General features: G+C 43.8%; 3 protein-coding genes across 4 annotated transcripts in view; 1 reads left to right on the forward strand and 2 right to left on the reverse strand.

Annotated features, from left to right (window-relative positions):
- Positions 1 to 1866: 1866 nt before the first annotated feature.
- cldn10e (claudin 10e) lies at positions 1867 to 7010 on the reverse strand. The gene is made up of 7 exons (XM_083758881.1): positions 6773 to 7010; positions 5974 to 6137; positions 5204 to 5300; positions 3762 to 3923; positions 3318 to 3399; positions 3015 to 3128; positions 1867 to 2709 (listed from the first exon to the last, which is right to left on the reverse strand). The coding sequence occupies exons 2-7, from the start codon at positions 6106 to 6108 to the stop codon at positions 2280 to 2282; spliced, it is 1020 nt and encodes a 339-aa protein (XP_083615007.1). The 5' UTR covers positions 6109 to 6137; positions 6773 to 7010; the 3' UTR covers positions 1867 to 2279.
- Positions 7011 to 13231: 6221 nt separating this feature from the next.
- On the reverse strand, positions 13232 to 18412 carry cldn10a (claudin 10a; the record flags this gene model as incomplete). Its single annotated transcript, XM_083758409.1, has 5 exons — positions 13232 to 13379; positions 15685 to 15723; positions 16172 to 16253; positions 16663 to 16824; positions 18193 to 18412. 5 exons carry the CDS (start codon positions 18410 to 18412, stop codon positions 13232 to 13234), a joined length of 651 nt encoding a protein of 216 aa, XP_083614535.1.
- A 50626-nt stretch (positions 18413 to 69038) lies between these two features.
- Positions 69039 to 72089, forward strand: part of igfbp5a (insulin-like growth factor binding protein 5a) — a 10365-nt gene continuing 7314 nt past the window's right edge. For both annotated transcript variants that reach the window (XM_083758786.1, XM_083758787.1), the window contains exon 1: positions 69039 to 69906. In XM_083758786.1, coding sequence (XP_083614912.1) covers positions 69570 to 69906 — 337 coding nt within the window. In that variant the 5' untranslated portion in view covers positions 69039 to 69569. The remainder of the gene's footprint in view (positions 69907 to 72089) is intronic.

Below are 72089 nucleotides of genomic sequence, written 5' to 3' on the forward strand. Positions count from 1 at the left end.
AAACTAGTGAAAATAGCCGATCTACAAGCTCACAATTATTTTTATTTATGGAATTTCTTAGATTTGTCTGTTTGGTTATTTTTCTTTAAAAATAATATGTATTAAAAACAAGATCTTTTGAAATATACCGGTATATATTTTTCCAACTGTAGGTATTTGTACAAGCGTCGTGAGTTGTGGCCCTTAAAAATTGGTCTGTGACCCACAGATGGGTCCCAACCCAGTGTTTGGGAACCATGTGATATAACTCTCCACATCTTCTCATTGTGAATGGTCTGTTGTCAAAACGTTTAAATGTACTAAGTTGCACTAATTGTGGGAGTATTTTCGGGTTCAGATTTGGCGTTGAATAAACACTACAATTTGTTATCCTATTATTTAGTCTGCCTCCTAATTGCACAGTTCTAGTGTTTTGCACATTATGTTATTAATGTATACTATGGAACATTATGAGAGGGATTTGGTCCCTATAGTAATAGACAGCGATGAAGATAACACATTTATTTAGAAACACTCACCACACGAGGGAGCTATTTACAAAGCTAAACACCCCTGCACTGCAATTATGCATTCTGTTGCTTATTTCAAGTTTAAAATGAAACTGTATTATGCTGCAGTATAAAGTATTTCACTGGAAACTGTAGATTGGCACATGGAGTTGCATTTTATGCATTGGAAATCTACAGACATGGCGGTGTGTGAGAGAGTGTGTGTGTGTGCGTGACTATATAAAAAACACTTTGAAAATAGCTGATGCGAAGCATTGTGAGTGACCATGTAGATCGGCTATTTCCAAATGGCCAAACTGTATATAGGGCTGAAGTAGTTGGTGTATGTTTTCAAATAATAATCCAAATCTACAAAGTAACTAAAGTTTGAGTAAAGAAAATTGGAAATATTCCTGTAAAGTAGAAATGCCTCAAAATTGTACAGTACTTCAGTAAATGTACTTTATATAGTTACTAAAAAATATGGCCTATCACAATCAGTTCAAAGGGACATGTCTATAAGGACCAAAATGTGTCCCTTTGGCCGATCACGATCGGTTCAATAAGAATAAGGGACACTTTTAGTTAACAAATAAGGGACAATTCCGTATTCCAAGGGACGGTTCGGCAACCCTATAGCGTGCATTGCAACATAATGGGCCACAGTGGACAGCAAAGTGGCCTTGTGGTTAGTGTGTAAAGACATAACAGTGTGTCCGCCCTGAGACCGGGAGGTCGGGGTTCAATCCCCGGCCGGGTCATACCAAAGACTTTAAACAATGGGACCCAGTGCCTCCCTGCTTGACACTGAGCATCAAGGGTTGGATTGGGGGTAAGTCCCTGCGACATACTAGCGTCAGGGGATGTACTTGTAGTCTTAGACATAGACATTTCAAAAAGTATTTATTTAAAGACCTTTTAAGCCTTGTACAAAGCCAACTCGAGTTGTGACAAATCATGACAACAAACTAAACATTTCGGGCCAAACTAATAATTGGAAAGAAGAAGAAAACGGCAGGTTACAACACTTTTTGTTGTTTTTCTTCTTTGTAATTATTTGTTGTCATGATTTGTCACAACTCGAGTTGGCTTTGTACGAGGCTAACTATTTCCTGGGCCTGGCGTCGTCATGAAAGGGGGCGGGACTGCGACGCTCTATGGGGCCTCATGGCTCGGCAAGGCTACTTACTTACACAGTGGTCAGTGTACAGTGCTGAAGCACCGAAAGAAACAGGAGATACAGGCAGGAGAGGCATGGCATTATGACATAATGAGAGGCGTTTATGGTTTGACTTGTGTCTGTTGCTTTGGTCGTCTAATGGGCGTGAAGTTCTAGCCTGGTTAATAAACCAGACCGAATCAGTTCAATCATGTAAGCACTAACCAGACACAAAACTTTAGTAGTGTCAAATAGTGAGAAAAAAAACCGAACCAAATAAATTAATAAATATCTATTGTACTGGCAGAATGCTAGTATTTCTTTTTTTCTCTGCTGCTTTGAGCACGTCACACTGTTTAAATGCACAGAAGAGTTGGTGGTCCTCCTCTCTGCCTTCATCTGCATGTACCTTTTCTAATTGGCCCTCAGCTATCATACATACTATTATCAGAAACCTTCCACTTGCAGGTGATCCCACTATAAAAAACAATAATAATAATTTCTCATATGAATTAAGGGAGCAATTCATCAATTTTCAACCTTATTTTCAGAAGATTAGGTCCTCATTAGTCCAACATACTCCATTAGCATTAGTCCCACAGCGCCACACCGAACAATCAGCCACGTCCATGTCAAATGTAGGAGTTTCTGACAAACGGCTCCATCTCGCTCCGTGACCTGCTCGACAGGGACGACACGGTCCGACTGCTGCCGCCGCTGCTCCGCGACGCCGAACGACTCGCGCCGCTGGACCTGGACGTGCGTCCGGACCGCGATCCGGACGACGCCTCTGACCATGAGACGTCGTCCTTGAGGTCAAGTCTGGAGGAGCGGCCCGTCTTTGACGAGCGCTCCGACCTGGAGGAGCGCCCGGATTGGGACGAGCGTTCGGACCTGGAGGAGATGGAGGACATTTCTGAGCGCGCAGACCTAGACGACAGCTCGGAGACGGAAGACACCTTGGTCTTGGAGGTAATCTCTGACACGACGGACAGAGCCGTGTTGGACTTTGTCTTCTCCGTGACCGTCTCTAGGGGTGGAGGAGCAGTGATGACAATTGTCCTGCATGGGGAGAGAAAGCAATATCATCAATATAAGAAGAATGGTCAGGTGGAGTGTGTACGTAACCTTAATCTCTCAAAAACAGATTCCGAGTTGCGCTACAGAATCTGTCGCCATACATTATTGTTGGTGGGAATGAAAACATAGGTGCCCCACCGAAAGAGGAGGCGCCAAATGGTAATAATAGCTTTCCTCGAGATATCTCGTGGATGGCTTGGATTGGGTTAACGTTCCAATTTTGGAGCTCTGGCTCATGGACTAAAACCCGGGTGGAAAAGGGGCCAGAGGCCTGTGTCTTTACTCACCTGGCTTCTCCTCCACAAAGAGGCTTGCACACGGACCATAGGTAGAAGAAGCCTCCAGCCATGTGAAAGGCAGAGCCCACCCAGCCGAGGAACAGAGGGGTGCCCAGGTCAAACCTTATTTTGTACAGATGTATAGAGATATGATAAATAAAATAACAGACCTAGAATACAAAATTATACGGTGTTTCTCTGTACGTACATTTCTCTGTATGTTTTTGGTCAAAGAAAAGGCATGACATAATACGTATGATGCATATATATGATCCAGCATGTGTGCCTGGATTTGGACCACTAGAGACTTACTTCAGTCCATCAAAATGGGGGTTGAAGTACTCTCCTGATACATACTGTGCGTAGACAATATAGCCAGATGAGGACAGACAACCTGCAGTCAGTGGAGAAATGGACAACATTCATTCACTATAAATGTGGCAAAAACCTATCTGTTGCATACCGTTTGCTATTCCAATCACATTCATGAGGCAGCAATCATGTATTTTGCAACTTTGTAACATGACAGCCGCCTTCCAAGAATATATTTACGGTAAAAGTACTTTCCCCTCATGTACATACACGTAATGGCGGCTGCAGCTTACAGAGGTACTAAACAAACATTAATTTATGATCCGTCGAAATTATTGAAACTTTTATTTCACAATCGCAATAGTTGGTTCTCATAAACGTGTTCTCATCTGCAACGTATACCTGCTGACTGAGCCAATGTGAAACCAAGCAGGCAACACTTACCACTGATTATGTGGCACCATCCCCCGCTGTAGATCTTCCTGTACTTGGGCCGGTCTTTCCCTCCAAGAAACGTGCACTCCATCCCCAGCAGGCTCAGAACGAAGCCCAGCATTCCCAACGACAGTCCCGACATCAGCAGACCACGCACTATCTGGATATGGCCTGTTTATCACAATGGTGATGATTAAGCACATTGCTAATTAAGGTAAACACATAACATAACAATTCACAGTTTAGCCATTTAGCAGTTGCTCGTATTCAGAGCACCTGTTACAAGTGGGAGATAAGAGCAAGCAGAGTAAACATGAGGCCGAGCCCTAAACAACAAGCTAAATAATCACACAAGTAGACTGCAAAGAGAACAACGTGCCTCAAAGAAACATAAAACCTAGCATCTGTCTAAACTACATGATTTTCGAAATAACATTCTTAACATTTGTGGTCACCTCGCGACCTGACTATATGGATAAGCGGTTGAAGATGGATGGATGGACATTTAGAAAAGGAAAATGAAAATAACAAAAACATGAACAAGTAACTATATAACATACGGTATACTGTATCTACATAGAAACAGCTAACATTTATGGGAAAAGTGGGTGACAAGAATGACAACAATTAGTAGGGGAGGCTGAACAAACAGTCAAAAAGGACACGCACATCTAAACCTATAGGCTGGGTGCTGGATCAAAATAAAGTCAACAATAATGGCAATGACAGAACAGTGCTAGAGGGTGAAGTGGACTCTAAAGAGGTACATTTTCAGACTGGCAGACATTTTGGAGTGAGTCTGCAGTTCTGACTGCAAGGGAGAGTTTATTCCCGCCTGCAATAACTCAAGAACAACAAGTTAACCTAGATTGTGCACAGAACGGTGCACATTTGAAAACTTGAAATGGGACATTCTGCATAATGAGTACTTTATACTTTTGGTACATTTTGATACCAATACCTTTGTACTTTCACTCAAGTACATTTTGAATTCTGGATGCTTACTTGTATTTCTATATTGCGGTATTGATACTTTCACTTAAAGTAAAAAAGTACTTTTTGCACCACTGTATATAAGAATGTACTTAGTTCTAATACTTATCAGGCCCCCAAAAAACATTTCCAGTCGTGCTCAGGATATAGGTTGATTTTATCTTTTCAAGACAGTCGCTATGATTCTTCAAACGGTTTACTTCCCTCATAGCCGCGCTATGAGCTTGTAGATCTGCTATTTTTTTTAAACATGATAATGTGTGCAAATCTCTCTCTCTCTCTCTCTCTCTCTCTCTCTCTCATTTTCAGATGGAGGTCCACGGCCAAATACAGATCATTTTGGGGGTCCTTGACCTTGACATGAAAATGTTGGAGCACCAGTGCATCCCACTGATACATTTTTCAGAAGGAAACTGTCATGATTTGGAAGCCATTTTGTAGCAGCCTACAGTACGTACCTTCCACGGACCAGAGCATGGGGAAGTCGTAGCAGTTGGTGACGGCGGTGGAGTCGGTGAAGCAGGCCCTCCACAGACTGGACCAGTACCAGGCCACCTATAATAGAGGAGCATATAGGGAGAGAGAATGGTGATTTGGCCCTCCACAGGCTGGGCCAGTACCAGCCCACCTATAATAGAGGAGCATAGGGAGAGAGAATGGTGATTTGGCCCTCCACAGGCTGGGCCAGTACCAGCCCACCTATAATAGAGGAGCATATGGAGAGAGAATGGTGATTTGGCCCTCCACAGGCTGGGCCAGTACCAGCCCACCTACTGTATAATAGAGGAGCATAGGGAGAGAGAATGGTGATTTCGCATCGCATCTTATTTGTCTAAAAGCGCGGGGTCGCCACAAGTGGCCAAATCCATATGGCCACCATTAACAACCTATATCCATTCCAAGCATTCGTTTTGCACGAAAAACACTCCTTGGGCAAAAACGGTGGCTGTGGCTATGGCCGAATTTAGCCCAAGGAGTGTTTTTCGTGCAAAACGAATGGATTCAGAATCATGAAAACCACCTAGTTTGACACGTCACTTACTTAAAACATTAAATTTTGAAAATCTTGCCTTATATACGTTGTTAATGGTGGATTTGGCCGCTGTGGCGACCCCGAAAGGTCACCCTATACTGTAGCTAAATCATTAGAGCCCTGGGCTACATCTGTGCAAAATGTGGCGCTTTTAGATAAACTAGCGCGGAAATATCCCAATGCTCCTCGACTAACCTTGATGATGGAGGAGCCGCCCATGCCCCCGATGGAGGTTATCTTCCAGCCCTCCATGGCCATGGTGCACGCCACGAAGATCCAGCCCAGCACCGTCATCAGGAAGCCCCAGATCTGAACCACACGGATCTTCATCGCTGGCTATAGCTGCAGGCTGCTCCTCACTGTGGATATAGGAATGGTGAGGGTCCGTATGCTGCTGATGAATTGAATCCAGTGGTACGTTTTCAACCCTTTTCACATCAAGGTCCATTATTTATTGGGCGTTTCATCCACGGACCACCATTTGATGACATTTTAACCTCTCAGACCCAAAACTAAAGAATATTTAGTTGTTGTTGCATAAGATATTGTCCACAATTCCATGCTGTATTGATGTTGGTTACCATTAGGATAGATGACAGGCAAACGTTGATCAAAATAACAATTCTTCTACATTCTAATTGTATAGACTTCTTGTAAATGATGAAATGCAGATCTTTAGAGCGTAAAATTAAACCAAATGTTTTCATTTTACACTCTATAAGGGTCCATTTGGTTACCAACTTTCCATTTTTTATGAGGACCACCTGAAACCCCCTCAAACATTATCGATTTTATTCAAAGAAATGTCACTCCTTTGTACAACAAAAAATATAAGGCTTAATTTATTCATTTGACTAATCAATATATTCTGTAAAATCAATGCAAGAAATTATAGAAAAACTCACTTCTCAATAGTCTAAGATAGGATTCGATAGTTTGCAGCCCTAGTGCTTCTATAGGTTATTTATTTAATAATTTAAGTTAATTCACTCACCAATGTATTCTTCGGAATGAATTAATTTATAATATTATTATCCGTCATCCAGGAAGGACGGTGGCTCGTGCCATGATGTCACTGTGTGGTAGAAGAGGAAGGCAGAAGTTAGAACAGACTAGACAAAGGCTATGGCTAACAGAGGCTAACCCCAGCTGCAGGGACAGAGTAATCACGCTATGGGACAGACTTGTTTTGCATGCAGGCCCCTACGGTGCGCAGGTGAGAGACGAGCACATTACAGGTTCCCAGGAGATGTGGCCGAGAGATGTGAAGTTGTGAGTCTCGTCTGAAAGTGCTTAGCTAAGCAGTGCAGCTCCAGTTACCGAAAGTGACACAACCATTGAGTATGCTCGTGTATTACATTTTCACACTGAGTGGGTGCAGAACTAGTTTGAAGAGATTGCCTATAAAGCAATATCAAAATGGGTGGGTCAGCCATTTCTAGCACTGAAGCTCTGCTCATGCCATTGGTATACTAGCTCTCATTGAACAAAACCACCATTTCAAACCAAAACCTGCAAGCATGACAATTTGTCTGACTCAATACCAAAAACGTCCTTGTACTGTAGTTCAACCTTTAAACATTGCAATATATTATAAAACATAATGACAATATTTGACAGAATTTCAACCAGTGGCATAATTTCTTTCATCAGAAACTCAGGGTACTACAGAGGGTATAGGCCTACTTTTTTATTTTAATAAATGGCAGCATTTTTGGGACAAATAGCAGCATTCTTTTCTCAAGACTATTTAATTTAAATTGTATACAAAAAAACTACTTTAATCCTTTAAACTAATTGTGTTTAAAGTTAGCTGCTCTGTTTACATGTGCAGTAGGTCTAGCGGTCTACTCGGTATACATGGTAGTCCTTAGGGTGGTTGTATTTCATTGGCTAACCTTCTTTTGTCGCACTTCACAAATCTTGCTACTGTGAGTGTGAGACAGTGCCCAATAGGTATGGGTGTTTTTTGTCGTTGGCCATAGTTTCAAACTCACTTTGGGTGTGTATAATCTCTGGGAAGTAATATGTTTCCACCACATTTTGTGTGCAGTGGGTGCATAGTCTGTCTTCCCTTGGGAGCGAGGTCTGTCTGTGGCGGCCTTTCTCTATTGCAAGGCTGTGTTCACTGAGTCTGTACCTGTAGTCAACGCCTTCCTACGTTTTTTACCGTGCTCGGGTAATCAGCCAATGTACGGTATATTCTCTTTTTAGTGACAGATGGCATTCCATTTTGCTTTGGGTTTGGGCAGTCACTTTCCAGTATGTCAGGTAGCTTTCCTTTTGTTTTCTTATAACTGGTTAAGTCCAATGGGTTTTCCGTCTGGTGGTTGTGCTTGCGTTTGTGCAAACTCAAGGTTTTAGTTGAAGACTTATAGGCTATAATTGTTCTAATGCTTACTATTGTCTGCCTGCCTTTGGGTTAAATAATTAAATTGTAATGCTTACAGTACCTCATAATGTTTTGATTTATGACTGGTCTTAGGTTTGGCGGAAGGGACTGTGTCCTCCTACACCAGTGTGATGACATTCTGCCAGCTCAGCACAGTCAGTGATGCTAATCTCCAAACTCATTTGGCGAGCCAGCTAGACTAAACAGCTGTACCTCCTGTGGACACCCGCAACTGGAGGTGGGTACAATATTGTGTGTGTGTGTGTGTGTGTGTGTGTGTGTGTGTGTGTGTGTGTGTGTGTGTGTGTGTGTGTGTGTGTGTGTGTGTGTGTGTGTGTGTGTGTGTGTGTGTGTGTGTGTGTGTGTGTGTGTGTGTGTGTGTGTGTGTGTGTGTGTGTGTGTGTGTGTGTGTGTGTGTGTCACATTAAAATAAAAAGTGAATTTGTGAAAAGAGCCAATCTACAAGCTCACAATGTGTGACATATATACAGACATGGGTATAGGTTATAGTTAAACAGGCCTGAAGGAAATCTGCAGTCTCCGGAGTGCCACGCCCCCTTTCTAGTTAATTCTGTGACTCTGAACTTATTACTATGGGGAGTGATGAAGGGGTGTGTGTGTGTGACTGTGTGTGACTGTGTGTGTGTGTGTGTGTGTGTGTGTGTCTGCGTGTATGTGTATGCGTGTGCGCGTTCGTTCCACTGCAATTTAGCTCCCTGAAATCAGTTTGATTGTTTGTGTATTCCCTCATCTGCGGGCAGTACGCTACACTGCAAAAATGCTGAGAGTTAATTTAAATGAATTCACACAGGATTCCTTAGAAGTAGAGCTGAGAGGAATAGATTATTCTGCTATAGGAGTCCAGCAGATTGCACCTCGACTACTACAGTGTTACACCAGTGCATTAATGACCTTCACAACCTTCCATAAAGCCATGTAATAACGTTGGTGGCCTTTAAGCTCTGCCCCCGGGCCTTATCCCGGGTTATTAGCTACTTCACTAAGTCCCTCACTATGCCGTATAGGTCTCATAATTACAACATAACGTCTTTGTGTGGTTATAATTAGACTTAATTCCGTGACTCTGAACTTATTAAGGCTATGGGGAGAGGGGTGATGAAAGTTCCCTGGGCCAGTGAGGATGAAAGGGAGCCCTCTTTGTTTGAAAGGCCTTTTGGCTTATGGTAAAGTTATTGGTGAGGTAGGGAGAGCATTGGAAATTGAGGAATGCTGTGTTGACTTTACTCTAGCCAGGTCAATCTGGCAAAAGAATATATGAAAACGAGAACAAAGGCAAGGTTATGCGACCCAGGCTACCTGGGCCTCACTTAATTAACCCATTTAGACCTGAATCAGATTCTACAAAATGTCTTCTAAATCATGACAGTTTTCTGAAAAACCTATGTTTCTATGTCAGTGCGGTTCTCAAACTATTTCATGTCAAGGACCTCAAAAATATATATTGAATATACATGTTTGGCCGCGGACCACCTTCAGAAAATAGTTTGTACCAGGGACCCCCAGAAGCAAAGATACCAGTTATAAGCGTTCGCTGTGAAATAATAATATACCACATTTTGCACACATTTTCATGATCGCTATGAGCTTGTAGATCTGTAGTACAGTCAAACACTTATACCAAAAAAAATGTCCTTGTGTCTTGTTTCCATTTAGGCCCTATGCAATCAATTCATAGACAATGGTATAAGTGATAAAGCCTTGGTTTATTTATTTTTCTCAGTGCTACTCTGGAAATGGAAGGGAATGTTGCTACCCTCTAACCATTATAAATGGACAAATACTGCCCTCTGGTGGTTTAATAGTAGAACTGTAAATTGATGCTGAAAGGATGCAGTGCTGCCGGTTAGGTCCTACATACAGTATATATGCCATAGACTGTATATATGTATGTATTACGACGCCATCAAGGCCCGCCAAAATACATTTTAGTCGACTAAATCAACTGTAGATTTAGTCGACTAAAATCTTATGATATTTAGTCGACTAAAACTAGACTAACAGTAAAACATTCCAGGTGGCTAAAAATGTGATTTAAACTAAATGAAAACTATTCAAGAGACTATAATGACTAAAACTATAAAATCTAAATTTGCTGTCAAAATCAACACTGAATACAACCATTATTATCTTAGAGCTCCTGTCCCACCCGGTCCCTCCTGGACACCCGACACTGTGTTTGTAGACACAAAGTGCCGGAAAGGCGCGGGAGCAACTTCCTCCTGCCAGCCCGGTTTGAGTATCCGTCCCCTGGGCCAAGGTTTTGCGTAACATAGGTGAGGGTTCCTCTTGATCAGGAGGTGCTGATAGATAGGTGGTCCCGGTGTCTAGCAGAGTGGATATAGGTGGTCCCTGTGCCTAGCAGAGTGGATATAGCTCTATATCTCTGGGGTCCGGTGTATGCCCTATACTGACCCCAGGCCGGGCTCTGGGGAGTACTCCATTTTATTGTTCTACTTTTAAGTAGAAGTATCAACACTGCAATGTAGAAATACAGGTAAAAGTTCGAAATTCAAAATGTACTTGAGTAAAAGTGAAAATGTATTGGCATCAAAATGTACTTTGAAGTACTCACTATGCAGAATGTTGAAAGTTTTCAAATGTATACAAATATGTTGAAAATAGCAGATCAATTAGTGCGGCGCGATGCGGCTTGTGGCTATTTTCAAATGGCTGAAATGTATATAGGGCTGAAGGGGTTAATGTATGTGTTTTAATAATAATAAAAATCTATAAAGTAACTAGTAAGTTACTATATATTATTATTATTGTAAGTACAATATTTGCCTCAGAGATGTAGTGGAGTAGAAATAAAAGTATTGGAAATTGGAAATACTCAAGTAAAGTACAAATATCTCAAAATTGTACTTAAGTACAGTAAATGTAGGCCTACTTAGTTACTTTCCACCACTGCTGGGGTCCAGAGGCAGGCAAGAGAAGAGGACACGTTCTTTGATGTGTATCAAAAAGATTAATGTTTCATTGGGGGACACAAGTTATTGCGACTTGTGATTGGGAAGATTGTAAAAGTTTCCTTATCAAATAAATCTACAACCTTAAACACGTTTCCATCACAACTCGTTTTCAGCATGTATATATCTATATATATATATTTAATTCTGAAGATTTTGGAACATTATCAAAAATCTAAAGTATTCACCATAATCCTTATAATAATCTTTTTTTTTTTTTTTTTTTTTTAATAGGGCATATGTGGTTAAACAGCACTTCTGTGGCTTTGAGGAATGTTGGCATCAGCTGTCAAAGTGAACAAACAGCTTTTAAACCAGCACTTGTCAACACAACACAATCATATCTGATTACATTTAATAATAACAATGGGAAATTCTCTGCACACGAAAAAAAGAAAAGAAAAACCCTATCAAGAGTTCAGCCAATGAAACGCAATATTGTACAGAAACAAATATATATATTTATTGGACTGACATCACAGCTGCTCTCTTTCTGTAATTTGTGCGTAAAAACAACAGGGTTAAGCAACTGCATGTTCTTACATTCTGGAAAGAACTTTGTTAACTAACTAGTAACGTGTAATGATACTAAGGCTAAGTTTCTAAATCATGAATGTATTTGTGATACTGTAGTTAAACCAACACTGTGTTTATAGCATCTTATACACAAAGCATCCTACACCCCACACACATTTGAAAGTATACAGAAACACTGGGGGAAAAATACTGATCATACAGTACACACAGTACAAATAACACTTGAGTTGATGCTTTCTTTTGCATCTGCTCATGGTATATTAAATGATGAGCACAACAGCAATAGATTGATATAGAAATAGGACTATGCTTGGACAAAAGTGTCACTCGATGTCACCATTTCTTGGAATGTTGTTTCAGTATAGTATAGCCATGCTTCAGAGATCGCTACTACAGTGGAGTTTCTAAATAAAAGTCGACATGGCAACACTTTGTATTATAATGTATATAATGCATTACAAATGTACTTTAGAAGGTGTCAGTCTGCTACTCTGCTTATATCACAGTATAATTATAGCTATAAGCACTCATAAATATTCATACTGATTCATAACGATAACCATAATACATTATAAAACATAATTTAATGACTTATACTGTATGTATGGTCAATAAACTGGACACAGATTTATTATCAGAGTAAATTCTCATAGTTGTAATACATTATGCTAATTTGCTAATGCATCATACTCCCAGTTATAATGCATTATAATGCAGCTGTTAGTCGTGCCAAGTCAAGTGGTCAGTGCTTAAAGTAAAATGTTTTGTGGGTTGTTGTTTATATGTTTATAATGCATTATAGACATGGGCTTCAGATAATGTGTTATACCACATATCATGCAGGATTTTGCAGTGTATTTGGTCTTAGTTTTCAAGTCACAGTGATTTTGACATATCCTGATCCTGTGGAGTCCAGTGAATGACCAGTCTGCTCAAGGTGACCTGACAGTTTGATGAACACTCTGTGCCCAGTTCAATTTCCTGCTGAAAACAACCTTATCTGATGTCATTTATTTTATTTGGCCAGTTTATTGGCCACTGACAGATCTAAAGACTGAATGTACACCTTTGTACCTTTCTTTTCTTTGTCATACATTTACTTCACACAGGTGTGTTCAAGGGACACAGTATCGATTTCCAAAAGTCCCATTTAGGCAAATCTGACAAAGGACTGTAGCTACTTATAGGCTGTCATGAAATGTAGCTTATACCGATAAATGCATCCACTTTCCAGTCTATGTGGTTGTTCAAGAGCATACATGATGTACAAAGTTACAGTGTGTACTTCTTTTCTGTGCTTTTTTAGACAGGGCAGTGTAGGAAGATGGTACATTGAGCAACAGCGGAGAGGAGGAACGACGTGCAACAACAGTTCTCCAGCCGGAATCGAACCGGGGACGCAATGCAGTGACTCGGTCATCCACCCACCGCCACACCACAGGTATGAAGTTTCTCCATCAGTTCTACGGGTGAATTAGTTGTGACGACCACCAGTCTGCCACGCATATTCCCACGACAAGACGATGGCTCATTGTCACACGTAGGCATTCCTCCCAAACTGCCTGGACGCGTCCACTGGCTCTCCGGGGTCTTTGTGTGCAGGGCTGGCGGCTGTTTTGCTGTGCTTGTTCTGCCGCGAGGCGGTGGCGAAGGACGCGGCACCTCTGTAGGAGTACTCGGCCCTGTTATGAAACCACAACAAGTAATGCACTGGTTCCCAAACGTTTTCATGTCAAGGACCCCCAAATTGACACTTATCATGCCTATACGGACCCCCATTTGAAAAGACATGCCAGGGACTTTTTACGGCTCTAGCAATGATTCTCAAGTCTCAACCATTTTAAGGACCCTCAGTTTGACATGTAATAGGCTACGGACTCCCATTTAATGGCATTTCTATCTCTGAGACCCCAATTTATAGTGTAAAATCTATGTTAATTTAACTCTTGAGAGTGTACAAATGGAACTAAATGGACCCGTTTGAGAACCACTGAAGTAAAGAATACCAAATATGTCTGTTTTCCAACTGAAGAAATGCATGCTTTTTTTCTGCATGACCTACTCCAGTCCCTTTGGGAATTTACTTAAGTAAGCAAGACTTGGAGAGGCGCTGACTGTCTTGATCAGACAGTCCCTTTGATGCAGGGTTTATATTTATATGGATAAATTATCTCTCCATAAAACTATTTCTGAGATGAAATTGTCTCCCAAGTGTTTTCATTCGTCTGCCCTTCTTTTGCAATAATTTCAAAGTGAGCATTAGATTTGTATACTTTGGGGATCACCAATTAAGAATACAAAGGAAAACATGTTTTCTTTACTTTCATAGCATCAGCAGAAGTCAAATTAACTAAATAATGTAGAGTTCAAGTGCTCCGCCATGCAGGACCAAATGTAACCTTCTGTGCGAGTGCATCCTCTACTCTTTGCACCAAAGCAGCCATCATAGCAACCATTCTGTTTTCTATCTTCTCCCATTGGGATACATCATGTGCATAAATGTCTATTTACGTTTATGCTAATGAATGATACACAGCTTCATCTGTAAAATGTGATTTTACAGACAGTAGCCTTGTGGTTAGAGTGTCCGCCCTAAAACTGGGAGGTCGGGGTTCGATCCCCGGCCCGGGTCATACCAAAGACTGTAAGAATGGGACCCAATGCCTCCCTGTTTGGCACTCAGCATCAATGGGTTGGATTGGGGCGGGTCAAATCAATGAATCAAATAATTCCCGAGCATGTTACGGCTGCGGCTCACCACTCCAAGAGATGGGTCAAATGCGGAGAACAAATTTGACTGCGGTAAAGTGTGTGACAAATCGTATGACTTTGACTTTGATGATCTATGCTGTCTGAAGAGCCATAGCGACTGTCTTGAAGAGATAAAATCAATCTATATCCCGAGCACAACTGGTGCTGTTTTTTGGGGGGGACTGATATAGGAGTACAACATTCTAAAAAGTACCCAAATGTTTTACTTAAGTAAAAGTATCAATACTGCAATGCAGAAATATTCTGTTGGGTCCCAAGTCCAGAATTCAAAATGTGAAATTAATTGGCATCAAAATGTACTTAAAGTACCAATAGTTAAAGTACTCATTATGCAGAATGTCCTGTTTCAAGTTTTCAAATGTATATTAACCTTTTGAAAATATCTGATCTACAAGCTCACAATGCGTCTCGTCGCAACGCATTGTGAGCTTGTAGATCAGCTATTTCCAAATGGCCAAAATGTCTATACTGTAGGTACTTCTACTCTTCTAGTACTATAATATTCTTTTAGTTTTGTGTCTGAGAGGCTAAATGTCATCAAATGGTGATCCGTGGCTCAAATGCTGAATAAATAATGGTCCTTGAAATTAAAAGGGAATTGAAAACCACTGCTGTATAGCAAAAGAGAGTGGGCTATGTCTGCTGTGCTCGAAATAAAAACACACACCTATTCCCTAGATGAAATATTCTGACCCAGAATATTAAGAAGTATATATCACAGTCTTCACAGTTTCCTTGATGCATGTGGCCAATAGCGCTTGCCTAAGCAAACCCCCCCCCCCCCCCCCCCTCCTCTCCTCATTCATTCATTCAAGGTGACTTTTGCGTAAGTAATGTTGTCCACATTTTCAGGCTGCGACAAAGGAAACATTCAGCCGTCATCATTCATGTAACTTATCAAAATAATTGGAGTACAATTTCCTTTTAAATCTGCAGATTATGAGACAAGATGTTGAGAGAGATTGCTTTTTTTAAATGGCCACGCCATAATTTAGGTAAAATGACTCTACTGGGTTGCACTGCACTCTCCCTCTAAATGAAATCGTCTGACATCAGCTTGTTGATTGCTCTTGACGATAGATGAGGCTGCAGATACATGGAAGTAACCACCCACTCATGTTAATGTTATTGTAAAGAAAAGCAGCTTGCCTGTTACTGACGCCATCCGATAAGGATAGACAGAATACGAATCCTCCGAGGATACACAGCACCGACCCGGCCCAGCCGATGAAGAGGGCCGCTCCCAGCTCAAATCTAGACACAAACCACGAGTCAAACTAAAACGTTTTAACTTCCCAGTTTTACTCGATCAATGAAGCAGGAAGTAGGAACATCTCAAAATAAAAAAAATATATAAAACTGTGCCGGTTTATAAAAATAAACCAAGGGCCTTAACATTGAAACTGATCACTTATCCCAAAGAAATAAAATGGACCAAAAAAGAAAGCAAAAATATAAAACATATATACATTTTAAGCACATGAAACCCAGTGTCCCTATTCTGAGCATAGGCAGAAATTCAGCCAAACATTCTGGAGAAAAAGTAGATACAGTACTTGTAACAGTAGTACAAGTTGAAAGTTCAGCTATTTTCACTAATTGGTGTACAAATCAATGAAGTATATATGGTTTAAGTAGTTAAGATATCATTTACACAAACTGTGACATTACACTGTAAATGTAATCAATCCCCACCACTTACTTCTGCGCGACGAAGAGTGGGTCAAAGAAGTCAGTTGTAATCCTGTGAGCATATATGGAGTACGCTGTCATGCTGCACAGCCCTGCAAGCAGAAAGGTTTCTCATTTGTTTGGAACATGAAAGACAGAGTGCAGAGGAGAGAAGACACATTATTCTTGATTCCGGTTAATACCCAGAGGCGATACGGTAGTTATTAATGCAGTAAGTTGAGTCATCAGAGCATCTCACATTATTACAAAGTCTACTTCAGTGCTTCTGAAATGTGTTGTTCATGGACACTCAGGTTGAGAGCATCCCAAATGGAGTGTAGAAATTGTAAGGGATTTGGATCCATTTATACACTCTTAGCGTTGTGGGGGTGCTTGAAATAAATAATTTGGGAACCATTGGTACACTGACATTACAAAGTAAGTTCAATCAATGCTGTCTGGCAATATTCACCCATTAAGTCCAGAGACATAAGTGTATATACAACATAGGGGGAGCTTTACCGCTAAGAATGAAGTGAAAGCCGGAGAGGACAGTTAGACGGGCTTTGGTGATCTTTGAGCCCCCGATTTTCGTGCACTTCATTCCCACTAAGGCCAGGGTGGCTCCGAAGAAACCCAAAATAACTGAAGCAATCATCAGGCTCCGACACACCTGGATATAGGCTAAAGACAAACAGACAGACAGACATATTGTGTGAGTGATCGAATGATCGAATGATTGATTGATTGATTCATTTATTGATTAATTGATTGATTCATTGATTCATTGATTGCAGAATGGAGAGAGAGAAACAGACAGCACAAGATAATACGAGAAGGGATGTTTTTTTGTCACATTTCCATTCACATCAGTGAATTAATGTAAAAGACTATATATTATCCATCTCAGGTCTATAAGTCACTAACATTTACACAACGAGGGTGGTGATTTCCCCTTATCTCCAAAACAAGGTAACATTTCCTTTGTCCACAAATGACCTCTGGGAGACTACATGACTTTCTCCAATTCCTCCACGGTGGGCACATTGCATAATTAAACAACACGCCTCCTTTCGTGGCTGATTAGCATTTCTTCTGTCACGAAGAACGAGTGACCCCCGTGCATGACTTTCTCAAATGGCTCGGATTCGGAACACATTAGGAGAACTGTATCCATCCATGCTTCGCTCGGCCCGTTCAATGAAATGTGCAGAGTTAAATGTTAAACGTGCTGCTTCATGGACTGCATCCAGACTGGCAGTGTGGCGGGGCAGCTAGCGGGGGGGTGTCCAGTTCCAAATGCGCTTGTTTACAATGGTAGTCATTCATCCAAATGAAAACAGGTGCTTTACGATTCTAGGTATTTCTTATGTATACGGAATGCAGATGGGATGCAGAATACAAACGACCCAAACAACACACTGTGGTAGCCTACATGTTCTGGCTGACCAGAGCTGACCCCCCACATGCAATGTAGCACAATAACCAATAAGTGGAATATAAGAATAATCATAATAGTGCAATGAATAAAAAGCTTATTTTGCTAGTACCAGTACTACTCTGTTAATAACAACAATAATAATCATAATAATAATAATGACAATAGTCCTATTTAGTTAACTAAGCCAGTGGTTCCCAAACCTTTTCATGTCAAAGACCCTCAAATTGACACTAATTTGCCCGCGGACCCCCATTTGAAGAGATATGCCGGGGACCTCCATGAGAGGAGATTTTTATGGCCCTAGCAGTGATTCTCAACCCGTTTAATTTCAGTGACCCCCAGTTTTACATTAATTAGGCTACGGACCCCCATTTAATGGCATTTCTATCTCTGAGACCCCAATGTATATTGTAAAATCAATGTTAATTTAACTCTTGAGAGTGTACAAACGGGTCCATTTGGTTCCATTTGTACACTACAGACCCATAAGGGTCCATTTGTTTTCCAAACTATCATTTAGCTGGGGACCCCCTGGAAGTGCCTCAAGGACCCCTGGGGGTCCCTGGACCCCACTGTGAGAACCACTGAACTAAGATGTACCTTGCACTCACCGTCCAGAGCCAGCATGGAGGGGAAGTCCTTGCAGTTGGAGACGCCGGTGGAGTCGGTCACGCAGGTCTTCCACAGGTTGGACCAGAAGGTTGCCGTGGTGATGACCGTGCCGTCCACCGAGGACACCTTCCAGTAGTCGGTGGGCAGCGTGGAGGACACCAGGATCCAGCCCGAGATGCTGAGCAGGAAGGCCACCATCTCCGTGGCCATGTTCCCCATGATGAGTCCCTCTTGTCTGCTGGGAGGTGAGGGTCACGAGATGTGGATCTGTCTCTGAGGAGAGAGGGACGCTCACTCTCTGCCTCTCTTTCTCTCACTCTCTCTCACTGTATGTCATCTTTCTGTCTTTCCTTTCTCTCTCTCTCTCTCTCTCTCTCTCTCTCCCTCTGCCTCTCTCGCTCACTCACACGCCCACGCACGCATCGTATATCTATTTTAGGATTAAGTCCCTTGCTTAGAACCCCTCCCCATCTTGTCTATCATTCTCTCTACACCCCCCCCCCCCCCCCTCTCTCTGGTCAGACGTGATAAGGCTTCAGACTCACAGAGGCGTTTCAGAGAACAGGTGCAGAGAGGGTGTGCGCACTGCGCACGCAGCGCAGGTACAAATATGCGAGTGGTCTTTCTGCTATCCAAGCCTGGCTCTCTGTTCACTACGACTTTTTGGCAGGTCGACTCGGTGAAAAGCACACATGAGAAAGCAGCAGTGACGATGCCATGCCTCTGCATTCCTGCGCACACACACACACACACACACACACACACACACACACACACACACACACACACACACACACACACACACACACACACACACACATTTGCTCACTCAAGACGTGTACATTGTAAGCAGTAAGTGCATAAGTGTGCGCGAGTGTGCGTGCGTGCGTGCATGCATGTGCGTGTGCATGCATTCATGTCTCAATTTCTATCGTGATAAAACAAATGCCCACTGAATGACCAGAGGAGAGGCTCAAAAAGACAGAAAGATAACAAGCAGAAGACAAGGAACATAGAGATGGACAATCTCATGGAATGGAAAAATATATATAAAGTGCATAATGGTTTTGCTACATTATCTCTCAAATACACATGAACATTATCATAACATGAAAACAGTGAAATTAGTCGTTTAACACAACAAATTAAGATAACACATCCCATTATGCTCAGTTCATAGCGCTATAGCCTCACCTAATGGTGGACCGGAGTCATTGTCACAAACAACAAAATACATCTTGTTTCTCTGTTGTTTTTGTGTACTTTTACTGTATATGCAGATACACTTCAGGCTGTAGAAATTGGCCCAGTCAATTGAAAATGGGACACGGCACATTCTCTCCGGTGCTCCGGCTATAAGATCATGTGGAAACTATCAGATTTTGTATCAATTAAGAGAAATGTTAAGATGACACCCTTGTTGCCTTTGCCAGTGGGTGACACACTAACGAGATAACGAGCTGGTGACCTCAGACAAGGGCTCCTCCAGCAAACACTACCCTGGTGAGGTTTCAATACTCGCTTTGTTCCTCCAACAAATGTTTGTTGTTGTTAGATCAACTCATTATGTGAAATTGTGTGTGTGTGTGTGTGTGTGTGTGTGTGTGTGTGTGTGTGTGTGTGTGTGTGTGTGTGTGTGCGTGTGTGTGACTGTGTGTGTGACTGTGTGTGTGTGTGTGTGTGTGTGTGTGTGTGTGTGTGTGTGTGTGTGTGTGTGTGTGTGTGTGTGTGTGTGTGTGTGTGTGTGTGTGTGTGTGTGTGTGTGCCTGTTGTGTGTATGCACGTGCAAAACATAACTCGTCTGTCGTGAGTCGTGACCTCAGCAAATTGACCTTAATTGTTCCAAATTGACCTTAATTGTTCTGTCCTCTTTTTATTCACTCTAATGGTTGTCTGTCAATGCAAGAACAATACTGGGAGGGATGGAGAGAGAGACTTTTGTTGTTGTTATTTTGTTATTATGACATTGAAGATATTTAACTTATGACACTACTTTCAAACTAGGGGGTTTTAAGTACCATGGCATTATTCTCTGGAAAACAATACTGCAAAAATTGTCAATCTACAAGCTTCGCGTTGTGATTTATTGCGAGTTTGTAGATCGTCTATTTTGGGGGAAGAGGTTTGGTGTAGAGGGATAAAAGGAGGGGGGACTCTGGACGGTCAATGAAGTATAGGGTTTAACCACTTGAACCCCAGCATCCATATTCTGAGAGGAACATTAGCCAAACATAGCCAATCGACAAGCTAACAACGTGTTGCAATGCAACACATTGTGAGCTTGTACTGTAGATCAGCTAGATTTGGAGAAGGGATTTGGTGTAGATGGAAAAAAGAGTTCCAAGTACTGAGCCAACAAAGGTCCAGTCTAGACTTGTCTAGAGGGTTTAAATTGTGAAAAGGTTAAGTACGGTAACATATCTGGTGGGAAGACAAAGACACAACAGCATTCATTCAAGTAAGGAAAAAGATGCACTGTGAACTTCCTATGATGTGGTTTTTACCCAGAAACAGCTAGCAGTGGTGAATGATTCTGAGCACGTACAGACGTTGGAGTGCTTGGCTTTGCAGTGTCTTGTGGCGTGTCGTTTATGTACAGTTACGAGACTGATTAAAAGTCAAAAGTTAAATGATAAAGACCTTTGACAAGCACTTTAATCAGGCTGTTTACTGTCATATACTGTGGTGACCTGTGAAAATAAATCTTTGTTCAGTTCGCAGAATCCCTAAAGGCTCTTTTTTGTTTTTGTCCCTTGGTGCAGAAAAACACATGCCGTATACATACGTATGTGGGGAAACTCTTGATTTTGTGAAAATAAATCTTGTGATTGCGGTTGAAATTCCACGGCCGGCCGTTGTATGCTGTTTGTGTAACCTGTTTGTGTTTCTTGTAACCACTGCAGTTTTAATAACAATGTCTCTTCTTTCTTTATTATAGGGATTTGCATGAGGGCTGACGCACTGCTGGAAAGCAGAGAGGGAGGGGACTCAGGGGGTTATGGGGAGCACAGTGGAACTCTCTGGCAGCACTAGCTACATCTATTTCAGTGGTTCTCAAGCTGTGGGTCGGGACAGCCAGGGGGTCCCCACATGATTTCTTTTGGGGTGTCCCCAGATGACGTTAAGTGTATACATATTGTATACATATTGTAGGCTACTGCTGTTGTATATATTGTATTTGATGTGTTATGTTAGATAATGTTACACACTGTAGTATAGGCTAACTAGAACAGTGTTAATGAGGCATCAGATCTGTCTTTTTCAATCAACTGAAATGTCATACTGATTCTTATTTTTCTTTTTTAACAACACTATTTGAACACTTTGAACACATGTTTCTGACAAATTTACAGAGGGATTTCCTGTCCGCAAGAGGGCGCCATTGAGTCACATTTGGACACTCATGCCCCCTGTTTCTACACCATGGCCCATTTCACCACCTGCTTGCAACTGAAACAACACTTTTGATATGTGAGTAATCCTGTTCAATCATAGTTTCGTAAAGCTAACCCCTACTCTTGTTTCATGTGTTTCAGTCGTAATATAGCTGTGTGGTCGTAATTCAGTTCACCTCACCTCCAGTGGTGGAAAGTAACTTAAGTACATTTACTTAAGTACTACAAATACCTAGTTTTGAGGTGTTTGTACTTTACTTGAGTATTTCCAATTTCCAGTACTTTTACTTCTACTCCACTACATCTCGGATGCAAATATTGTAGGCTACTTCTAGGCTACTCCACTACATTTATTTGAAAACTTTCGTTACAGTTACTTTGTAGATTTTGTTTCGTATTACAAAACTAGACCAGTGCCCGGCTGTAGAGCACCGAGTCGCTAACGAATGGAAGTTGGAAATCCGCTGTAGTGTACCCGTGTCAGAGAACCAGTTCCACCCAGAGCCATCTAATAGAAGAGTTACCATATTGATGGGGTAGAAACCGAGCGCACGAGTGCTGTTCATGCAGCCTGAACTGAGACGAGCTGGAGTTGGAAATACATTGTTTTCAACAAGGGCGGCGCAAATAAGAGCTATTTTAAGCATGTGTGCAACATGACAACTGTTTTAAAGTATTGTACAGTAACAACTAAAGTCTCTTTAATGTTTATGTTGTACTATTACTACAAAACAATCTAAAATAAAGGGATTTAAGATCATTAAAGCTGGGCTGTTGCCTGGGTCCAATGCATTTCTGCCTACTTCCGGTCCAGGACTCAGTTCAGGTTGTCCCCATTCTCAATAGAAGTCTATGTAGGAGAGCCGCCATTGGACTGGTCCCATGAAGTGAACGCAGTTGCATAACTCTGTCTATATCTAAGGCTCTGGTTCCACCCATCTGTCTGTGTCCATTTTATGCCCATACATGGAGATTTCTGTATCTGTCTCTGTGTCCCTTTATTCCTATATATGGAGTTCTGTCAGTCATGCCCAAATATGAAGTGTTGTGATGTTAGAACAGGCCAGCTCCACTTTATGGAGCCTGGGCAGGGGCCCTGTCCAGAGCCTGGGCAGAGGCCTTTTGTGGCGGTTCTGGACAACCGTGGGTCTGACCGACTCGACACAGAGCACTTCACTCCCTGTGGGGGTGTGGACCGTGCGTGTCGAATTTGAAGTCGGTGGGGCGAACGGTTCTCGAGTTACATGGATTACAGACACATGTACATGTACATCTGTGTCAGATATACATTTACCACTACATTTCGGCCATTTGAAATGCGACGCATTATGAGCTTGAAGATCTGCTATTTTCAAAATATTTTTATAAATTTGAAAACTTGAAGTGGGACATTTTGCACAATGAGTACTTTAAGTACATGTTTATACCAACACTTTTGTATTTTTACATTGCAGCATTGATACTTTTACTTAAGTAATAAATATGAGTACTTTTTCCACCACAGCTCACCTCATGTTCCAAAGAACAGTAGCTACAGCCTAGTGTCTTTTTGCATGGATGGTAAAGTGTATTAAAGTTTATGTTCATTTCATTCATTTTTAATCCTCCATTTTGACCCACTGTATATAGGCTATATTTTTTTCAGCCAAGGGATTGAGGCCAAAACAGAGTGATGAATCAGCAGAGAATAGGCTAGGTGAAGACAGGCCTAGAATCTACTCCAAGGGTTTTGGTTTTAAGAGAGGATGAAGGGGTATGTCCTCAAGTTTATTTAGGTTATTTAGGCAAGTTGCAGACTCTTAGCTCCTTTCTTCTTATTTGGGGTTTTCTTTTAGTAGACACACAATCTATTGGTTTCTACAGAACACTTTTCCTAGGACATATTTGTTTGTTTTGTTTTGTTTAGTTTTTACTGCAGGAAATACATTTAATTGTTGCCCCATCCTGATGGATGAATGGTTTGGACATTCTGAGCTCTATTCATCGACCAGGAATAATCCATTAGATGTGGCAATTAATTATTCGTGTTAAATGTGCTATAATTTGCCTCAATGCACAGCACTGGGGCGGCAGTGGCTCAGGCAGGAGGTAGAGCGGCCGCTTGGGAACAGGAAGGTTCCCAGATTGATCCCGGGCTCCCCCAGAGTTGGTGTCGAAGTGTCCTTGAGCAAGACTCTGAACCCCTAATTAGCAGGTTGGTGCATTGCATGGTTTCCTCTGCCATCGGTGTATGAATGGGTCATGTGTGAATGAATGGGTGACACAATGGGTGGCACAATCATTGTAAAGCTAAAGGTGTTAAATGAAGGCACCATTTGCCATTTGGAATTAGAAGTGACAGCAGACAGGTGTGTGTGTGTGTGTGTCGGCCGAAATGTCTTGTGCACGCTGCCAACGGACAGTGTTCTTTTATGTTTAACTGTAATTTTATAATGGTTGTCAAAGATTGTCGGATCAGGATATAACCGTGGCCAAATGTACAGTCATACAACATCATAGACTCATCACAGATGACTCACGTCACATGACGTCTGAGATCCACGTTGTTGACACATTTTCAAAACCCCAAACTGGCTCCTTTAAAAGGACCACTTCACTACTTTTCAACCTAACTTCATATAATTGGTCCTCAATAATATAAAATACCACACTTTCTTGTGGTATTTGTGTGTCTCATAGAGAGGGCTGTGGGCAGTTCGAAACCCACCAGTCCACCAGTGACATCATCAGATTTGTATTTTTTTATATTTATATTTTTATTATCGTGAGAACAATGGCTACGATTGTCTCATTGCAACGTTTCAGGAATAGAAAGCAGTTTCTATTAGCTTTGATTCACCACCACTTTTAACGGAACGGAACACGATACACGATACACGCAGTGGCGGATTTAGAATTCAGGGGGCTCTAAGCAAAGCCCTAGCAGGGGGCTCTTCCTGCGTGTGCATAGCAGACTACCAGGCAAAACGGCATGGCAGACAGTAGGAATAACGTGTTCCTTCCAGACACCGGGGAAAAGAAGGGGCCTGTTCACTCATGCATTGAAGGAAGCATGAGCTCAGTTTGGGGCTCTCCCCAGGTTGGCAGAGGGAGAGTAACGTCCAGGATTACAGTTTAGGCAATTGGCACCGGGTGGAAAATAATGGGTTATGCGGTTGTCCCAATCCGATCACGTGATCGGAAATCAGGGTCGATCACGTCATTTTAAAATGATCGGATCGGGAGCAAAAAAACGTGATCGGGACATCCCTAGTATCAATATTATATCCATAATCATGATATTAGACTGGATATTTGACTGTAATTTAGGATGTTTTGCTATGATATGGCATAAGTGTTCTATAAAAATATAAATATCGGATCGGCAGATACTCAAAATCACATGATCGGAAACGGGTCGGGAGCAAAAAAACTTGATCGGGACATCCCTAGTTATAAACATTGTGGGGGGAGTATTATTATTACTTGCGCAAGCAGAGCGCGCAAGTAATAATTTCGCCCGGTCTCTTCCGCCGTGACAGCTGTCCCGCCATTCGATGTTTATGCAGAAAAACATCAAATCTGTGCCTGTTTTGCTGGGACCAAACGACCACAAATGACCATATTTCTTACGTCATCATTTAGAGCTAGTCATACGTATAATATATACATAATCAGTAAAAATAAAATAGCAAATTGTGCCTGATCTGCTGGGACCAGAGTACGTGGTGTGTATATGTATGACTAGCTCTTAATGATGACGTAAGAAATATGGTCATTTGTGGTCGTTTGGTCCCAGCAAACCAGGCACAGATATGCTGTTTTCTTGCATAAACATCAAATGGCGGGACAGCTGTCACGGTTTTTGGCGCAAAGTAACCACAGTATACCACTAATCAACTTACAACTACACACTCTATATAGTATATGTATATGTATACGTATGTCCTACGTCATCATTTACAGCTAGTCATACGTATACTATATACATAATCGGTATAAAATAAAATAGCAAATTGTGCCTGATCTGCTGGGACCAGAGTACGTGTTGTGTATATGTATGACTAGCTCTCAATGATGACGTAAGAAATATGGTCATTTGTGGTCGTTTGGTCCCAGCAAACCAGGCACAGATTTGCTGTTTTCTTGCATAAACATCAAGCAAGTATGCACTCGACAGAGTGCAGTTCTAGTTTTAATTGTGGTGAACATCAGCACAATTTAGTATAGTGAATGTTGACTTATTTGGTGTGTGTTTTAGAGATGATTGTCGGGACACAGGACACCCAGCTTGAAACCGTGACATGGCCAGACTGGGATGTCTGTCTGTGTCACCACTCACACCAAGCCACATCACACACGTGTTATTGCCGTTATTAGACATTTTGTCACTCAGTTTATTGGACCGCTGTACGTCCTGCGCTCTGTTCAAGTCACTTTGTAGTGCCCATGGGAGCAGAACTCGCAGCCTGTCAATCAGCCTGACGTCAGTCAACTTTGCTGTGACTTTCACACCACTAGACGCTGTGCTCAGCACTGAAATATGTATGACACACGTCCCTGCCCCCCCCCCCCCCCCCCCCCCGTGACTGACCGCTGCCAGTGGTGGAAAGTAACTAAGTACATTGACTTAAGTACTGTACTTAAGTACAATTTTGAAGTATTTGTACTTTCTAATATTATTTCTAATTTCCAGTGCTTTTACTTTCTACTACTCTATTTCAAGGCAAATGTTGTACTTTTACTAGTACTAGTTACTAGTTACTTTGTAGATTTTGATTATTATTTGATTATTATTAGGCCTACTACTATTATTACATTCAATCACTCCAGTGCTCTATACATTTCGGCCCTTTGAAAATAGCCGATACAAGTACAGCTTGTAGATCTGCTATTTTCAAAAGATTTTTTGTATACATTTGAAAACTTTAAATGAGACATTCTGCACTACTTTTACTTTTGGTACTTTAAGTACATTTTGATGCCAATACTTTTGTACTTTTACTCAAGTACAATGTGAATTCTAGAATTGTACTTGTAACGGAGTAGTTCTACATTACAGTATTGATACTTTTACTTCTACCACTGCATTTATGGAGTATGTTATGAGCCGTGAGGCAGAGATGGGAAGGAATACTGTAACACACTGCACTTATTGGCTGTGGCACAGCCAAGGGGCCATATAAGGGCCCAATAACACACTGAGGGCCCCAGCCCATTATTGGGCTGGGGCCCTCAGCACAGGTTCATAGGCCAGATATGCACATATCCTCTGTACAGACATGAGGCAGTGAGAGGAGTCACTCCTCAGTCCCATTTTGATTTGATTAGTCTCGACGTTTTTATTTAAGGAGGGAAATCCTATTTTGCACCAAAGTTTGCTTTTACGAGAGGGCTCTCGGCGGCGGGGCGAAGTTCGCGCTTCGCGAGAAATATTAAAACCAAAAACTAAATCAAAACACGTCCGTCAAAGTGATCCTAGTGGAGGATATTGGTATCAGATGGGCGGCAGTGGCGGTGCGGTATGGTGTGTCCATGCTGATGCTCGATACGGTTGTGGGTTTGATCCCCAGCCAAGTCCCAGCGAACGAGCCCGGGCTTGCTCTGAAAGAATTCCTGCTGTAATGATCCTTTCAGCCCAGACCCAAAAGATACATTTGCTGGTCTGACCTGTGACCCAAATTGAATTGACAAAAAAAACATGATGAATGAATAACCACTAGAGCCTCACTTAATCGTGAAAATTGTCAATGTAAATTGCTTTCAAATAATAATAATGTGGTAGGGGCCCTCGGGCGGGGCAATTGAAAAGGAGAGGGAAAAGAAAAAAGAAAGCGCCACAAAATAGAGCAATACTATTTGTTATTCACATGTTCATACAGGTTTAGATCGTTATGTTACTGCCACTGTTAACATTGTTAGAATACTGTTTGTTCATTTTGACTACATTTATTTAAACCTGTTAATAGCTCATACAACATGCAAAGGTGGTTCAAATGCAGATGGCCAAGCAATAGTAGGCCATACTGCAGTACAGTCAAGTCCCATTTGGTATCTGGTACTGTATCTGTCTGTCCACGTCCCGTCCCGTCCCGTCCCCCCCCCCCCCACCCCCACCCCCCACCCCCACACACACACACACACACACACACACACACACACACACACACACACACACATGATCAATAAAGGTCTATCCTTTATCCTTAGTTTAGGCCTATCCTTGGGACTCACTCATCTCACCCTGCTGTGACCTTCCTACACAAAAGGGAAACCAACCAGTAGCTTTGAAAAAAAAAGTCACCCTTGGTACATTTGGCTGCTATTGGTGTGTGACATACCCAAACATGGGAAAATTCTCAGTGCGTCCTTATCAAATGGAAAGATCAACCTGTTTGTTTTGGTTTGCTATATGCCTTATCTCGCCTCCCGGTTATTGCGTCTTTTATTTCCCAAAAGAAGATTGATGTTACTTTTCGTAGAAAGAAACATTGAATGAACGTAAGCGGTTTCATGTATTGTGCCAACTCACGGAGCATAGAGACAGGTGTTTGTTGTGGAGTATATGGTCAGGGGTGACTTGAGTGTGGTGTTTTTTTCCAGTTGTGTGTTTTTGTCATGTGTGCTTGTTACGAATATGTATGCATGCATACAGAGAAGAAGATAATGGAGTATGTCTGAAACCTTTTAGTCTGTGGTCGAATACTTCCATTCTTCATGGAAAAATACAGTGCAACATTGTATAAGTGGTGCTTAACATAGATTTCGGGGTCATTTTTGGCCATTCTTACTTTTCTTTTTTACTTCTGGCATAATTTTGTGGTGATCGTTTTATGCTGGTGATAATGTTTCACCAGCTTACCATGCCAATGGCTAATTTAAGTCATTTGGGACAGAAAATTACTTCTAATCCTTGTCATATCCGACGTTTGACTGATTCCCGTCTCCCAAGGGTTTCCTTAAGCTAATAGAGGTGGGTTTGGGTTAATTAGAGAAGGAAACGATACACGGGGTGGGCTGCGGGGTCAGGGTGGGGCAGAGCTAACATTAAAAAAATGGGCCAGTTGTTCCCTTTCCAAGGCGTTCTGTCTCCAGTTTGTGGGCTTTATTTAAGGGCCTTATCCTCCCAACATCTCCAATCAGTCTTATCCCTACAAATTGCAGTGGCTCCTGTTTCGCCACAAGTTGGTGTGAGGTCTCCCCCAGAACAACGGCTGTGTGAGCCTCTTCTCATTCCCCTCCTCGCCTATGAGACTGTCTGTCCGCAGCCCCCCACCCACACATTGTGAGAGCTGCGCAACGCCTCATTCATGCGCCGTGGTAAAACGCTGTCGTGCTGCGGGTAAAATGGCTCCCAACGCATTGCACTGTGAGCTATTCGTCGTACGATGAAGTGTAAACGTCCACGCATACTCCAGCTTTAGGTGATAACCTACTCACCACGGTGGGTGGAAAACTACAACATGACGTCACTGAAGCGGTGATAAGCGACTCGTCACTCACACCAACACATCTCTCTGATTTTATTTACCGACATCACCTAAAACTGTATGCGTTGGCCCTAACTCTGGTTTAACATTTCAGTTCAAAGTCAACTTAGCTACAGAGTTCAAGACAGGTTTATGGGTTTTTTTAACGAAATGTACTGTTTAATTTAACCACGACAGCATCACTGAGTTTTCTTATCTTAGGACAACGAGGCATCAACAGTGTTGCCGTGATACTTGTGAGGTGCGCCCCTTATAACTATGGGTGCGCCCGAGCCAGCCAGTAGGCAAGTGAGTGAGTGCTTGCGGAAAACAGCTGACGAGTGCGTCGACTGACTTGGCAAACCGTGATGGACACACATGATTGCCTTAGAGCGTTGTGTTGTGAACTTGTGGTGCAGTGTTATTTTGACGATGTGGTCCATGAGAACACTGTCTAGCTAGGCTACATAATGTAGCATAGCTAGCACATCACTTTCACCCAGCCAAGGGAAACGATGGGGCGTGGTTTGCTAAATTGTCTAATGCAAAAGTCATACATGAGGCCAAGACACGTCGGTTTTAGTGCTGATCTGTGAGGTATTGACGATTACGTTTTTTATGACAGTTTAAGCGTTGTTCTTGAGGTAGCACACAGAAGTCTTGAGAATTCACTGATGTCACTTCGACATACAGAGGAATGCAGCACATTGAGGAGAAAATAGGGACTCGTCCAAAAAGCAAACATTCCCTCATGTTGTGGTGTAGGTTTTCTTTCGACGATGTGGTCCTTCAGAACGCCAGTGTAGCCCCGGGGATTCCACAGAGGTGTTAATTTCCCTCTCAGCTGATACCGTACTCCATCATTTGCCTCAGAGCGACCTCTCTTTTTCCTAATATCCCTAAAGTAAATATTACTGGTAAGGCCGCGTGTGTCCTCATACAGCCTCTGTCCGTCCGTTAGTTCTCTGAGTTCTGCTTTTCTATTTTTTTCTTTTCTTTCAAAATGAGAAATGGAAACTGGTCTTTTAAATGCAAGATTTGACTTGCAGAGAAACTACGGGACCTTCATGGAAACATGCTCATTTTGAGGTGAACTTTTGTTGCACGTGATGTAATGCCCCTCGCCTTCACCGGCGGCGGTTATCTAAAAATATATTGCAGGATGTACCGTACCAGACAGACCAACGCGAGTGGTTTTAATTGTGGATCGACGCAAAGTGGTTTCAGGTCTCTCCAAAGTTAATAATTTCTTTGCTTTGAGGGTTTCCCCTAATTTTAAGAAGGTACTGATAATTACCGGCATGAATGAGCACGACCACCACCATTTATTTCCTATGGGTTTTCAGGAATCAGTACTTGAACACCGGTTCCATTACATAAGCAGTATTTAGTCTATGTTGAGTGCCAACAGCAATAAAAAATCTCTCCCGTGCTGGAACTAACACACCTTCCACGCATTCATTCATCTGAAGGCAGCCAGGATGCTGCAAAAGAACTAACTGAAAGGTAGTTTAATCTTCTTTTTAAATCAAGTTTCTTATTTTTCCTCAAACTGGGCACAGAAAACATCCAAGGCCTCGCAGCTTGTGTGTGTCAAGACATAGGCTGCCTGCTGCTACAAATGGAGCAATCAATCTGCCTCGTTCAAGCACAAGTCTCTGGCATATAAAATAGTATAAAGGTCTTAAGACTACTTAGGTCTAAAGCTTCATTCACACAAAAGAAGCTAGCTTCTGCTTTAGCTTCGTGGTCCCATGTTATCTCTATGCAGAGCAGCGTTCGCGTTTTGAAGCTTGGAATGAACAGCTTTTTTTTTTGTGCTTCTGCCAATGTGAACGAAGCTTAACTCACCCTATTTCCGGGTTCACTTCACAGTCACCTATACTATGCTGGGGGACCCAATGACTCCCACAGGACACTGCATAGCATGCAGAACAATTCCGCAACGAAACGCATGAGTGCCCCCATGCAAGCATATTGTGTTGATATGAATGGAAATGTCCATTCTATATTTTTCCGTTTCTTCTTGATGCCGGCGAGACTGCATTGCAATCAGGTTAATTAAATGTTGTCACTTCTGATCTATGAGACAATCGCATGAAGTGGAAGCACGGTGCGAGGTCAAATATACATGTAGTAGCCTAGTTGACTCCCTGACCGTCTGGGGGGAAATAATTAAGCGCCGTGGGAAGGGAAATGGTGATGCTTTCCTTTCCTTCAACACCTACTAGGCTACTACGGAGGTGGTTTTGTCGTAGAGATGTCCCGATACTGTAGTATGGTTAGTTTCCACCGCTGGTTTTGAGCAAGGCACTTTGCCCACAACTAGCTGCTCTTGGGCAGTGGTTCTCAACCTTTTCACAACTAGCTGCTCTCGGGCAGTGGTTCTTAACCTTTTAACCAACTAGCTGCTCTCGGGCAGTGGTTCTTAACCTTTTAACTAACTAGCTGCTCTCGGGCAGTGGATCAACCTTTTAACCAACTAGCTGCTCTCGGGCAGTGGTTCTTAACCTTTTAACTAACTAGCTGCTCTCGGCAGTGGTTCTTAACCTTTTAACTAACTAGCTGCTCTCGGGCAGTGGATCAACCTTTTAACCAACTAGCTGCTCTCGGGCAGTGGTTCTCAACCTTTTAACCAACTAGCTGCTCTCTGGCAGTGGTTCTCAACCTTTTAACCAACTAGCTGCTCTCGGCAGTGGTTCTCAACCTTTTAACCAACTAGCTGCTCTCTGGCAGTGGTTCTCAACCTTTTAACCAACTATCTGCTCTCGGGCAGTGGTTCTCAACCTTTTAACCAACTAGCTGCTCTCGGGCAGTGGTTCTTAACCTTTTAACCAACTAGCTGCTCTCGGGCAGTGGTTCTCAACCTTTTCAGGCCGTGACCCCCCAAAATAATCATATCTGAACTGAGGACCCCCTGAGGGCCAATGTTTGACCAGTTTTTCTAGTATAGTTTGTTGATTACTTTTGATGCAGTAAAGTACGTTTTTGAGGCATGAAAAAGGTGCGAGCGAACGCGTCCAACCGTACGAGTGTAGAGCAGGGATTCTCAAACAGTGGGCCGCGAGGGTATTTTGGCAAATAATTGGCAGAACAATACAATGTTTTTTAGGATAATATAACATTATTACTTTTATTATTATTCTAATATTTCAGAAGAGATTTGGCATGCCTGACAACATGCAGAGAATAGGGATGCTAGGGTAGCAAAAATACTACAGGTCTCCACCAGGGCAGGTCAGGTTGTGGCCTCCTGGTGGCGCTATAATAAGCGCTATAAAAATAAATAAAGGGTGCCATTTCTTACACCTTGGATGTAATGGCAATTGGGCAATTGAGGCATTTTGTTCCAAAAATCCACCTGTTGGTGGCGCTATAACAGGCCAATGTGAAAAGGGTGGGATATATTCCTCTGCCTAGTAGGAACTTCTGTGAAAGATTTCATGTAAATTGTACGCTGCGTTCATGATTTGAGGCTTTTCGTTTTGGCCAATCCTGTAAACTTTGAAAGCCAATGTTTGCCAATCAGGATGGAATATGAAATATCGGACAGATCTGTCTTGAGCACATGACTATAGAGCACCGAAGTCCTGACGTAACTCGCTCATCCCGACCATTCCCCTGGTTCGCGGAAGTGATTTCTCTATGGAGAATAACATGGGGTGATCTTAATATCGTCTACTATAAGCGTTGTGGTCCAAACATAAACAAGCTGTCTCGGCGTTATTGTCAGGGAGGTGTCTCTGTATCGTTTGCAACAGTCAGTCACTCATATATGATACAGTCTGCTTCTAGCGAAAATGTAACTAATTCAGTAGCAGTAACATTAGCGTTTTCTCTCAGTCAGTTGATTCTTCATATCCATATGAGTGAAGCGGCCGGGGTGACATGTTTATTTTTCAAACACAGTTGTTATATGAGGCGATGTCAAATCGCCTCAATGGGGATTACAATGCAACTAAACAAATACATGAACCTGGGGACTGACGCCCTCTACTGAAAGTGACGTCAGACTTCGGTGCTCTATAGAGATACTGTGTAACGATTTGCAGGATTTTTGGAAAAAATATGGAGGCAATAAAATAAGTAATATAAAAAAATGTGTTTTACAAAAGTCGGCTTCCTGGTAGCGCTATAACAGGCCGTTCTGGAAAATCTGGGGCAGAGGTTCATGGTTGGCATCTAGGGAGTGTGTGTGCAAAGTTTGGCATCGACCAGGTTAACGGTGCCGGAGATTAGCTGTACACGGACGAACGGACGGACAGACGGACACGCATACGGACGGAGTGCAAAACATACTCTCTCCCCAAGCCTTCGGCCTGGTGGAGACAATAAAGTAGAATAAATAGCAGGAGTCATGAGGGAACGTCTCTCAATTGCCTAGTAACTTGTGTTATTAAACATTAGGATTCTCGTTGAACTATTGAACTGAACTGTTTGCCTCTCGGAGACTTACTTCTTCAGTGTAACTGGTTTCAGGCCAGTTTCATGCTTTAGGCTTATCTGACAAGAAATAAAGACTCTGAGATTTACTTAGAAAAAGGCATGGGGTTTAGCCGAAGCTTATTATGCCCACCTCAATCATTTAAATGAGTAGTTTTTCCCACAATCAATTTTTTCACCCAGTGTCAATTATCTAATGTAATCCTGGGCGCTACACTTCCTCTGCCACCCTTGGGGGACAGCGGACTGGCCTCATGCTTCCTTCTATGCATGAGGAGTCCAAGCTGCTTATTTTCACCTGACAGGCCAGAGTCTCCCCGGCCGGATGTGGGATGACCTTTTACGCAGAGCCTGGTAGTCGATTGTCACTGAGGGGGCGCTTGTTTTACAGGCGACCGGATTAAGGTTGGTGAGGGGTTCGTTAAAATGACCGGATTAAGGTTGGTGAGGGGTCCGTTAAAACGACCGGATTAAGGTTGGTGAGGGGTCCGTTAAAGCGACCGGATTAAGGTTGGTGAGGGGTCCGTTAAAACGACCGGAATAAGCTGTTGAGGGATGCGTTGCTCCGTGCTTGCGGTCATGGTTAGGGTTTGAGGTAAAACATCAGCGCCCATCGAAACCGAGGCTCTGCGTAAAAGGTAGTCCCGGCCAGATGTAGCACGTGGAAGGAACACATTATAGAGGGTATGCACATGACATCATCGTACCTGGAAGTTATGCGGGAACACCCACTGAGTGTCAAAAAACTACTTTCTGGCCTTGACACCCCATTCATCCAAACAGAAAAGTCCTGTCTAATTGCATTAAACAATGTTAATCTCACCAACATTGCAGCTGTACGAAAAGCTTGAATTATCCTCTTTCTATCAAAAGTTTAATTAAAATCCACCATAGAAACGTTATGAGCTACTTTCTGTCAAGAAATGCCCTGCATTTGATTATTTTGCAGGGGAAAACATGCAAACTCCACACAGAAAGGCCCTTTCGCCAACTAAATGAGTTGTTTAATAGAAATAAGTTTCAATGTTGCTGAGCTTCTTTAGACACCAGACAGTAGCCTTGTGGTTAGAGTGTCCGCTCTGAAACTGGGAGGTCGGGGGTTACCAAAGACTGTAAAAATGGGACCCAATGCCTCCTTGCTTGGCACTCAGCATCAAAGGGTTGGATTGGGGGGTCAAATCAACTAATGAAATTATTCCCGAGCGCGGCACGGCTGCAGCTCACCGCTCCTTGGCTGATGGGTCACCGCTCCAAGAGATGGGTCAAATTTCACTGCGGTAACGTGTGTGACAAATCGTTCGACTTTGACTTTGACTAGATCATTTGACAGAAAAGGCTATTATGAAATCACTTGTATATATATTATATACTATAATAGAGGGAGCGGTTTCAAACTTTGCGCTGGAATCCAGTGCCGGTTCCCTATTGGTTCACCAACTTATGTGTCCACCTCACCACCTCCCCCCTCCTCTCCTCCTCCTCCTCCTCCCCCCTCCTCCTCCTGCACTTCCCATTGCAGTCAGAACTGCAGCATCACTCCCAATCTTCCGCCGTAGCCTGAAAACCCACCTTTTCAGACTCCATCATGGCCCATAGCACTTACCCTAACCCCTTAGATAGCATTTCTGTTGGCTTAGATAGCATTTGACACAGACTTATAGCATGTTATGTAGACAGCACTATAATTGTATTGTATATAGTTATAGCACGCCATAGTACATATGTATAGCATAGTAGTAAATATGTATAGTTTATATGTATAGTGTATGTATAGTTTCATTATATAGATATTCCACTGTTACTTTCTTAGCTTACGCATGTTTCATGATATTGATAAATGCTTTTATGTGATGTATTCCCATGCTTTTGTTCTTGCTTAAATGTAAGTCGCTCTGGATTAAGAGCGTCTGCTAAATGCCTAAATTGTAAATTGTAAATTGTGCTGCTCCCCTCCTCCTCCTCCTCCTCCTCCCCCCTCCTGCTGCTCCCCTCCTCCCCTCCTCTCCTCCTCCCCCTCCTGCTGCTCCCCTCCTCCCCTCCTCTCCTCCTCCTCCCCCCTCCTGCTGCTCCCCTCCTCCCCTCCTCTCCTCCTCCCCCTCCTGCTGCTCCCCTCCTCCCCTCCTCTCCTCCTCCCCCTCCTGCTGCTCCCCTCCTCCCCTCCTCTCCTCCCCCTCCTGCTGCTCCCCTCCTCTCCTCCTCCTCCTCCCCCTCCTGCTGCTCCCCTCCTCTCCTCCTCCTCCTCCCCCCTCCTGCTCCTCCCCTCCTCTCCTCCTCCTCCCCCCTCCTGCTGCTCCCCTCCTCTCCTCCTCCTCCTCCCCCCTCCTGCTCCTCCCCTCCTCTCCTCCTCCTCCCCCCTCCTGCTGCTCCCCTCCTCTCCTCCTCCTCCTCCCCCCTCCTGCTCCTCCCCTCCTCTCCTCCTCCTCCCCCCTCCTGCTGCTCCCCTCCTCCCCTCCCCTCCTCCTCCCCCTCCTGCTGCTCCCCTCCTCCCCTCCTCTCCTCCTCCCCTCCTGCTGCTCCCCTCCTCTCCTCCTCCTCCTCCCCCCTCCTGCTGCTCCCCTCCTCCCCCCTCTCCTCCTCCTCCCCCCTCCTGCTGCTCCCCTCCTCCCCCCTCCTCTCCTCCTCCTCCTCCCTCCTGCTGCTCCCCTCCTCTCCTCCTCCTCCTCCTCCCCCTCCTCCTCCTCCTCCCCCCTCCTGCTGCTCCCCTCCTCCCCCCTCCTCTCCTCCTCCTCCTCCTCCTCCTCCCCCCTCCTGCTGCTCCCCTCCTCCCCCCCCCTCCTCTCCTCCTCCTCCCCCCTCCTGCTGCTCCCCTCCTCCCCCCTCCTCTCCTCCTCCTCCTCCCCCCTCCTGCTGCTCCCCTCCTCCCCCCTCCTCTCCTCCTCCTCCCCCCTCCTGCTGCTCCCCTCCTCTCCTCCTCCTCCTCCTCCCCCCTCCTGCTGCTCCCCTCCTCTCCTCCTCCTCCTCCTCCCCCCTCCTGCTGCTCCCCTCCTCTCCTCCTCCTCCTGCTGCTCCCCTCCTCCCCCCTCCTCTCCTCCACCTCCCCGGGAGAACATGGCGGAGAACACTGACGTCATCAAATTTGGAGCGACGCCCGGGTTTCCGAGGCCATAACTCCATATACAGTGCACTAATTAAGTGAATAGCTTATTGCAGGAAAATGTGTAATTACGATAATTAAGAAAGCCAAATGATTTTGGCTTTGAACTAAGTTTACCATAAATCTTGGCATATTCTGTCTTAGCAACTAGTAGCACCATGTTTAATGAGAACACATTTTTAGCACTGACCTAGCTGTCACTTTCATATTTAATTGCTCAGTGTGAAAATAATATATACGGTGATGAAAATGGACGAGACTTGGCTGTGTGAGATTTAAATTGTTAGTTAAGATTTTTGGACCCATTTAGGACGGGAACCCCTTTTTGTTTTGTGTTATACTTTAGCTATTGAAAAATCGTGAAAATGTGTGCAAATCTTTGAATATATATTATTTCACAGCAAAAGTTTTTAACTCATATCTTGCTTCTGGGGGGTCTCTGGAACAACATATTTTCAGATGGGGGTCGATGGCAGTCCTTAACATGAAATACTATAAGAACCACTGACATAGAAACATAGGTATTTCAGAAAACTGTCATGATTTAGAATACATTTGTAGAAGTGGTAAAAAAAAAAGTAAGTAAGCAAGTAGTTAAAAATTGTATTTGCATCCTTGAGTATTTGGCAAAAAATCTATAAATCCCACTGTCCAGGGAGCGTGGTGTGAGACGAGGGGAGACGTACAGCTAATCCTGAACATCACAGAGCAATGGACTGGGCTGGAGGCCATGTGGTAAGTCAGTGGTTTTCAACCCTTTTCATATCAAGGCCCATTATTTATTCGAGTCACGGACCACCATTTGATGACATTTAGCCTCTCAGACCCAAAACTAAAGGATATGTCCACATTTCCATGCTGTATTAATGTTGGTATATAGGTACCATAGGAGAGATAACAGGCAAACGATCAAAACAACAATTCCTCTACAACAGTGGTTCACACTTTTCATATTATTTATTCTGCTTTTGAGCCACGGACCACCATTCCTGCTGTAAGATGTGACTCATTGTGATCTACAAGATCACAATGTGTCACATCGTGACACATTGTGAGCTTGTAGATCGGCTATTTTAAAATGGTCAAAATGTATACACGGTTGAAGTGGTTAATGTATGTTTTGTAATAATAATCATAACTAAAGATTTCAAATAAATGTAGTGGAGGAAATATATCCAATATTTGGATCAGAGTTGTAGTGGAGTAGTTGGAAATAATCAAGTAAATTTCAAATACCTAAAAATTAAATGTTAAATGTAAATGTAGTTAGTTACTCACTTTACACCACTACCTGGGGGTCCACAACTATACATAGGCCTACATGCTTGCGGGCGAGCGCACGCATGCACACACACATGCACACACACCACGATTAGGCAACACACCTGAGTTGTTGAAGTTTGTATGGGAGACAAGCATTTCTGTAGTTGTGCATTAGTGTACCTTAGTGTACCGTATGTTTAGCACAGGGCAGGTGGTCCAACACTATGCCCCATCCTAGGGCTGGAGTAACCTTTTCATTACCCATTAGTCTGTTGAATATTATTTTGAGTATGATCTATTCAATCATACGTGGTATGTTATTACTAGCGGTTTTGTTATGTTGCAGGGGTCATTTTAAGCCTTTATTATTGACGGCGAGACCATGCAGTGGTGGAAAGTAACTAAGTACATTTACTTAAGTACTGTACCTAAGTAGCCTACAGTGGGTTGTCAGTGGCTCAGGGGTAGAGTGGTTGGTAGAGCAGCCGGATAGGAACCGTGAGGTTACCAGTTCGATCTCGGGTTCCCCAGAGTTAGTGTCCTTGAGCAAGACGCTCACAAAGGCTGTGCAGGTAGATCACTTGACATGCCCCTAAAGAATATTTTATTTAAATGTAAAAATAAATAAATTATGGGGAACCAGTCCGCCCACGAGAAAGGCTTACAATACCGACGTGTCAAGTTCTAGAGGTGATGTTACTTCCTGTACTTTACAGGAAACGTGAACCTTGGGAAGTTGGGAGATGTAGTCATCTAAGTAATTAATCTGTAGTCCTACTTCAGAATCGTGAAGAGAGCAATGAATGTTAGGAGGGAGACTGGGTGTCTCTGCGTAGATACAACCTGATGCCGAATGGATGAAACATCACAGACTGGGAAAAACAAGTCTTATCTAAGCTGGCTCCTTAGCTAAACCAGATACACAGGGGGAGAAATTATCTGAAAAACCGGGACGGAGTATAAAGTGACATGAAAGATATGATTTCTGGACAATAGTGGAACATGAAAATCATTCACAAACAGCCAATGTATTAAAACTATCAATCAGGGCCCTCAATGGCTCTACCTATTGAACCACGTATTGGTGTGGAGAAATAGCAGTAGACCTTTAGGTTATGATAACATCACGCTGGTTTCTCACGATAATGTACCTTGATACATTATTCCTTTTCCATCCGCCGCACTTAAGGGACTGAAGTGTCCATATACAGTGCACTAATTAAGTGAATAGCTTATTGCAGGAAAATGTGTAATTACGATAATTAAGAAAGCCAAATGATTTTGGCTTTGAACTAAGTTTACCATAAATCTTGGCATATTCTGTCTTAGCAACTAGTAGCACCATGTTTAATGAGAACACATTTTTAGCACTGACCTAGCTGTCACTTTCATATTTAATTGCTCAGTGTGAAAATAATATATACGGTGATGAAAATGGACGAGACTTGGCTGTGTGAGATTTAAATTGTTAGTTAAGATTTTTGGACCCATTTAGGACGGGAACCCCTTTTTGTTTTGTGTTATACTTTAGCTATTGAAAAATCGTGAAAATGTGTGCAAATCTTTGAATATATATTATTTCACAGCAAAAGTTTTTAACTCATATCTTGCTTCTGGGGGGTCTCTGGAACAACATATTTTCAGATGGGGGTCGATGGCAGTCCTTAACATGAAATACTATAAGAACCACTGACATAGAAACATAGGTATTTCAGAAAACTGTCATGATTTAGAATACATTTGTAGAAGTGGTAAAAAAAAAAGTAAGTAAGCAAGTAGTTAAAAATTGTATTTGCATCCTTGAGTATTTGGCAAAAAATCTATAAATCCCACTGTCCAGGGAGCGTGGTGTGAGACGAGGGGAGACGTACAGCTAATCCTGAACATCACAGAGCAATGGACTGGGCTGGAGGCCATGTGGTAAGTCAGTGGTTTTCAACCCTTTTCATATCAAGGCCCATTATTTATTCGAGTCAACGGACCACCATTTGATGACATTTAGCCTCTAGACCCAAAACTAAAGGATATGTCCACATTTCCATGCTGTATTAATGTTGGTATATAGGTACCATAGGAGAGATAACAGGCAAACGATCAAAACAACAATTCCTCTACAACAGTGGTTCACACTTTTCATATTATTTATTCTGCTTTTGAGCCACGGACCACCATTCCTGCTGTAAGATGTGACTCATTGTGATCTACAAGATCACAATGTGTCACATCGTGACACATTGTGAGCTTGTAGATCGGCTATTTTAAAATGGTCAAAATGTATACACGGTTGAAGTGGTTAATGTATGTTTTGTAATAATAATCATAACTAAAGATTTCAAATAAATGTAGTGGAGGAAATATATCCAATATTTGGATCAGAGTTGTAGTGGAGTAGTTGGAAATAATCAAGTAAATTTCAAATACCTAAAAATTAAATGTTAAATGTAAATGTAGTTAGTTACTCACTTTACACCACTACCTGGGGGTCCACAACTATACATAGGCCTACATGCTTGCGGGCGAGCGCACGCATGCACACACACATGCACACACACCACGATTAGGCAACACACCTGAGTTGTTGAAGTTTGTATGGGAGACAAGCATTTCTGTAGTTGTGCATTAGTGTACCTTAGTGTACCGTATGTTTAGCACAGGGCAGGTGGTCCAACACTATGCCCCATCCTAGGGCTGGAGTAACCTTTTCATTACCCATTAGTCTGTTGAATATTATTTTGAGTATGATCTATTCAATCATACGTGGTATGTTATTACTAGCGGTTTTGTTATGTTGCAGGGGTCATTTTAAGCCTTTATTATTGACGGCGAGACCATGCAGTGGTGGAAAGTAACTAAGTACATTTACTTAAGTACTGTACCTAAGTAGCCTACAGTGGGTTGTCAGTGGCTCAGGGGTAGAGTGGTTGGTAGAGCAGCCGGATAGGAACCGTGAGGTTACCAGTTCGATCTCGGGTTCCCCAGAGTTAGTGTCCTTGAGCAAGACGCTCACAAAGGCTGTGCAGGTAGATCACTTGACATGCCCCTAAAGAATATTTTATTTAAATGTAAAAATAAATAAATTATGGGGAACCAGTCCGCCCACGAGAAAGGCTTACAATACCGACGTGTCAAGTTCTAGAGGTGATGTTACTTCCTGTACTTTACAGGAAACGTGAACCTTGGGAAGTTGGGAGATGTAGTCATCTAAGTAATTAATCTGTAGTCCTACTTCAGAATCGTGAAGAGAGCAATGAATGTTAGGAGGGAGACTGGGTGTCTCTGCGTAGATACAACCTGATGCCGAATGGATGAAACATCACAGACTGGGAAAAACAAGTCTTATCTAAGCTGGCTCCTTAGCTAAACCAGATACACAGGGGGAGAAATTATCTGAAAAACCGGGACGGAGTATAAAGTGACATGAAAGATATGATTTCTGGACAATAGTGGAACATGAAAATCATTCACAAACAGCCAATGTATTAAAACTATCAATCAGGGCCCTCAATGGCTCTACCTATTGAACCACGTATTGGTGTGGAGAAATAGCAGTAGACCTTTAGGTTATGATAACATCACGCTGGTTTCTCACGATAATGTACCTTGATACATTATTCCTTTTCCATCCGCCGCACTTAAGGGACTGAAGCGGTGTTTCGTCTGCGTGAAAACCTGACAACCTCCCACGCAGTCGTCAGCCATCTGCTGACTGCGCTGTCGTCTATTGGAAAGTTATTTATTTTCGCATGTACTGTGTTCCCGTTCTTCATATTCGCTGACTGTATACAGCTACAGCCAAGTTGAGATTCCCTGTCAGGAGGAAGCCTACTGTATGTATGCAAGCTGCCTTTATGTAATACTTGTGTGTGTGTGTGTGTGTGTGTGCGTGCGTGTGTGCGTGCGTGTGTGCGTGTGCCTGTAGTTGGCATGATAACCACCGCTCTCTCCATCTCTCTCTCTCTCTTTTTGCTTGCTTGATTGCGCTCTCTCCCCCTTCACTCAATCACTGAAGCCTAAATTATACTTATCTCATGAATTGCTACATCGCTCGCTGAAATTAACTGATTCCCTCTCTCTCCCCCCCCCCCCCCCCCCCTCACACACACACACACACACACACACACACACACACACACACACACACACACACACACCCTGATCTGCCTGCTGTAAGAGGATCTGTGAGGTCCAGGATTTGGCACTGCAGCTGTGCAAGGCACCCTCGTATCTGTTTGCTTTGGAGACTAGCTGTTGTTGTGGATCTCCCACAAGAGGCTAATATTTCTGCGTAATTAATAGCAGGCCCGTGCTGTCTTTGGCCCGGGGGAGGAAGTCGGTACGCAAACAGGGGAGAGACGGAAACTTTCCTCCCCTTCTCTCCGCTGCCGTGCACGTGGGTCCACCACGGTCGAAACTGGACCGACCCGCGGGCGGTGTAAGTGGACAGCTTGGATGTCGGCGATTGAACTCGTCCACTCAAGTCAGCTCTCCTTTTGTCAATGGAACAGGCGATTTTCGGTTCACGTGTATGATGTGTGTACAGTAGATGTGCATGTATAAGAGCGTACGAACATGGCATACGTGGCCCTAGAGTAAAGTAGTGCATTGATATACAGTATAGATGGAACAATACTGTAGGTAGGTAGGTAATGGTATACTGGTATAGGTAAGTGGATGCAAGGACGGATGCCTGCATAGATGGATACAGTGGATATATTCCAGAGTCCAGATGTGACGAAGCTAAAGACAATAGACTTTTTCAATCTCGGTTGCCTGTTTTCATTCCTGCATGCGTGTTTTATTTCCGTCTCTAAGACCTTATCTGGTGTCACTGCAGGTTCATCGTCTTGGCATGAACTCGGCATTGAATTTGGCATGGAGTGAGAGCACAGGCAGTACTGGCAGAGTAATCCTCCAGAAATGCAGCCGTTTAAAGCCCTAATCCTGGACGGATTTGACATTGTTTCTTCACAAATACAGTTGGGGAAAAAGTAGAAACAGAGAAAACTAGATTATTGATTTATGCTCAAGAATAGCCTCCAAAATGTACACATGTAGTCTCTAGAGTCCTCTAGTTTGTCCCATGTGTTCTTTGACACTAGTCCAAACCCATTCTAGTCATTAGATGAAGACATAAGTCACTCTGGATAATATCATTATCAGCTAAATGTCTGCAATGCAACATATAAAAGTACTGTGTTCATTTGTCTTGCAATGGTCACAGTCAGTACGCAAGGTGTGATTCTTATCGTATTGCTTCAACACAAAGAAAAACAGAACAATGTCCTAAAAGAAAAAAGGTGTACAGCAGTAGATTTGATCTTGAGTTCCACCTTGAGGGAAACTGCGGCCGGCCTGAATGTATCCTTCCATCCCAGCTGCTCCAGTCAGACCCAGTCTGACATGATGTGTCTCTCTTGCCAACGAGGCTGCTGCTGCTCACACACGCACACACGCACGCACACACACACGCACGCGCACACACACACACGCACACACACACACACACACACACACACAAGGCTGCTGCTGCTGCCGGGTGCGTGGCGGCGTGGAAAGAGATGTGGCTGTTATACAGTGGTGTAAAAAGTAAAATATCAATGCTGCCTGCATGTAAAAATAATCTGTATAGTGTAAGTACAAAAGTGTTGGCTTCAATATGTACTTAAATGCTATACATACAACCATGTTACATTGCTGCTCTCAGGGCAGCATTTGAATGCTGGTCTCATCATGGCAGCCAAATGCTATACATACCCTAATGTTAAATTGCTGCTCTCAGGGCAGCATTTGAATGCTGGTCTCATGGCAGCCAAATGCTATACATACCCTAATGTTAAATTGCTGCCCTGAGGGCAGCATTTGAATGCTGGTCTCAGGGCAGCTTAAATGCTATACATACAACCATGTTACATTGCTGCTATCAGGGCAGCATTTGAATGCTGGTCTCAGGGCAGCCAAATGCTATACAAACACCAATGTTGGATTGCTGCCCTGAGGGCAGCTTTTGAATGCTGGTCTCAGGGCAGCCAAATGATATACATACACCAATGTTTAATTGCTGCCCTGAGGGCAGCTTTTAAATGCTGGTCTCAGGGCAGCCAAATGCTATACATACAACCATGTTACATTGCTGCTCTCAGGGCAGCAATTGAAGGCTGGTCTCAGGGCAGCTTAACCGTTTCAGTTCATACGACGCATGAGGTCGTCATAAGGATTCCGAAAAATTTGTGCCTACGTCGTCTGTGGACGTCCTAGCGACGTCCTAGTGACACGGGGCGAGATAAGAATATTCAGAATTCTTCCTATTTTCTTTTTTGGCATTTCGCTTTTCGCTTTCCGTAAGCTAACGCTCTGTGCAACTATTAGCTTGTCATTGACTCCCATGTTAGCGCGGCGGAAAGAATGACTCGTATCTCTTAATCCAGGGCGCTCTCCGTGGTGATGAATGGATCGATATTTCTGCTCCTCATCCGTCTCTCCCGCAAAATATGAACGCTTTTTGGAGCGTAAAAAAAATAATTAAGATGATCGGGGATGTGACTTACTTACTTACTGCCCTTTATGCCGGCTGGCATGTAAGGCAGCAACAAAGGATCTCCACTTCAGTCTGTCCTGGGCCAGCGTCTTTATAGATCCCCAGGTGTGATGCAGGGTCTTCAACTGTCCCTCCACTGTCCTACGCGGCTACGCCAGGTGTTCTTGGGTCGGCCTCTTTTGTCCAGTGAAGTGCAGTTTTGGTGATGTTGCCTTGTTCTCTACGTATTACATGCCCAATCCATTTCCACCGCCTTCTCATAAGGATGGTATCCCTGTTTTCTTGTTTGCACAGATCAAGAAGGTGTTGGTTGGAGATGGTTTTGGGCCAGAATATTCGCTGGATTTTCCTTAAGCTTTTGGTGTGGAAGGTTGACAGTTTGTGGAGATCATTTTCTGTCGTTCTCCAACATTCAGAACCGTATAGCAGGGTAGACAGGACACAGCTCTGGTACAGTCTAAGTTTGGTGTTGGTGCTGTACTGGGCCGACTTCCAGATGTTGTTAAGCCTCTGTAAGGTGTTTCTGGCCTTGTTGATCCTGCTTGTGATGTCACTACCTGCGCCTCCATCGTGACTTACTACGCTGCCTGTATGTGAAATGTTCTGTTGTGGGTAGGTTTATTCCTTCTACTGTATGTGTACTGGTGTGGAGTTTGGGATGTTGAGCACCATCAGTTCTGTCTTCTTCTGTTTGATCTTCAGACCTATTTGCTTTGCAAAAGTGTTCAGACGACTTGTTTTCTCTTGCAACAGTTGGTGTGTGTGGGAGAACAGAGCCAAGTCATCTGCTAAGTCGAGATCTTCCAATTGTGAGAAGAGGGTCCATCTGATGCCTCTTGGAATGTCTTCGGTAGTTCTTCTCATAACCCAGTCTATGACCAGGTTGAAGAGTAGTGCAGACATAACGCAACCTTGCCTCACTCCTGTTTTGACTGCGAAACTGTGTTGACTATTTCCAATTTGGCATGTGAAGTTGTTATAGAAGCTTTTGATGAGAAGAACAAGTTGGTTTGGTATCCCGTATGCACGTAGTATTCTCCACAAGCTGTCTCTGTGAATACTGTCGAAAGCCTTCTCGAAATCCACAAAGTTGATATACAGTTGCCTCTGCCACTCTGTACACTGCTCTATAATGTTACGTAGGGTGAATATATGGTCAATACATCCCCTACCTTTTCTGAACCCTGCTTGTTCTTCTCTAAGTGTTTTGTCGATTGCATCAGATAGTCTTTGAACAATAATTTGTTCGGGGATGTGAGGTCACTTTGTAAAGTCAACTTTTTTAGGAAAGTGTTTCCGGTTCATGGCTTTCAGAGTAAAAGCGATCAGACAACTCTGGCACCCCGGAGCTTCTATTTTGATGCACTTCCGGCACTAAATTATGCTACAGTATACATACAACCATGTTACATTGCTGCCCTGAGGGCAGCTTTTGAATGCTGGTCTCAGGGCAGCCAAATGATATACATACACCAATGTTTAATTGCTGCCCTGAGGGCTGCTTTTGAATGCTGGTCTCAGGCAGCCAAATGCTATACTGTACATACCCTAATGTTAAATTGCTGCCCTGAGGGCAGCTTTTAAATGCTGGTCTCAGGGCAGCCAAATTCTAGACATACAAACATGTTAAATTGCTGCCCTGAGGGCAGCTTTTGAATGCTGGTCTCAGATAGCTACAGTAGCTAACAATAGTTAAATGAAATTAGCACCTTGCTAAGCAAACATTGGCTAAATGAAAGTAGCACTTGCTAAATTCTCTTCTAGCAAAAGGTTAACATATTAATGTTTAAAAGTTGTACCTTATGAGAGCAGTAGTTGCAGGAATTGTTGTAAATTCAGCAGGAGCAGAGAGCAGGTCTGGAAGCTGGAGCAGAGTGAAGCAATGGCTGCCGCTCCAAAATTCAAAATGCCATTGAACCCGCCTCCCACTATTAGCCCCGCCCCCTTTGACTATTAGCCCCGCCTTCCACCCTTGCTGATTGGACGCACGCGAGGGCCAATGAAATTGAATGCTGCCCTCAGAACACATTCCAAGGCATATAAGTCACATCTGCGGAGAAGGGGGGAGACATGTGAGAATTTTGGCTGGTTGAAGATCAAGTGAGCTGCGGCATTTTGGATCAGTTGAAGAGGCTTAAGTGCACATGCCGGTAGGCCAATAAGGAGGGAGTTACAATAGTCAAGATTTGACATGACTGTTGTCTGGATTAGAAGCTGGGCTGACTCCTGGGTGAGGAAAGGTCTAATTCATCGTATGTTATAGAGTGTGAACCTACAGGATCGAGTGACAGCTGTGATGTGTGTTTTGAACGAGAGCTGACTGTCCAGGACAACACCAAGGTTCCTGGCTGTTGGGACAGACGTTACCAGGGCGTTGTCTACGGAAATAGTTCGCTCCCGCATAGAACAGGACTTAGCTCAGTCTTGTCAGGGTTCAGCTTGAGGTGGTTGGAAGACATCCACTGTGAGATGTCAACCAGGTATGCAGTGATGCGCTCTTCCACCTGAGTGGCAGAGGGGGGATAGAAACAGTTGTGTGTCGTCGGCATAGTAGTGATAGGAAATATTGTGAGCAGAGATGATAGTTCCAAGGGATTTAGTGTACAGTGAGAAAACGACGGGACCAAGTACAAATCCCTGTGGGACCCCAGTTTGGCGGGTTCGGGGGGATGATAGCAAACCTTTCCAATAAACCTAGGTCCAGTTGGTGAGGTAGGAGGAGAACCACTTTAGTGCCATCCCGCCGATGCCTAGATCAGCTGCTAGGCTGTCTAGGAGCAGCTGGTGGTTCACTGTGTCAAATGCTGCTGATAGGTCTAGAAGAATCAGGACTGCAGAGTGGGAAGCAGCCTGGGCAGCATGTAGTGCTTCTGTGACTGCAAGCAGTGCAGTTTCTATGGAGTGGGCCTTTTTGAATCCTGACTGGTTGGGATCCAGCAGGTTGTTCTGTGAGAGATGGAGAGAGAGCTGGTTGAAGACAACACGTTCAAGACTTTTAGAAAGAGAGGAAAGGAGTGATACCGGTCTATAGTTCTTGACATCTGAGGGGTCATTGTCAATTGGTTTCTTGAGGAGTGGTGTACTCTGGCTGACTTGAAGGCAGATGGGACCCAGCCTGAGGTAACTGAGGTGTTGATGATGATGATTTTGGCAGCAACTTTAGATTTTTAGTTTAGTCATAGTCTTAACACTTAAGTTATATATTCATATTCATATTTTTGTCATCTGAAATGTTTTAGCGTTAGTCTAGTTTTAGTCGACTAAATCTCATAAGATTTTAGTCGCCTAAATCTGCAGTTGATTTAGTTGACTAAACTAAAGACTAAACAAAGACTAAACTAGCCAGTATAGTCATTGTGAAACATTACATTAATGGCTCGTACACACTGCATCTCCCGATCTGACGCAAGATCGGGATTTGATCGCCAAGTTTTTGCTCGCTGCGAGAAGATCCAGCGACGATAAAAGCGCTCACCGACGCCTTCCCGACCGTTTCTGAATATCTAGCAGGTTTGATATTTGGCTGTCTCGCCGACTGGACATCGTACACGACGTACAGTATGAACTGGGTTGCGACCACGTCCCGAGAAGGCCTGTATTACAGCCAGTGAGAGCACAGGAAAGCTGTGCTCACTGCTCACAGCACTGCTGTCTGTCTGTCTGTCTGTCTGTCGACTGTATCGATATCAGATGATAAGATATAGGCCTATAACCTTTATTCCGTCGGTAAATCCCTGTGTAGTACATATTGGTAGCTATATTAGCCCAATTGTCTTGGCTACTAATTTTAAAGGCTACTGTTACGCATTTCACCCTGTATGTGTGTAGCCTATTGCTGTGCACGCAGTCGCAGATCGAGAGAGAGAGAGAGGGGGGGGGGGGGGGGGGTGTCGGTCTCGCGCTTGTATCACGGCATCCTGCACATACATGCAATGTCAAAATGAATTGGAATAAAAAACAAATGATGTAGCCGGGCCTGGATCACATCTTGGTGAACTCTTGTAGTGTGTTATCCCTAGTCGGCGACCAATCATTTAGTGTGAAAGCCACAAAGATATAATGACAGCCGATTTAAAAAGAATACTCCTGTAGTGTGAAATCTAACGATCTGATGACTTGCCGACAACTTTAAAACCCCTACACACTACAGTGTGTAGGGACCATAACAGCATGTTCAGGCAACCTGAAAAGGACTTGTTACAGATTTTAGACTAAGGCCTATATTTTCATCCATGCTAAACCCCTTATCCCTAAACTTCTTTGCCTTCTTTTGTTTTTACCATTTTGAAAACATTTCTGAATAGTTCAACTAGCCAATCTACATCGACACATTGTGAGCTTGTTTGGCTCTTTTAACTATTCAAAAATGTTTTTCAAAATAGTAAGAAAAAATAAAAGGCAAAGATGTCTAGGGATAAGGGGTTTAGCATGGGCCAAAATGGAGCCCTAAGAGTTCCTTTAGCCGAGCACAGCCCTGTTGTTATTATTTGTATTATTGTGGTCCCTTTGCCACGAGGCAGCGTTTTTTAGAGAAGCTCGTGTTTAGCTCAGCTTCATTCCAGCCTCGTCACTCATCGTCATTTTACCCGGTGTTCACTCCACTCCCTTCCCCCCCGCTTTTCTGAAGCACACACACACACACACACACACACACACACACACACACACACACACACACGCACACACCTTTTCAGCTGCAGGCCAAACGTGTGGAAACTACAAAATGACAGTGTATCTCTCTCTCTCTGCGCTATAGTCTAAACAGAGGTACAGTTGTGTGTCCTGGATTTCTTCCTGCTAAACGCACCACTCCTCTCGGGTTTGACAATGCTCTCCTGTCAAGATATCACATGTCGGGCCAACAGAGCCGGCGCTTGGCTCGTACACACTGTACATTATGTAATATGTATATCAGTGCTTATTTGGCCATCGCTCAGCTAGGGACGGTCATGGAACAAGAGTTTGGTAACAGCTACCCCGCCTGTATCATATGAGACACGTGTGTGTGTGTGTGTGTGTGTGTGTGTGTGTGTGTGTGTGTGTGTGTGTGTGTGTGTGTGTGTGTGTGTGTGTGTGTGTGTGTGTGTGTGTGTGTGTGTGTGTGTGTGTGTGTGTGTGTGTGTGTGTGTGTGTGTGTGTGTGTGTGTGTGTGTGTGTGTGTGTTTTATGGGGTAAAGTGAGATAGAGAGATAGGCTACTGGCAGCAGGAGAGAGAATATGAGAGAGGAAAGGAGGGAATCTTTGAAAGAGACAAAGGCAGACTGGCTGAGAGAGAGGGGTAGAATGAGAAGGGGGGGAAGACCAACTAAAAGCACAGCTGTACAAATTAGCAAGAAAGAATAGAGAGGAGTTGAAAAAGTGACCACACAAGTATAAGTTGATAAGGAGGGTGAACCTTTTTCCGCGTGCATGCGTGCATGCGTGCGACACGTTCTCCCAGGAGCTCGAACCTGTGGAACTGCCAAGCTCAGCTCCTTTGATAAGAATCTGCAAACTCTGTGGGAAAAAAAACCCGTCTCTGTATAGTCTGTGAGTGTGTGTGTGTCATGTTTGTGCCCTGCATGGCCTCTCACATTGCTGTGATCTGCAAGATCCTCAAGGACACACTGATGAGGGCGGAGTCCTGAGATGAGATCACATAGATCTGGGGCTGTCCAATATATACTTTTTTGCCGATATCTCGTCATTGTCCAAGTTCCAACTCCTAATTTCCGATACCGATATCAACCGATACCACTTTATGCCTAATTGATGCCCCACTGGATGCATTCATGAATGTACGGTTTTCCAAATAAAACATAATCATTATGATAAATTCAGGAGACAGTTTAATTAATTAAAACCGATAATGATATTTTCATATAATGTTTTTATGCATATATCGGCCGATAATATCGCACATCCATTCATAGATCCATACCACATATAGTCTATGTGGGGGTCTTATAACTCCAAACCCAAACTAATTATCTTAGATTATGAATTAATCACGAAGCCCTATTCCAAAACAGTGAAATTAGCTGATCTACAAGCATTTTTAGTTTGGGTCCCGGTTAGACAGCAGAGGTTAAAAAAGGAGTCACGACCCATAACAAATAGGTCACAGACCTTTGTTTGTGAAACATTATATAGTCTCACGCATATATATTTAAAAAAAAGATGCCTCACTGGCCGCTGCAGTTCATTGGAGCGACGTGTCTCCATTGAAGGCAGGAAGTCAAGCGGAAGTGCTGAAGGCATTTGCTGAAGGCACGCTGCGTCGCTGCTCAAGTGACGTCACTCATGCGACTCCTCCATGTCTCTCGCTGCCACTCAAGTGACTACTGACGACTTTTCCAGGACTTCTGTGACGCACGCGTCAAGCTTCTGCTCATGCTTCCGCTATGTTTCGCAAGGAATCTCGGGAAAACTGTGCCTTCAATTTTGACACGCGCCCCAGAGCCGGAAGAGGCGTCTACCTTTTTATTTCTATGGTCTCGCGAAACATCAGCATACTCCATATACAGTATGGGAACTTTCTGACTTCCCACCTGGCACACCACATCCCCGGGTGTTACTGCATGCCCCAGGGGTCCTCCTCAAACCCCCATTACTCTCAGTTGTTACCTGTAAACCCATTAAGACCTGAGACCGATTCAACAAACGCCTTCTAAAATCAGTAGTTACCTTTCAAGATTTCTCCAAAATGTAAAAAAATGGCAGATGCCCTGCCATTTTTGAACCCTCTGAATGGCCGGGTAATGTTGGTACTGCAGGCGGGCTGGGCCCAGGCTGAATTTATGGATGAATTTGTGACGTAGACGTGACGCAGAGGTACCACAAGTCCGTGTATGGTTGTAATGCACGTAACTCGAGAACCGTTTGCAACCACCGACACACCCAAATTCGACACACGTGTTCCACACCCCCATAGGGAGTGCAGTGCCCGGTATCGAGTCGATCAGACCCACGGTTCTCCAGAACCACCATAAAAGGCTCTGGTCAGGCTCTGCCAGTGGGCCTAATGAGCCAAAGTCCACTCACCTGTGCAATTTCCAGCCTCTGCCTCAGCCAATTGATTGCCATGGCAACCCCACACCTGCAAATTGATTACTTAACCACTCCACTTTTCACAGTCAGTTTTGCACTCTTCTAGGGTCTAGTTGAAGTGAATAGCGGGTGGCGGGGCTGTAGCTCCTCAATCTGTTCTCTAGATATATTATAGCTCTATGACAAGCTCGCCTCGCTGTGAGATTGTTATTTGAATATCCAATGCCAAAATCTAAAATGACGCGATTTCCCCGATTTGAATGGGTTACGGTCCATTCGGGACCGCTCCATTTACCTCGAGGGTCACCTCGACCCCACTTTGAGAACCACTGGTCGAAACCCTGTAAGGCCCATTACAGAATGAACAGAACAGAAGTAAAAATAAAAAGTATATCATTTGTAAATATATATTTTTAAATGTATTGGTACATTGTGATTATGAGAAATGGTCCTCAACCAAAACAGGCATTGCCGTTTCAGGCAAATTCTTTCAAGCCAAAGGACAACCCCCCCAAAATTACACCATATCGCCAAATAAGCTTAAATTAGGGGTGTTGCTTTATGAGCCTTCAAACCTGACATATTTATTAGCCTGCTTAATTGAAGGTTGCAGTAACATGTGCAAACATTGTCTCAAATTTTGAACGTATGAATCAACAAATATCCTCAATGTTGGACGTGCGTGTGCGTACTTGTGTGTGTGTGTGTGTGTGTGTGTGTGTGTGCATGTGCGCACTCATGTGTGTGCTTGTGTTTGTGTTTGCTTGTGTGCGTGTGCGTGCGTGCGTGCGTGAGTGCGTGCGTGCGTGTGTGCGTGCGTGCGTGCCTGAGAGACTTGGTGCATGTTTCAAATCCAATCCACTTTATGTAGTACATTTTTCATACAGGGTTACCAAAGTCCTGCAGAAGGAATCTCATGTGTTATAGGAATACTAAAAAATGTACTATACCTAAGAGCTTAATCAAGACACATTTAAATGTAACCACATTACATATTACATTATTATTATTTTAAACCATGGTTAACAGTTTAACTGCATTCCACACGTTCCACGCTATTTAATCCATTGTCCCCCCCTGCGTAATAGCGACGTAATAGCGACGCAGATGGAAAAGGGCAAGCAAGTTAACACACAAATGACACATTCCTTACCATGCTCATGATGGGAGCATTGCGTTTGCATGCGCACACACCCAGAGCTGGCCACATGCACACAGGTGCAAATCAGGGCATGTCTGCAGCATGCCTATTGACACTAAATCATCAATACTTTTGTTCAGCAATTGAATGCTTTATAGGCTACTTGAAGATGTACACAGAAGTTGGGGTGCATATAATATATGCACCCCAACTTCTGTGTACATCTTCAAGTGATCAAACTAATAATCAACATTTTGTACCATGTTCTTTTTGCATCTTATTTTATCTTCTTACTTTCTGTTGTCTGTTGTGTTCTTATGTGTATAGGTTAAAAAAATAAGAAAACATAATAAGTAACAAGATAAATGAATCTGGTTTGATTTCAGAAAGTTGTCATTCCATGTGTATCTGAATAAGAGTGATTTATATATGATGTGATTGGAATGACACTCATGTTGTGATGTGATCCTATACCTGCAAATTGTGATGCCTAACTTCTAATAAAAATCACACCTGTGTGAACTGAGTGGTGCAACCCCCCCCCCCCCCCCTCTCTCTCTCTCATTAGCAGGCAACAGTGCAACACTAATACTATCTCTCTCTCTCTCTCTCTCTCTCTCTGGCGCCCCTACTGGAACCCTATAGTCATATACTGGTGCTCATGGCCACATAGGAGCATAGACGGACACGGACATTGCTGTTCCTTGGAGTGGTTGCACCACTCAAAAATAATGAAAACAAAATAGCGAAATAGCTGATCTACAAGCTCACAATGTGTTGCGATACAATTTGTTGTGAGCTTATAGATCTGCTAGTGATGGTAATATATAATCTGGTTACATTTAATTGACTTGATTTAGTTGTTATAATACACACAGACATACTGCTATTTTTGCTTTTTTTTTGCATCACTGACACAAAGTCAAAGTCGGATTAATCAAAGTTATTTAGGCGATAAAACAATTGCCTATTTTCACGTACATTCGTTGATAGAATAATAGAATAATTGCTATAGACGCTAATCGATAGTTACAGCCCTACACAGAAGCAGATGGTGCAGCAGAAGCCAGCCAGTTTTGTCGAGTCTCTCCAAGACATACTGACCCCAAAACCACAGTGTGGGGACTCATTCTGGGAAATCCCCCTTGCAAAAAATAAGAAACCTCAACATCACTCATCACATCATCCGTCGACGCCACTGGGAACGCAGCAGACGCAAGGACAGTGTGACCTCGACTTCAAAAATATATATAAAAAAAGGAAACTGCAAAATGCAAGAGGCGGCGAGAGTCTCCGGGGCCACGGGGACATTAGATCACACAGCACACCGTGACAGTTCCCTGGGGCGGGACTGAGAGCCCCACGTTCGCCAGCAGCTATATCGTCCCATGTTTCCCTGGACGAACGAACCCTTTGCTTCGTACTGCACAGATGTAACGGATGGAAACCGCAAATTCAGAGAAAACATTTAAATGCTTAAGCACCGCACCCTCGCCTCCTTGTTTTTTCCCAGAAATGTTTTGATGCTTTCCAGCTTTTGCTGTCGACAGGTGTCCAAGTGATACAGTCAAGTGCCTCAGACCCACTGCTGTGTGGGTCTATGTGTGAGGGTCCATTTTTGCAGTCACTTAAATTAACATTGGTGTGTGTGTGTGTGTGTGTGTGTGTGTGAGTGTGAGTGTGAGTGTGAGTGTGTGCGCGCGTGCGTGCGACTTGATGCATGTCAAATGTACTATTGCTCATTCCTTTAAAATGCTGTTAAAAGTAATTTCTTTAAACCTTACTTCCAAGAAATCCTTTAAATAAGAGGCGAGTCTGAAAAGAAATTACATTCTCTTGACGTATTGGCAGATTCCTTTCACTTATTTGATGAAAAATAATATTTTAATGGCAGGTTATGTTCTTAATTTCCTTTAAGAGGCTAGTTCCTCAGGCCTGAATGTCAACACACTTTTTCCTGAACCAGTGGTTCAGGAAAAGTACATTTTCAAGTAGATTTGCTGAAGTACTGTAGTTAAGGGACTTTATACTCCACTAAACCTCAGAGGCAAATATGTTATGATATTTTACTCCACTACAATGATCTGACAGCTTTAGTTGGATATTACTTTGCAGACTGATGATTATTATTACAAAACCTACATTGCACTGAAACCCTATTTTATATTTGGGATTAGGGCTGCACTACATATCGAATAATATTCATCATTGCAATATCAACATGCGCAATATACAAATCACATTTCAACAATCCAGGTATAAAGGTTTGGATTTGGAAGAAAATGTTTTAAGGGGAGCAGTGACGATGTGGTGGTATCGCTAAAATGGTATGTTCATAGCTGCAGGTGCAATGTTTTCAGTTAAACCATGTGGTTGGAATGGAAAAATGTCATTGTCTGTTTTCTATGTAGGCAGAACGATGTTCAACGCATTATGAGCCTGTATTTATTGGCTATTTTCAGAAGATTTGGACACACTTTTAAAGCTCTTACTTTTGACACTTTAAGTATAATTTGATGGCAAATTGGCAATACCTTTGTGCTTTTACTCATGTAGCAAAACACTTTTACTTGCAACAGATAGTACATCTACGTACAGTACATTGTGGATATTGTTACTTTGAATAATTTCATACTTCTTTACTTACTTACGTCTTCCACCACCACTGTCCTGAACAGAAACCTCCCTCTGTGAGCAAAACGATTCAGCATGCTTTTCCTCTTGTCTGCATAGAGCGATACTTTACTAAATGGGGGGGGGATAGCTTAAACGTCAAAGTAACACACACACACACACACACACACACACACACACACACACACACACACACACACACACACACACACACACACTGATGAGAAACGCTTGCTCTCTGGGCAGGACTGCCATGGCACGAGTGCAATCACTTTTTCCCAACATCTGGATTCAATAAGCAGTCATCATAGGGGACCATGTTCAAGCCCATCGTTGCCAGGGGCCACACAAAATGTGCTGACAGGCCCTCGTTCCCGTTCCGCCTCGTCACGTACCACTCGCCTTACTCGAACCCACAGCTCATTGTATAGTATACGTTCTCACCCCCGGGTCATGTTGTCATCCTCTCTCTCTCTCTCTCTCATTGGTTTTGCAAGTAGATCGCTCCTATATACTCCCAGGTGATTTGAGGTTTCAGAGTTTTACTGCCTGCCGTCTAATTTAGTTCTGCTGATTTCAGTTGCTGTGTCATGGGGGGGGGGGGGGGGATAAAAGTTGCACCGTCATCCTTTGAATCAGACAGGCCAATGCCAGAGAGTTTACAGGAACCTGACATAAACCCAAATTTGATTGAAGTGAGCTATATACAGTAAATCACCTTAAATGTTTTACATGTGTGTTATGCGTGCGCGCTGACTTTTCTTCCCACGGGCATTTGTCAGCAATTCTCACTGTTTATTTATTACCGTTCCATTGTCAAATCCGAATGTGTCTCGACCCCACGGGAGCCGAGGGAACAGATGTCTGCTCTGCGGCTGCCGTGCAGAAGACAACACCAGTGATTAATGTTGTCTTCACATGACACTCCCTTGCAAACACTACCGCAGATTCAAGCGCCGATTCGGTGACATCGAATCCAGCCGCTTCTGTTCTGAGAATCAAGAGGGAATTCGGGGAAGTGTGTTATGTAACACACGTGCACGTGCGTTACATGTGTGTTCATGTGCTTGCAGGCAGCGTGGGGTGCTCGATGTGCTGCTTCAGCACTTTTCCAGCGGTTATCTTGGCTTTGTCGCTTACAGTAAGCTCCGGGGTTTGTCATATGGGGTGTGGGGGCTCCTTGTATAGGCCAGTGGAGCGCGAGGCTGACTTTATACTCTGTCACACCACACAAATGACTCGTTTTCAACAACGAGTTGACGTGAGTCACGTCTGACACTTTTTCTCCAGAGTTGAAATTGGAAAATGTGCACGTTTTGTTGGGCCGACAGTCATGTGATGAAGTATAATGCCTAATTTATGATCTGTTGTTTGACGTCGCATGCCAAAAATATCTCACAGTGCGTCGTGAATGAGAGGTTGTACTGTAGATTGGCCGTTGTCGTCATCCGCTGGATGGATGCCCAGTTTTTTTTTCTTTTTTTTTAAATAACTTTTTATTTAATTTTTACGTTTTCACATAGATGAATCATGAAAGATATCCCAGTTTGTTTATGAAAGGACTTCTGACTTTCACGTTGCTGCAAGGTCCCGTGCTGCACTATGCATTAAGGCTATGGAGCTCTCAGAAGAAAATAAAACACCCAGGTGCACTGTGTCTCAAAGACGATATCCTCGCCCCCCTGACAGTTTCTTTTTTACAGTCAAGTTAGGTTTTTGAGCGGTGCCAAACCGCTCCAATGAGTGACCGAGTGTGTATGTCTGTCTGAGTAAAGACCCATTGACCCCTGCAGCTGATTGGGTCGCATTCAGGTCACACACTGTTGAGCAGCCTAAAGGGGCCACTGCTTCACACTGAGCAGCATAACTCTGACTGCAGCCAGCCAGCGGTGTTGTTGAGCAGCCTGCGCCGCTGCAGTTCACACGGGTGTGATTTTCATAATTGTCCGACTGCAGTCATAGCTGTGCGAGTTCCTCTGAACGAGCGCAGTGGCTTAAATGTAATTTTGGTGGCAAACAAATTGGGTCACAAATATGAAAGCCAAGCCACGTCAGAACAGAGAAGAACAATGGCTGGTGGAAGACAGGGGAAAGGGCAAAGGAGGTCAAATGGGGGGGGGGGGGATGAGTAGACCATAGACAGGAGTCACAGGACACGGACGGACGGACGGACGGACGGGGAGGGGAAGGGAATTAAGGCTTGTGCGTTGTGGGCAGAGGCCTCCCTAAAAAAGAGAGACATCTTGTATCTCAAGAGGCTTATTACCTGTATAAATACAGATCTGTGTGTGCCTGTGTGTACATTTTATGCGCAATCCTCTTCATGTACTCTCATTTAATTCTATAGGAGTTGGACACATGCCAGCCCCATGGGCTGCAGAGTGTCAACGCACATCATGACATCACTTTAGCTGGTGGGGGTAATGTTTGGATTCACTCTTCAATACCCCCCACCCTGTGTGTGTGTGTGTGTGTGTGTGTGTGTGTGTGTGTGTGTGTGTGTGTGTGTGTGTGTGTGTGTGTGTGTGTGTGTGTGTGTGTGTGTGTGTGTGTGTGTGTGTGTGTGTGTGTGTGTGTGTGTGTGTGTGTGTGTGTGTGTGTGTGTGTGTGTGTGTGTGTGTGTGTGTGTGTGTGTGTGTGTGTGTATGTCTGTCTTTCTCTCCCCTTCCATCGGTGGATCTGTTCCAACCGATCTCTCCAGCCTAGTGCACATGTCTTCTATACAGTCCTGGCACGGAATGTTTACGGAGTCGTAACCCATAGTAACGGGAGACAAGCTACTTGTACCACGTTGTAGGGCCAGAAACAAAAGGAGAGGCTGTAACATTATCGTTGCTTCCCGCCTCCTCTTCACCTATCTTTTATATAGTATCATTTGAATTTGACAAAGAAATTAGTAACTGAGATAACTCTTTTGTTTTCAGGCAGGGAAGAAGTCACGATAAACATTCCCTTGGCACCGGCTCTATTGTACACGCTATTACGCTAATGTTAAATTCTTTAGAATATAGCGTGGCTGAGGTGGGCCAGTATGACTCCGGTTCGAGGCTTGTCGAATGAAACGTAACAGAATGCGACACCCCCGGAGCCACGGACTCTGCTTTTAGAAGAGCAAATGAGCTATTTGGCCCGAGCCCAATTCCAGGGGAAATACCAAACCCTGTCCTTTCTCCCACAGCGTTGCCAGATCCACCGCCTGTGCATTGTACGGACCATATACGCCAACTGACACAAGACCCATGTACGCAGGAACTCATATATGCCAACTGACACAAGACCCATGTACGCAGGAACTCATATACTGTATGCCAACTGACACAAGACCCATGTACGCAGGAACTCATATAAGCCAACTGACACAAGACCCATGTACGCAGGAACTCCCACCTTAGCCAACGCAACGACAGATTTAATGAACGCTGGCAGCAATTGGAACATGCCTTCCTGTTCCTCCTGCTGACTCCCAAATCTCAGAGAGAACGTTGACAGTTTAACAATTTGGCCTCTGTGTTAAAGAGCATTCGGGCAGATATCGGAAAACCCACTGTGACAAATCACCGACTTATAACGGGTATGCAAGAGTGTGCTGTAACCACTTGAGCTTTACTAAAAGCGAAAATGGCTAGATCCAACTATTTTCGCTTTTGTTATAGCATTTTAAAATGTCTTGAATTTAGTTTATTAGTTTTCTTTAATCTATTTTTAATTCGTTTTCGAAACATTGCACCTACAATGACGTGCCCAAAATAGTATGACGCCGGGTTGAAAGAAGTGGTTAAAGAGGGCAATGTTTGAGACCACTGGCGTGTTGTTTTGTTTCTGCGGTGGTGAGTGAGAGACAGATGTCTTGCAGGTTTTACGATGTGAATGCCTCTCTGTATTCCACCCAAGACGAGGGGGGGTGGAATACAGTGTGTGTGTGTGTGTGTGTGTGTGTGTGTGTGTGTGTGTGTGTGTGTGTGTGTGTGTGTGTGTGTGTGTGTGTGTGTGTGTGTGTGTGTGTGTGTGTGTGTGTGTGTGTGTGTGTGTGTGTGTGTGTGTGTGTGTGTGTGTGTGTGTGTGTGTGTGTGTGTGTGTGTGTGTGTGTGTGTGCGTGTGCGCACAGAGAGTGAGAGGCGCTGACCTTTTCCACGCGTGACGTCATATGACGCCTGATACGGCACCGAAGGTTGAAGGTGAACACAATACGAGGTCAGAAGATGTGAAGAGCAGACGCCATTAACACGTCAGTGGGAGGGCGGGGCTGAAACCAATGGTGTCTACTGTCCTGTTCACGTTTCTATAGCTGACAAAGAGGATAGCAACACCAGACACATTCGTCACAAGGTCTCTTTATGCTTCCCATCTAAAAAAAACAAATGCAATCCAGCCAGTGTTGATTTTGATTTTAGTTTTAGTCATAGTCTTTTGAATAGTTTTTTATCATTTAGTTTTTAAGTCACATTTTAGTCAACTGGAGTGTTTTAGTGTTAGTCTAGTTTTAGTCGACTAAATATCATAAGAGTTCAGTCTACTAAATGTACAGTTCATTTAGTCGACTAAAATGTATTTTGGCGGGCCTTGATGCCGTCGTAATGGCTGATTTTACACTTTCTGTCTCGGCTATTTTCAGCATGCAAGTGTAAAATGACTTATACTGGATCTCTTGTCCACTAGTCCCTTCCCAACATTCTTTTATCTAGTATTTGTTGATGAAATTGTCAATATATATTTAGTCTTAGTTTTAGTCATCATAGCTTAGTTTTCATTTAGTTTCCATTTAGTTTTTGCCAGTGAAAAAAGGTAGTCGACGAACATTTTTCGCCATAGTCTTAGTCGACGAAATCAACACTGAATCCAACACACAGTAATGTATAGAGAAATGAAAGAGCTGCACATCGTCTTCCATCACAACTCATTTGTTTAAAAATAATAATAATAAAAGAAATATCTCATGTCATGTGCTGTTTGGTTAAGTTTAACACACAATACACACTGTTTAAAATGGGTTTTTTTTATACTGGATCTGTACTCTAAAAGGAAATTGTGTTTATGGTTGTTGAGTTATTAAGATGTTATTTCAACTGTACAGAGATTACACAATGCGGAGGACGTAGGCGAGATTTATTGCGGATAGATTGATACAAGTATGGAGCTGGGATTGGGTGAATGGACAGAGCAGGTGACTGATGCATGATAAACAGAATGATGAGGAGGAGATATGGTGAAGGAGCTTTGGCGTGAGCCCCCGTGGGGACGGGCCGGAGCCTCGGCTCGGATCCTGCCTGGCGAAGGCAGGGGGGCTCTTGAGCCTGCCCCCCAAAAGGAATTAAGAGAGTACGCGCCTGGAGGAATGGTGCAAACTTCTGAAGGAAGGAGTAAATTAAAGTTTACCTGGAAGGGACTATACAAACGATGTTGGCGAGATTCCCTCGACGAGCTGGGGCCTTTAGCGAGAAGGGATCCATGGGAGAGTGGGGAAGGCCCCGCGCCATTGGAGCCTCACGATGGCTGGTTCTGCCGACATGGGAGCCTTCGCGGAAGGGGCTCGTGGGAGAATGGTTAGTAGGTATGGTTGGTAGGCGAACAGCCCGATGGTTAGCGAGCCTCTGGATGGTTAGCCGGAAATCGTTTGCCGGCAGAGTCTGTTTGGATGAGAGTAAGGTTGATTAGCATGGCATGAATGAAACGTGAACGGAATGATTATTTAGCAGGCGTAGGAGCAGGCGTCCTCTCGACAGAGGGTTGCGCAATAAAGGCAATTTCGCCTGACGGAACAGGGGAGCTCCCGGCGGAGAAGGCCGACGAGGCCGGAGGACGGGCGTAGGAGCGGGCGACCTCTCGGCAGAGGGTTGCGAGATGGAGGCAATGAGTGAGAAGTTGTTTCACCTGACGAGACGGGGAACTCCCGACGGAGGAGGCCAGCGAGGACGGAGGACGGGACGGGCAGCGTTTGGTAGGAGAGAGTGAGCGTCCGTGCTAGTGGACGCCATGGACTTCTGGGCATCGAGCACGGATGCGGCAGAGGGTCTGACGTAGGAGAGGTAGGCAGAGGACGACCCGCGGCCCATAGATTGCAGGGTGAGGGCAGGAGCAGTGGTGGCAGCTCCGATTCTCGGGGAGTGGCTGGAGTAGCGGTCAGGAGGGAACTCTCTACGTCGTCCTCAGACGAGCCCTCCATCGTCGTCTCCAGTCATCTCGGTTCTCCGTACATCTGGCCGGCTCCTTCGTGCTTTCCGCACCAGTATCTTTCTTTAGTGCGTCCACGTAGGTAGGTGTGGGACGTCCTCTCGATCGACGCCCGTGTGTCGGTTCCTACGGTGCAGCCTTTGGCCGGGAGTTCTTCAATGGCGGTGGCAGTGACCAGCTAGTCTCATTCTCCTCACTGCTATCTTCTCTGTTATACTTGGTAATGCCCCGTACGGACGCTTGGTGATGTGCTCAACCTGGTTGATGTTAAGTACCACACGTAACATTCTGGTGTAGCACCCGTCCGGGGATTTCTGTAGGGCTTGTGTGAGTGTCCAGCATTCACAGCCGTAGAGGAGGACGGACTCCGCGGTAGCAGGGGAGAAACTGATCTTGATATGGAGGGGGAGGAGCACGGAGGAGAGGTACCCGACCACCCGACACGACCACCAGTCATTGAAAGCGCCATGGATCTCTGGGCATCGAGCGAGACCTGGGCATCGTGTTGTTTGACGAACGCGGGCAGACCCAAGGGGAATGGTTTGACGAACATAGGTTTCTTGAGCTATGGACGTGGAACTGATATTATTATTAATGTTGTGTCCGTCGGTGTGTCCTGGGATGAAAGCTGCGGTTGTGGAGGAAGATGTTGTCTCCATGTTGGACTTGGATGGAAAAATGACGGCTGATGATGGTGAGCTGAGAGCTCTCGATTGTGTCTGTGTGCTACCTGAACGGATAGCAGAAGTGAGACAAGGAAGAGGAGGCGCCCTTATAAAGGGGCGCAGACAAAGGTAACGTTGATCTGATTGGAGCCGTTGAATGATGCGTAGTTCCATCTCTCAGTTGAAATTCAGTTTACAACTAACACATTTATGCAATGATGTACAATACCAAATGTTTTAACATTTAGTTGTATTTTAAGTTTGTAACAGTTTTTCTTATGTAACATTTTTCCATATTATGTAATGTATTTTATGTGTGGTCCCTGCAGGAAGAGTAGTTGATACTACGGTAGTAGCTAATGGGGATTCAAATTAACAATACAAAATAAACAAATTCATATTAAAGACATTTTTAGATAAATATTTTTGCTATATGCTGTTTTTTATTGTCCTATAGTCCCGTTTCTTTGTGCTTACACTTGGTGAATTGTGTCTATACGAATTATAGCCTATACGACGACACGGAAATGAACGTGACAAGTGAAGTGATGGAAACCACCGATACTGCATGTAACACATTCTACAGGAAACAAACCACAGGCAACAAAGTAGACGAAATCAATAAACAAACCGTCTTTATTGCCCGTTCAGCAAGTATTATCAGATAACAATGCTTCCTCTGCTCTCACTGACTGATGAGATGTACAGTAACACACACACGCACGCGCACACTTCTGTCTACATATTATTGGTTGAAATTGGATGGTTCAAAGTTCAAACCTTAACCTACTGTACGTAAACACTTGTTATATTTTGTTTTAAATTAAGAATTATTTTAAGAAAGATTGGATTGGATTTTTGTCATTGTTTAATAGGTGCACAATATGACCTGGGTCTGGTCTTAGATTATAGGATCCATGCCCCCACACACAAACATCAGTGCGGTCACGGTGGCAGTGATTTAGAAGGTCTTGGAATCCGTAGGTTCCCGGTTCGATCCCTGGCTCCTCCTGGCTGCGTGTGTCCTTGAGCAACACACTTAAACCCTGACTGCAAGATTTCAAGGTCGGGGTTGCATGGTTTCCTGCGTCATTGGTGTGTGAAATGTATGTGTCATGGCATGGCTGGGTGAATGTGAAATACAAGAAGGCGCTATAATAAATCCAGTCAAATTACACGCATACAGTACACAAATGTGCATAGTACACACACACATATATATACAGTTGCGCCACTTTACAGCAATGACAATGAACAGATCACTCACAACTGCATGACACTTTTATGACCGTGGTTTTGGTTAGTGCGGTGTGCAAGAACAAATATGCATGCCTGTAGGATGCTGGGCTTTGGGGCATGTATGTTCACACACTGCTGTGGAATTGAAGTGATCCAGAATGTACTGGCCTGCTTGGTTCTTTTAAAGTGGCTAGAATTGTTCAATAAATAAATTAATCTTTCATAGGTCATTAGTCTTCTTTATCGAATAATGATGGATATCTGCATTTTCCAAATGCACAAACAATGCACTCTTCCATGCAGTGGTGTAAAGTATAGCTAATGTTAATCAAGTACTGTACTTAAGTACAATTTTGAGGTAGGCTACTTTTACTGTAGTGGAGTATTTCCAATTTTCAATACTTTTACTTCTACTCCACTACATATCCGAGTAACATATTGTACTTTTGCTCAGTTCAGTCCTATATATATATTCCGACCATTTGAAAATAGATGATCTACAAGCTCACAATGTGTCATGATGTGATGCATTGTGAGCTTGTAGATCTGCTATTTTCAAAAGATTTGTTTTTATAGATTTGAAAACTTGAAATGGGAAATTCTGTATGTAGGCCTACTTTTCCTTTTTTTTTTTAACATTTTGATGCCAATACTTTTGTACTTTTACTCAAACACATTTTTAATTCTGGACTTTTACTTGTAACAGAGTACATCTACATTGCAGTATTGATACTTCTACTTAAGTAAAACATTTGAGTAATTTTTCCACCACTGCTTCCATGACACATTATGGTTGAGTTGAATTGACTTGACCGCTTGACCGCTGACCTCATGGAGTCATGAAAATGTCATTCATGCATTTTATGTGGAAAGGACTTTGCACCACATTTGTCACGGAGAAAACATCATGAAAATAGCAGAAAACACTTTAAAAAAGTATCATATGGGAAATCTCAAGGCTACATCAATGGCCATGTAGCCAAACATTCCTGCATGACTTTCTGTTTTTCCATAGCAATGTTTTTAATCCAGAATAATCCAGGAGTTTCTTTAGCCGTCATTAAACCCTTTATGTTGAGGTCCAGATTTGTTCCAAAATCTTGTCATCAATCTTGTCGAATGGCTGATGAATTGAGACATATTTGACCACGCGGCAGCCATTTGATGCGATGGGAATCCCTGACGCGTTGCATGTTGATGAGGACTTGATGATTTACAATTCTCCAACTATTGCCGGCATGCAACTCGAACACCGCTGAGTCGGCAGAAGCAGACTTTGCACTACTCGCTCGCCAATCAGTTCTGCATTATTGTCTGAGGTGGTTTTAGTCTGCATTTCAACCTGCATAGATGTTATAATAGACCTAGAATACCGCCCGGAAATCCCTGCCCATTAATTGTCTCCACCAGGCCGAAGGCATGGGGGGAGAGTATGTTTTGCACTCCGTGTGTCCGTGTGTCCGTCCGTCCGTGTGTGTGTGTCCGTGTGTGTGTCCGTGAGCAGCTAATCTCGGCCACCGTTAACCCGGTCGATGCCAAATTTTGCGCACACACTCCCTGGATGCCAACGATGAACCTCTGCCCCAAACTTTCCAGTACGGCCTGTTATAGCTCCACCAGGAGGCCGCTTTGTGCAAAACAAGTTTTTGCACAGTACACCTACAGATTTTGTCCAAACATCACGCAAATTGGTACACAGTGTCTCTAGAGCCATTCAACGAAACGGGTCTTTCAGATTTCTCAGACTCCATCGTGATTGGTTAAGATTGACTTCCAAAGTTCACAGGAGTGCTCAATTTCAAACAAAATGCTGCAAATCATGAACACATCGCGTGATTTCCGTGAAATTGTGCACCCACATTCCCACTAGGCCGAGGACGAAATGCCACATGAACAATTTCAACTCAGCCTCAAGGTGGCGCTATAACTGGCCGAAAAGTGTTTTTACCTCTAACTGCACGGATCTGTGGATAATTTACTTTTGTTGCCCTTTTATCCAACCACCAGATGAAGGCAAGCTGCAATGTCCTACATTCCTATCCTGGTGGAGACCTGTGCCCAGAAGGGCACTTTTTCTAGTTTGAATTCAGTTGCTGACCCAGTGCAAATCCCTTTGTACTGCTTCTTCCATATTGGGCCTGATGACGTCGTGGGGCCCTATACTATAGCATGCGCAGTAGTGTCCACATGGGGTCTCTTCAAATTCACTGTATAGTGTCGTTTATGCGTGTGGATGCGTGATCAATGCCCATTTGATCGAAGCTGTTTTCGCTCGTTCATAATAATAATAATAATAGTATCTCAAACTTATATAGCGCTTTTCTGAGTACCCAAAGACGCTTTACATGGGGGGGCTTTACAGAGGTAACAACAAATAAAAAACAACTTTATTAGAAAAAAGGGGAAAAAAAACACTAAAAGCTAAAGAACATTAAAAGACAGTGAAAAGGGTTAGCTAGGGAAGGCAATTTTGAGGAGGTTTGTTTTGAGGCTGGTTTTGAAAGTTTGAAGGGTGGGGGCATCTCTGAGTGCCTTAGGGAGGGCATTCCACAGGGTTGGGGCAGCAAAGGCGAAAGCTCCGTCACCCCACATACGGAGTTTGGTTTTGGGGACGTAGAGGAGGCTTGCATCACCAGACCTGAGGGAGCGAGAGGGGACATGGCATTTGAGGAGGTCACAGAGGTATGGGGGAGCCAGGTTATGTAGTGCTTTGTAGGTGGTCAGGAGTGTTTTGAAGTGGATTCTTTAATTTCTTTGTTTAACCGGTAGCCAGTGAAGGTCATGGAGGACTGGTGTAATATGGTCTCTGGAACGGGTACTGGTGAGCAGGCGGGCAGCTGAATTCTGGACATATTGCAGTTTATTGAGGACTTTGGAGGTTCATGTAATGGGCCCCAGCTGTGGTTGCACTGCACGACCAGATTCGGCCAACAGGGGATCTTCATTTATTCCCTTCGGTTCTGGGGGGGTGGTGTACAAGTTAGGAGAAAGGCACTAAGGTATTCCAGCGTGGCGGGACTACCAGGAGCTTTGAAAAGTGATTTCCATCACGTCAACAGGTGACACATGGTTATGTTGCCCCCAACTCGCCATAGTATATGACTAAATATGTTTAGTTTGATCTCTAGAAGCTCACAACACATGCGTTGCAATGCCCAGTAAGCATTAGATCTACTATTTTCATCCATGCCCAGAACAGGGACGCTCTAGGGTAGGCTACTATAGCCATAATACTCAATTATTATTTTGCAGAAGTCCAGATACTTGTATGTGTTATATTCTTGATATTTTAGAAGTCCATATATGATATTTGGGGATCCTCGGTTGTCAGTAAAGACTGAAATGCAGTTACTCCTTTTGTATTGAAGCAGCCTTGGGAGTCACAATGATGGGTTTGAACCAACATTCATGACACACCGTATATGATGGAGACCACAGACATGCAGGATGTATATAAATAGCAGCTATAGTCCAGCAATAGAATGGATCTATAGTATAGCCCAACCTATAATGTGAATTCAGGCTTGGCGGCTCTTGTAAGGGCCGCCCTATACAATCCAGAGCCGGCGAGTGGGCCTATAGTGCCTGAATATATAGGCTATACATCATTGTTCAAATATTTCTGAACATCTTTTTTTAAATAGGCAGATGCTCGATCCTGTTGCTGTTTGGAATGATCAATTACAAACAATACATAAATAAAAATACTATCATTTCATTTCTGTGCATGATAGATGGTAATACCATAATACAAGACTGTAAAATGAAGGACAAATATATGGTGTGAAATTTTGAATGATAGTTTCCGTTACGCGACATATTCCGTTATTTGCAAGTGTCCATCAATGTTACAGGGGGGGCTCTATTTTCGTCCATGTTAAAAAAACATTTTTGAATACTGTAGGTCAACTAGCCGATATACTTCGACACGTTGTGAGCTTGTGGATTGGCTATTTTAACTATTCAAAAATGTTCTTCAAAATAGTAAAAAAAAAGAAAAGAAAAAAAAGGCAAAGAAGTTTAGGGATAAGGGGTTTTGGGTTTATGGAATATAAATTAAAATAGAGCCTTAGGTCTTGTAAATCTATGGAAAAGGGTTGACAGAAGTGTAGGTGTCTCTAGCTCTGGTCCATAGCCTCTACTGCTTCTATGATTCTTCCCTGCGCAGTAAGGCTATGGGACTTTCCGTTTTAAATCTCAAATCGAAATCAGACCAGCCTCTCCTCTTTGGCGTAAATAAAAATAACGTTTTTGCTACTCACCAAAACAAAGGCGGGTTGTGTCATTAGAAAGCCTACTTTCCTTAGTGGACGCACTCTGAGCCCCCCACCACACGTATAAACGGTACTTTTTGGCCAGAAAGGGATTTGTTTTCACCGTAGGAAAAATATTCTCTATGAGGCAGTTCTCTGGGCAATATCATTAGAGGGCGCAGCGGAGTAACTAAAAATATTTTTTTTCCGGTGGAAACAAAATCCCCTTTTGGCCAAAAAGTACAGTTTATACGTGTGGTGGGGGGCTCAGAGTGCGTCCACTAAGGAAAGTAGGCTTTCTAATGACACAACTCGCCTTTGTTTTGGTGAGTAGCAAAAACATTCTTTTTATTTACGCCAAAGAGTAGAGGCTGGTCTGCATTCATGCGAGCGGCGGAAGTTGAGAGTAACATATGGTGTCCCTAGAATAATACTGTGGCAGCAAATTACCGGTATAGGCCTACTTTTTCCATACAGTATAGTACGGTACTTAACGGTCTGGGCACCGGACTGGTAATCCAGTCGCAGTGTGCCGCGGGTTCGACTCCCGAACCCGACACGGCCTTTACTGCATGTCATCCCCCCATCTCTCTCCCGTTTCCTGTCAGCCTACTGTCTGTCCCTTCAAAAATCAATAAAAGGCGTAAGCCGCAAAAAAAATATCTTAAAAAAAAAAAAAGTATAGTACGGTACTGTAGGAACCGGGCCGCCCGCCCCTTCCTGGGCACGTTCCTGGGGGTCTGTATGTTCCGGGGACCCCCACACGGTAACTCTGTCATTTCTGGACCGTTTTGGACGCAGAACGGCTCGCCGGAACCGGGCCAGCACCTTGGCCGCGTTCCTGTGGGTCTGGAACTTCCGGGGACCCCCACACGGAGTTGCACCACTTTTTACATAACCTCTATAAACCCCAGCATGCATCCGTATGGGGAAAGCTTTTGCAAAAACTATAGCAGATCGACAAGCTTACTGTAAACTTGACAATCAGCTTTTTTTAAGCAAAAATCTTTCCACAAATCAATAATAGAAAATACACCAGCATGGAGCCCTGAGGAACTCCGCTCAACCTATGGGGTTTAAGTGGTTAATGATCAGATGATCCCTCCCTGTTGCTGTTTGATAAGATTACATACAATGAATTACAAAAAATAAAGTCTGCATATCATTTTCATGCATGATTGATGTGAATAAGATAGGCACGTGTAGAGCCTATCTTTTTCTAAAATAAAAACGAGAAGAAAACCATCGTCGGATCACGCTCCACGAGTAGGCTATATCTTGTTCATTTGCCTTTCAGCATCGACTCGTCTCGTCGTATCCAGCAGTTCTGGAGGCATGCCAGCACCCGCCCTGTATGTGAAATCACCATCGAGGCGCACGGAGTTGACAAGTGCGCCTCCCCCTCCAAACGTTGTTTGACATACCCGTCGTTATAGGCTTCGCCTCTGGCAACCTTCTTTTTTTTTTGCTCTCTCTCTCTCTCTCTTCTTTCTTTTTTTTTTTTTTTTTTTAAGGCGAGCTCAAAGCCACAGATTATATATTGTGCTGGGGAACCGTGCGGGTTGGTACATAGCCTAGGGAGATTCGCCGAGGAGGAGAATTGTTCTGCCTCTTCCCCTCATTATAGGAGACAAGTTGCGCGTAAAAACGACACTGGACATCCCTGGAGGAATTGCTCAGGACAGGAGAGATAGGCTATAGCTAATTCCATTTTATTAATTTGATATTTCTTTGCACTTTGCACGCTGAAGAGGAGCTGCGGGCGGGTTTTCCTTTAATTCTTCCTTTCTTTCTTTCTATCTCTTGTGCTTTGCAAGGATGATCGGATGCAGACAGAGACACCACTAATGGACTTAACGACACTATAAGCGCGCACGGCACCTGTGGATGCATGCTCGAACCCCCAACATTTACGCACTGAATAACTGAACCCCTTCCCTAAATGTTTCAACTCGGAGCCACTGCAAAGGTCGGATCGGACGTCATACTGAGTTGATATCGGTTATTATTCACATAGTTGGACATAATTCTCAGCCCCTGACACTCAGACAGACAGGCAGCCTCCGAAGATGCTGCTGAGTGTGTATTCTCTCCTGGCGGTGATCCCCGTGCTCGTGTGCGGCTCCTACGTGCCGTGCGAGCCGTGCGACCAGAAGGCGCTGTCCATGTGCCCGCCGGTGCCGGTGATGGGCTGCCCCAACCTCGTCAAGGAGCCCGGCTGCGGCTGCTGCCTGACGTGCGCGCTCGACGAGGGCCAGCCGTGCGGCGTGTACACCCGGCCGTGCATGCGCGGGCTCCGCTGCCTGCCGCGGAGTGGCGAGGAGAAGCAGCTGCACGCGCTCCTGCACGGCCGGGGCGTGTGCGCGAACGAGAAGCTGTACAAACTGATGCATTCGTCGAAGAAGGGTAAGAAATTAAGACCACGCTGCATGCACGGCTCCTCTGGTTTATTGGAAATGTGATGAATGGAACCAAATGGACCCAATATGTGTTTGAGTTAATGGAATAGAGTAACTATGGCTATATAGGAAATTATGTATTTCCTTTAATAGGAGTGAGGACTTGCAAATATATAGCCTATTTGTAGCCCTATATGATAGATTAGGCTATAATATTATGCCTATATCATTTTGCGTCCCTATTCCTCTGGTGCATGTGCTATATAAATGGAAGATCTAAAAAAAAAATATATATATATATATATATATATATATATATATATATATATATATATATTCTTGTAAGCAGTTTGGTCAAACCCATTTCGGGATATAAAGCCTGAAATCCCGATATAAAAGTCACGCTCTCTCATATTATAGCTGGCTATACTCCACTCAATTGTTATACATTTTATAAGGCCATTGAAAATGTTATGGTTATTAATCTATAGTTGCCTGGCTTCATGTATTGGCCTGGGTGTGGAATTTGCAGGCGGTTTGGGTCGACTCCTCCTTATAAGACGGGCTGACAGACACCTGTCATTATTAGGCGCACACGACTCAGAGGCCATGCGTGACCTGGCGAACTCTGATCATGTCAACGACTGCATGCTGCCGAGTGCCGATCAACCTGTCATCTCTGTCTGAAAGTCGTGGTGTGGTGTGGTGTGGTGGTGCAGGGACTCTAAAGAGCCGTAAATTAGTGGGTTTCGTCTCGGGGGGGGGGGGCTTTTCGTGTGAGTGACGTCGCCGCGAGGCACGCGCGGGCCAAATAATATACACCAGGGAGAATATTATAGGCGCTGTTACACGAAGAGGCTCGTTTGAATGACATTTTAGGGACAGTCGCAGACTAGTGTCTGCAGCAGCAGGGAGGGCTGTCCAATCGGCTTTGTGTGTGCATGGCCTGCGGCAGGCCAGCTTGTAATTTGAGACATGATGGAGCACAAGAGTTTTTTTTTGTTTTTTTTTCCTTCACTGTTGAAATTTCTCTCTCTTTCTTTTTCGGTCTGTCTGACACTTTACTTTAGGCTATTACCCTGCACTCTGCATTGTCTGTGCAGGTGACACATGTTTCCAGTTCCACAATATTGAACTTGCCCTATATTTAAATCCCTGTATTCCCCTGTCGTTATTCATCCTCTGTCATGTTCTTGCTATTGTCCACAGTCCTTCAGATCAACCACCCCCCCCCCCCCCCCACACCTCCTTAACCTCCATCACACCTCATTCATTTGTCCGTTGATCTTTTCCCATCCTGAGTGGCACCATCTCCTCTTCCGCCCCCCCCCCCCCCCCACCCTCTACCTCCCCACTCCATCTCGTCCTGTCACCCCCCCCCCCCCTGCCCGCTGTCATTATAGACTCTTTCACTTCCCTCTACCCCTCCTCTCTCTCTCTCTCTCTCTCTCTCTCTCTCTCTCTCTCTCTCTCTCTCTCTCTCCCTCCCTCCCTCTCTTCTCCAGTCCTCATCCCGCCCGTCCGTCAGACTCCCAGCTTTTCCTCCTTGTTCCTATAGGCCTTTCTATATAATATACCCTCCCCCCTCAATCTCTTCTCTCCCCCTCCTTCCACTGAGTGTGAGCTGAGTGTGTGCAGCCTGTAGTGATTCAGCAAAATGCTGGCTGGCTGAGTATATGGATCACCCCCCCCACGCACGCACGCACGCACGCACGCACGCACGCACGCACGCACGCACGCACGCACACACACACACACACACACACACACACACACACACACACACACACACACACACACACACACACACACACACACACACACACACACACACACACACACACACACACACACACACACACACACACACACACACACACACACACACACTGTCTGTGGACTCACTTGTGTCGTGGATTAACTCCTTAGTCCCTGCTGTGTGTGTGTGTGTGTGTGTGTGTGTGTGTGTGTGTGTGTGTGTGTGTGTGTGTGTGTGTGTGTGTGTGCATGCATCTCATTCAACACGGATCCGCTCGCTATTAGGTGCATGTGCACGAATCACCTAACCTGACTCTGCCAGATGGGGGCGGTATTGAGTAACCATGTTCCCCAATGTGTGTAGCAATAAGCTTCTTGGATCTGTCAGCGTCAGGTTACGAATCACCCTAAACCCACGTGCATGTGCATATA

Source organism: Protomyctophum parallelum (assembly GCF_964188405.1).
Source record: "Protomyctophum parallelum genome assembly, chromosome: 23".
Lineage (NCBI taxonomy): Eukaryota > Metazoa > Chordata > Actinopteri > Myctophiformes > Myctophidae > Protomyctophum > Protomyctophum parallelum.

Excerpts from the sequence above, each read along its gene's own strand:
- cldn10e (XM_083758881.1), bottom strand. The coding sequence starts at position 6,108 with ATGAAGATCCGTGTGGTTCAGATCTGGGGCTTCCTGATGACGGTGCTG. Across the intron at positions 5,301-5,973 it reads GCGGCTCCTCCATCATCAAG|GTGGCCTGGTACTGGTCCAG; the intron begins GTTAGTCGAGGA and ends CCTCTATTATAG. Across the intron at positions 3,924-5,203 it reads CATGCTCTGGTCCGTGGAAG|GCCATATCCAGATAGTGCGT; the intron begins GTACGTACTGTA and ends TGTGATAAACAG.